Here is a 72089-nt window from a genome sequence, read left to right as displayed (position 1 = left end):
GGATATTACTGTGGTGTTATCTACCTCATATACTGAGCACAGTCACCTCATACACATGTAGTAGTGTAGTAGAATGTTACTGTGGTGTTATCTACCTCATATACTGAGCACAGTCACCTTATACACATGTAGTAGTGTAGAAGGATATTACTGTGGTGTTATCTACCTCCTATACTGAGCACAGTCACCTTATACACATGTAGTAGTGTAGTAGGATATTACTGTGGTGTTATCTACCTCATATACTGAGCACAGTCACCTTATTCTCATGTAGTAGTGTAGTAGGATATTACTGTGGTGTTATCTACCTCATATACTGAGCACAGTCACCTTATACACATGTAGTAGTGTAGAAGGATATTACTGTGGTGTTATCTACCTCCTATACTGAGCACAGTCACCTTATACACATGTAGTAGTGTAGTAGGATATTACTGTGGTGTTATCTACCTCATATACTGAGCACAGTCACCTTATTCTCATGTAGTAGTGTAGTAGGATATTACTGTGGTGTTATCTACCTCATATACTGAGCACAGTCACCTTATACACATGTAGTAGTGTAGTAGGATATTACTGTGGTGTTATCTACCTCCTATACTGAGCACAGTCACCTTATACACATGTTGTAGTGTAGTAGGATATAACTGTGGTGTTATCTACCTCATATACTGAGCACAGTCACCTTATACACATGTAGTAGTGTAGTAGGATATTACTGTGGTGTTATCTACCTCATATACTGAGCACAGTCACCTTATACACACGTAGTAGTGTAGTCGGATATTACTGTGGTGTTATCTACCTCATATACTGAGCACATTCACCTTATACACATGTAGTAGTGTAGTAGGATATTACTATGGTGTTCTCTACCTCCTATACTGAGCACAGTCACCTTATACACATGTAGTAGTGTAGTAGGATATTACTGTGATGTTATCTACCTCCTATACTGAGCACAGTCACCTTATACACATGTAGTAGTGTAGTAGGATATTACTGTGGTGTTATCTACCTCATATACTGAGCACAGTCACCTTATACACATGTAGTAGTGTAGTAGGATATTACTGTGATGTTATCTACCTCCTATACTAAGCACAGTCACCTTATACACATGTAGTAGTGTAGTAGGATATTACTGTGGTGTTATCTACCTCATATACTGAGCACAGTCACCTTATACACATGTAGTAGTGTAGAAGGATATTACTGTGGTGTTATCTACCTCCTATACTGAGCACAGTCACCTTATACACATGTAGTAGTGTAGTAGGATATTACTGTGGTGTTATCTACCTCATATACTGAGCACAGTCACCTTATTCTCATGTAGTAGTGTAGTAGGATATTACTGTGGTGTTATCTACCTCATATACTGAGCACAGTCACCTTATACACATGTAGTAGTGCAGTAGGATATTACTGTGGTGTTATCTACCTCCTATACTGAGCACAGTCACCTTATACACATGTTGTAGTGTAGTAGGATATAACTGTGGTGTTATCTACCTCATATACTGAGCACAGTCACCTTATACACATGTAGTAGTGTAGTAGGATATTACTGTGGTGTTATCTACCTCATATACTGAGCACAGTCACCTTATACACACGTAGTAGTGTAGTCGGATATTACTGTGGTGTTATCTACCTCATATACTGAGCACATTCACCTTATACACATGTAGTAGTGTAGTAGGATATTACTATGGTGTTCTCTACCTCCTATACTGAGCACAGTCACCTTATACACATGTAGTAGTGTAGTAGGATATTACTGTGATGTTATCTACCTCCTATACTGAGCACAGTCACCTTATACACATGTAGTAGTGTAGTAGGATATTACTGTGGTGTTATCTACCTCATATACTGAGCACAGTCACCTTATACACATGTAGTAGTGTAGTAGGATATTACTGTGATGTTATCTACCTCCTATACTAAGCACAGTCACCTTATGCACATGTAGTAGTGTAGTAGGATATTACTGTGGTGTTATCTACCTCATATACGGAGCACAGTCACCTTATACACATGTAGTAGTGTAGAAGGATATTAGTGTGGTGTTATCTACTGCATATACTGAGCACAGTTGTCTTATACACATGTAGTAGTGTAGTAGGATATTACTGTGGTGTTATCTACCTCATATACTGAGCACATTCACCTTATACACATGTAGTAGTGTAGTAGGATATTACTATGGTGTTCTCTACCTCCTAAACTGAGCACAGTCACCTTATACACATGTAGTAGTGTAGTAGGATATTACTGTGGTGTTATCTACCTCCTATACTGAGCACAGTCACCTTATACACATGTAGTAGTGTAGTAGGATATTACTGTGATGTTATCTACCTCCTATACTGAGCACAGTCACCTTATACACATGTAGTAGTGTAGTAGGATATTACTGTGGTGTTATCTACCTCCTATACTGAGCACAGTCACCTTATACACATGTAGTAGTGTAGTAGGATATTACTGTGGTGTTATCTACCTCATATACTGAGCACAGTCACCTTATTCTCATGTAGTAGTGTAGTAGGATATTACTGTGGTGTTATCTACCTCATATACTGAGCACAGTCACCTTATACACATGTAGTAGTGTAGAAGGATATTACTGTGGTGTTATCTACCTCCTATACTGAGCACAGTCACCTTATACACATGTAGTAGTGTAGTAGGATATTACTGTGGTGTTATCTACCTCATATACTGAGCACAGTCACCTTATTCTCATGTAGTAGTGTAGTAGGATATTACTGTGGTGTTATCTACCTCATATACTGAGCACAGTCACCTTATACACATGTAGTAGTGTAGTAGGATATTACTGTGGTGTTATCTACCTCCTATACTGAGCACAGTCACCTTATACACATGTTGTAGTGTAGTAGGATATAACTGTGGTGTTATCTACCTCATATACTGAGCACAGTCACCTTATACACATGTAGTAGTGTAGTAGGATATTACTGTGGTGTTATCTACCTCATATACTGAGCACAGTCACCTTATACACACGTAGTAGTGTAGTCGGATATTACTGTGGTGTTATCTACCTCATATACTGAGCACATTCACCTTATACACATGTAGTAGTGTAGTAGGATATTACTATGGTGTTCTCTACCTCCTATACTGAGCACAGTCACCTTATACACATGTAGTAGTGTAGTAGGATATTACTGTGATGTTATCTACCTCCTATACTGAGCACAGTCACCTTATACACATGTAGTAGTGTAGTAGGATATTACTGTGGTGTTATCTACCTCATATACTGAGCACAGTCACCTTATACACATGTAGTAGTGTAGTAGGATATTACTGTGATGTTATCTACCTCCTATACTAAGCACAGTCACCTTATGCACATGTAGTAGTGTAGTAGGATATTACTGTGGTGTTATCTACCTCATATACGGAGCACAGTCACCTTATACACATGTAGTAGTGTAGAAGGATATTAGTGTGGTGTTATCTACCGCATATACTGAGCACAGTTGTCTTATACACATGTAGTAGTGTAGTAGGATATTACTGTGGTGTTATCTACCTCATATACTGAGCACATTCACCTTATACACATGTAGTAGTGTAGTAGGATATTACTATGGTGTTCTCTACCTCCTAAACTGAGCACAGTCACCTTATACACATGTAGTAGTGTAGTAGGATATTACTGTGGTGTTATCTACCTCCTATACTGAGCACAGTCACCTTATACACATGTAGTAGTGTAGTAGGATATTACTGTGATGTTATCTACCTCCTATACTGAGCACAGTCACCTTATACACATGTAGTAGTGTAGTAGGATATTACTGTGGTGTTATCTACCTCCTATACTGAGCACAGTCACCTTATACACATGTAGTAGTGTAGTAGGATATTACTGTGGTGTTATCTACCTCATATACTGAGCACAGTCACCTTATACACACGTAGTAGTGTAGTCGGATATTACTGTGGTGTTATCTACCTCATATACTGAGCACATTCACCTTATACACATGTAGTAGTGTAGTAGGATATTACTGTGGTGTTATCTACCTCACATACTGAGCACAGTCACCTTATATACATGTAGTAGTGTAGTAGGATATTACTGTGGTGTTATCTACCTCCTATACTAAGCACAGTCACCTTATGCACATGTAGTAGTGTAGTAGGATATTACTGTGGTGTTATCTACCTCATATACGGAGCACAGTCACCTTATACACATGTAGTAGTGTAGTAGGATATTAGTGTGGTGTTATCTACCGCATATACTGAGCACAGTTGTCTTATACACATGTAGTAGTGTAGTAGGATATTACTGTGGTGTTATCTACCTCATATACTGAGCACATTCACCTTATACACATGTAGTAGTGTAGTAGGATATTACTATGGTGTTCTCTACCTCCTATACTGAGCACAGTCACCTTATACACATGTAGTAGTGTAGTAGGATATTAGTGTGGTGTTATCTACCTCCTATACTGAGCACAGTTGTCTTATACACATGTAGTAGTGTAGTAGGATATTACTGTGATGTTATCTACTTCATATACTGAGCACAGTCACCTTATACACATGTAGTAGTGTAGTAGGCTATTACTGTGGTGTTATCTACCTCACATACTGAGCACAGTCACCTTATACACATGTAGTGGTGTAGTAGGATATTACTGTGATGTTATCTACCTCCTATACTGAGCACAGTCACCTTATACACATGTAGTAGTGTAGTAGGATATTACTGTGGTGTTATCTACCTCCTATACTGAGCACAATCACCTTATACACATGTAGTAGTGTAGTAGGATATTACTGTGGTGTTATCTACCTCACATACTGAGCACAGTCACCTTATATACATGTAGTAGTGTAGTAGGATATTACTGTGGTGTTATCTACCTCATATACTGAGCACAGTCACCTTATACACATGTAGTGGTGTAGTAGGATATTACTGTGATGTTATCTACCTCCTATACTGAGCACAGTCACCTTATACACATGTAGTAGTGTAGTAGGATATTACTGTGGTGTTATCTACCTCCTATACTGAGCACAGTCACCTTATACACATGTAGTAGTGTAGTAGGATATTACTGTGGTGTTATCTACCTCATATACGGAGCACAGTCACCTTATACACATGTAGTAGTGTAGTAGGATATTAGTGTGGTGTTATCTACCGCATATACTGAGCACAGTTGTCTTATACACATGTAGTAGTGTAGTAGGATATTACTGTGGTGTTATCTACCTCATATACTGAGCACATTCACCTTATACACATGTAGTAGTGTAGTAGGATATTACTATGGTGTTCTCTACCTCCTATACTGAGCACAGTCACCTTATACACATGTAGTAGTGTAGTAGGATATTAGTGTGGTGTTATCTACCTCCTATACTGAGCACAGTTGTCTTATACACATGTAGTAGTGTAGTAGGATATTACTGTGATGTTATCTACTTCATATACTGAGCACAGTCACCTTATACACATGTAGTAGTGTAGTAGGCTATTACTGTGGTGTTATCTACCTCACATACTGAGCACAGTCACCTTATACACATGTAGTGGTGTAGTAGGATATTACTGTGATGTTATCTACCTCCTATACTGAGCACAGTCACCTTATACACATGTAGTAGTGTAGTAGGATATTACTGTGGTGTTATCTACCTCCTATACTGAGCACAATCACCTTATACACATGTAGTAGTGTAGTAGGATATTACTGTGGTGTTATCTACCTCACATACTGAGCACAGTCACCTTATATACATGTAGTAGTGTAGTAGGATATTACTGTGGTGTTATCTACCTCATATACTGAGCACAGTCACCTTATACACATGTAGTGGTGTAGTAGGATATTACTGTGATGTTATCTACCTCCTATACTGAGCACAGTCACCTTATACACATGTAGTAGTGTAGTAGGATATTACTGTGGTGTTATCTACCTCCTATACTGAGCACAGTCACCTTATACACATGTAGTAGTGTAGTAGGATATTACTGTGGTGTTATCTACCTCACATACTGAGCACAGTCACCTTATATACATGTAGTAGTGTAGTAGGATATTACTGTGGTGTTATCTACCTCATATACTGAGCACAGTCACCTTATACACATGTAGTAGTGTAGTAGGATATTAGTGTGGTGTTATCTACCGCATATACTGAGCACAGTCACCTTATACACATGTAGTAGTGTAGTAGGATATTACTGTGGTGTTATCTACCTCCTATACTAAGCACAGTCACCTTATGCACATGTAGTAGTGTAGTAGGATATTACTGTGGTGTTATCTACCTCATATACGGAGCACAGTCACCTTATATACATGTAGTAGTGTAGTAGGATATTAGTGTGGTGTTATCTACCGCATATACTGAGCACATTCACCTTATACACATGTAGTAGTGTAGTAGGATATTACTATGGTGTTCTCTACCTCCTATACTGAGCACAGTCACCTTATACACATGTAGTAGTGTAGTAGGCTATTACTGTGGTGTTATCTACCTCGTATACTGAGCACAGTCACCTTATACACATGTAGTGGTGTAGTGGGATATTTCTGTGGTGTTATCTACCTCATATACCGAGCACAGTTGTCTTATACACATGTAGTAGTGTAGTAGGATATTACTGTGGTGTTATCTACCTCACATACTGAGCACAGTCACCTTATACACATGTAGTAGTGTAGTAGGATATTACTTTGGTGTTATCTACCTCACATACTGAGCACAGTCAACTTATACACATGTAGTAGTGTAGTAGGATATTAGTGTGGTGTTATCTACCTCCTATACTAAGCACAGTCACCTTATGCACATGTAGTAGTGTAGTAGGATATTACTGTGGTGTTATCTACCTCATATACGGAGCACAGTTACCTTATACACATGTAGTAGTGTGATAGGATATTAGTGTGGTGTTATCTACCGCATATACTGAGCAGAGTTGTCTTATACACATGTAGTAGTGTAGTAGGATATTACTGTGGTGTTATCTACCTCATATACTGAGCACAGTCACCTTATATACATATAGTAGTGTAGTAGGATATTACTGTGGTGTTATCTACCTCATATACTGGGCACAGTCACCTTATACACATGTAGTAGTGTAGTAGGATATTACTGTGGTGTTATCTACCTCATATACTGAGCACATTCACCTTATATACATGTAGTAGTGTAGTAGGATATTACTGTGGTGTTATCTACCTCATATACTGAGCACATTCACCTTATACACATGTAGTAGTGTAGTAGGATATTACTGTGGTGTTATCTACCTCATATACTGAGCACATTCACCTTATATACATGTAGTAGTGTAGTAGGATATTACTGTGGTGTTATCTACCTCCTATACTGAGCACAGTCACCTTATACACATGTAGTAGTGTAGTAGGATATTACTGTGGTGTTATCTATGTTATATACTGAGCACAGTCACCTTATACACATGTAGTAGTGTAGTAGGATATTACTGTGGTGTTATCTACCTCATATACTGAGCACATTCACCTTATACACATGTAGTAGTGTAGTAGGATGTTACTGTGGTGTTATCTACCTCATATACCGAGTACAGTCATCTTATACACAAGTAGTAGTGTAGTAGGATATTACTGTGGTGTTATCTACCTCATATACTGAGCACAGTCACCTTATACACATGTAGTAGTGTAGTAGGATATTACCGGGGTGTTATCTACCTCATATACTGAGCACAGTCACCTTATACACATGTAGTAGTGTAGTAGGATATTACTGTGGTGTTATCTACCTCCTATACTGAGCACAGTCACCTTATACACATGTAGTAGTGTAGTAGGATATTACTGTGGTGTTATCTACCTCCTATACTGAGCACAGTCACCTTATACACATGTAGTAGTGTAGTAGGATATTACTGTGGTGTTATCTACCTCATATACTGAGCACAGTCACCTTATACACATGTAGTAGTGTAGTAGGATATTACCGGGGTGTTATCTACCTCATATACTGAGCACAGTCACCTTATACACATGTAGTAGTGTAGTAGGATATTACTGTGGTGTTATCTACCTCCTATACTGAGCACAGTCACCTTATACACATGTAGTAGTGTAGTAGGATATTACTGTGGTGTTATCTACCTCCTATACTGAGCACAGTCACCTTATACACATGTAGTAGTGTAGTAGGATATTACTGTGGTGTTATCTACCTCCTATACTGAGCACAGTCACCTTATACACATGTAGTAGTGTAGTAGGATATTACTGTGGTGTTATCTACCTCATATACTGAGCACAGTCACCTTATACACATGTAGTAGTGTAGTAGGATATTACTGTGGTGTTATCTACCTCATATACTGAGCACAGTCACCTTATACACATGTAGTAGTGTAGTAGGATATTACTGTGGTGTTATCTACCTCATATACTGAGCACAGTCACCTTATACACATGTAGTAGTGTAGTAGGATATCACTGTGGTGTTATCTATCTCATATACTGAGCACAGTCACCTTATACACATGTAGTAGTGTAGTAGGATATTACTGTGGTGTTATCTACCTCCTATACTGAGCACAGTCACATTATACACATGTAGTAGTGTAGTAGGATATTACTGTGGTGTTATCTACCTCATATACTGAGCACAGTCACCTCATACACATGTAGTAGTGTAGTAGGATATTACTGTGGTGTTATCTACCTCATATACAGAGCACAGTCACCTTATACACATGTAGTAGTGTAGTAGGATATTACTGTGGTGTTATCTACCTCATATACTGAGCACAGTCACCTTATACACATGTAGTAGTGTAGTAGGATATTACTGTGGTGTTATCTACCTCATATACTGAGCACAGTCACCTTATACACATTAAGGATCCATTCACACAGAGTAAATGCACGCTCATTTTAGCAAAATACCCGTGTAAAAATAAGACTCCCATTGACTTCAATTACATTTTTTTTTACACGTGTGAAAATACACATCAAAATACACGTGCAAAATGTCATTGAAGTCAATGGGAGTCTTATTTTTACACGTGTATTTTGCCAAAATGATCGCACGTTTACTCCATGTGAATGGTCCCTTAGACTCCGTTCCCACAGAGTAATGTGCTGCTCATTCTGACGCGCGCATCACATTGAATGCAATAAGTAAAAAAGCCTCCCGTTGAGTTCAATGTGTAGCATGCGTAAGCCGGTACCCATTGAAGTCAATGGGATCTATTTTGAAGCGCCTCACTATAACACGTGTTTACGTGTCAGAATGAGCGGCGCGTTACTCTGTGGGAACGGAGCCTAAGGCAGTTAAGGACACCCACGGACAGTAAAAAAACGCACCTGATGTCCATTTAAATCAGTGCAAAATGTAACGGACACAGCTAGTGTCAGATGCTAATGTCCGCGCAAGACACTCAGAAAATAACCCTGTGGACCCCGTGCCCATTTCAAATGATAACCCTGATGTGCGAGATACACTGACGACATTCCTAAAAAGTTCCACCCAACCATCCGTACCGACATCCACTCAGCCCAAGAACACCAGAAGCGAGCTTTGATTGCCGACACAACAGCAACTAAGAAATCACCATCGTGTATATAACAAATCAGCGCCATATTCATCGGATGGTCAAGGATGGAACAACGTTACACTGGACCCTACTTAGTTGTGGAATCCTGGACCAAGGGACGAGTAAAACTTTAGAATAACAAGACTGAGAAGATTCTGAGGAACATCTACCAGACCAGCAACAGGAGGAAGAGACTTCACCACCATGAGGATTGTCCCAGTGACTCTGCCACACACAAACACAAGCAAACTAAGACTTTCAACCCACTACCAAGTCCAGGAAGGAAATATCTTAGCACCAATCTTGACCTTACGCTTGGTAGGGTTATATACTATGGCTGCACAAGGGACCTTGGACAAGCACGGTGTCCACAAACCCAAAGGTGACCCTACACAACAACAAAAACCATTTGTCCTACACTAGAAGATTCTGGAAGACAACCAAGAAAGAAGCAGAGCCCAAGAAAAGCGAGTACAGATGAGCAGGAGTGTTTTTAATGTTCCCACCCCACCCTATAGCCTATGGGGCTGGACGGGAACCCAACAAATAATAACTGCAAACTTGGTTTGGAAACTCGAGAATATTCGTGAAACAAATCCCACAAGGTTCACCCATCAATGTAACAGATTATTGCAATCTTAATCTTGTGTCAAATTTGAAACAAACCAATTTTTTTAAATATTCAAAAAAATTTTTTAGCATTCATCCTTCATTATTTTTTCCTAATTCTTCTTATTATTTTCTTGTATTATGTAGATTTGTTTCCTATATACAAGAGACATAACGGAGAAACTCAAATGATCAGAAAGTTATTAACATAAAATAATTACAAAGCTCGACTGCTGCCTATCTCTAGCGGGGATCACATTGTGGTGATCCAAGCGATAGGACGATACGTTGGAAAAGTCTTCATCAGATTTGGAAAGTACATGTGTTCACCTCTGAGATAAAGGCAGATTGTTTAATAGAAACAAGGGCGTAGCGACAAGGAACACAGATTATTATTCACAGATTGCTTACACACCCATCGATTTTAAAGAGACACATCATATAAGCCCAGTCCTGTAGGTAGATAGGGTAGGGTTACCCGAAACAGTGTATTCCCCTTGTGAGCCCGTGCCTCTGTTGCTGAGCTAATGCTGTTTCCACTAACTACACACGTCCCGAAATAGAGTAGGATCACGTGCGGTCTGTGATTAACAGAAACATCACATATCTGCTCCAAGCGACAAGGGGAACAATGGGAACTGCAACATGCAGCACAATACTATACGTGGCGGTCTACTGTCAGATATCTACAGAGGGATTTACTACTGTGGACCTACCCCAAGCAGAATCCTGGGGTTTAACCCTTGAAGCAAATTTCAAACTTTAACCTACCCTGCAATGTTTGTGTATCCACAAACTACTATTATAATAATTGGAGTCCCAGGAAAGGTGAGTAAACATAAACAGTGTTACTAACCTCCCCTGGGCTCCAGTATGGGTCCCATTCATTTTAGGCCTATTCCTGCCTCCTGAATGACATACAGGATGACTGAGGACTGTGACTGGACCTCATTGGTCATGTAAGTCATGCTGGCGTCATTATGGTTACTTCTATATGTCATGACACCAATCCCATATAATCCCATTGTATAATAATACCAGGTCCAGTTTAGACATGCTCGGTCTAAAAAAACAAAACAAAACACTGGGCACACTCAAAGTTTGCTTAAAGGGGTTGTCCCATCTCAAGGATCCTATCTATACTGGTAGCTTATGTAAATTCAAGAGTTTTCCTAAATATATTGCTTTAGAAATGCTGCTTTGTTTGCCTGCTATGTGAACTTATTCCTCCCATTGTTTACACAGCGTTTCCATAACCACAGACCTGTAGACAAGTGACGTCACTCTTGTTCTGGACAATCAGTCTACCAGAAGAGCAAACAATTCTTCTAAATACTGGGTTCCTTTTCCAAAATATCCGCTGGTCTTTTTCACCTATTTGGTTTGGAATCTGAACTGAAGTGGGTTGAGGTCTGCATGTAGGGAGTTTACTTTGAGGTCTATATCCGATAGGGGTCTGCATTCCTTTAGTGTGTCTCGAGTCTGTATTTGGGGTCCCAGTCTATGGACTGTATAGGATCTGTATTTAAGGGGTGTGGTCTGGGGTCATATTTATTTAGGACTGGGTTCTATATTACACACAAGCAAACTGATGGGTTCCAAGCTGGATCCAAACCAAATACTCCAAATTGTTCCGTTTTTAAAGAATCTGAATACAAATGACAAACCAAAAAGTCGCCCCGTTCTTGAAGGCCCCTAGGCTTGTCGTAGGAATAGGCATCCAAAAAGAAGAGGGGAACAAATCTGCGGGCGATACACATACTGCACAAATCTGATCCGTGGACATAAAAAAGATACTTAGCTGGTGCTGTCACTTTAAATGCTGTGGAAGACAGTCCGGGGGTGCGCCGAGAGTCAGACCGGGGGTGCGCCGAGAGTCAGTCCGGGGGTGCGCCGAGAGTCAGTCCGGGGGTGCGCAGAGAGTCAGTCCGGGGGTGCGCCGAGAGTCAGACCATCCAAGAATCTAAAGAGGTGAAGAGCGGCACAAAACACGACTTCAGTGCTTTTTTATTGAGGACGAGCAAAATCCGGCTTACCAGGAACAAGACGAGAAGCGGGCGAGGGATTGTTCCGTGCAGTGCGCACTTCTTCAGGCTACACCCTGCTCATCTTATCCTTGATATACCTGTTTTTACTTGACCTTATAAAAGCAGCGCTGACGTCTGGCTGTGTGCCCTGGTTCACCTTGTTTCCCTGTCAGAGGAATATAGTTATTGAGGCGGCTCTATTACAGGTTCAAGACCCCTAGGGGCGCTAATGCAATAGTTAAAATATTTTTTTTGTGTGTGTATATATTATATAGGTAACAATTAAAATCACCCCGCCCTCTTCCCTATATGATTTTCTTCTTGAACTTGGTAGTGCGTTGAAAGTCTTAGTTTGCTTGTGTTTGTGTGTGGCAGAGTCACTGGGACAATCCTCATGGAGCTGGGGTGGTGGTGAAGTCTCTTCATCCTGTTGCTGGTGTGGTCGGTGTTCTTCAGAATCTTGTCGGTCTTATTGTTCTAAAGTTTTACTCGTCCCTTGGTCCAGGATTCCACAACTAAGTAGGGTCCAGTGTAACGTTGTAGAAAGCTTGGCCTTCCGTCCATACATGACCTCAAATGAAGTGAGCACAGATGTGTGAAACTAACCAGAAACCGAACTCCAGAGAGGAACGGATCCAGTTGTTTCCTTCGTCATTGACTTTGAGTGTTCAATTGTCACGTACCCGCTGGCCAAATTTTTGTGGGTAATAGGCAGATGAAATGCAGTGATCTGTTTGATAATGCTCCTTCAGGTGGTCGATGATCAAGAACACAAACTCTCAGCTCTGGTCACTAATAAGAGTCTCCATACAGCCAAGGCGGCAAATAACGGGGTTAAAAATAAATTGCTACGGACTCTTCGCTCTTCTCTGGGACAGCTGCTGCTTCAGTCCACTTGGAGAAATGATCAGTGGCAGCAGCTGTATATATATATTTGTGGCCATTTCATGTTCCTGATGAAGACCAATTATATTAATCCTGACTAAGCTCCATACTATGCAAGTAGCCAGGCAGCTCCCATGAGGCGACCTGAAGTGACTGCTTCAGGCGGCGCTATGTCGGGCCCCCGGGGGGGGCGGCATTTTTGCTGACCTAAGCCTGTCCTGGACTGGCTTAGCATCACCATCTCGGCAGCCTTGCACGGGAAGCGAGTGGTGGATTGGGGAGGCCCTGTGGACGCAGCGCTGCTCCACCAGCCTCCCCTGACACTCAGGCCGAGAGCAGTTCCAATCCCCGCCTGCTCTCTGCCTTCTAACACCGCCCTGTCCGCTCCACCCCGCCCCACCCCCTCCACTCCGTCCCGCCCCTCCGTCCCGCCCCTCCGTCCTGCCCCTTTGCCCCGCCCCCTCTGCTCCACCCCCTCCTCCCGGGGGAGGAGGGGGGCGGCTTTCTGTCATCCGCCTCAGGCGGCATAAAAGCTAGGTTCACCCCTGTAGCCAGGGTGGGGGACCCGGGATGGGAAGGACACCACGCGCACTCAAAAAGGTGGGGCTCACAGTCACATAAGGTTGGTAAAAGGTTCTCTCTTTATCGATTAAAATAAAAACGCGTTTTGTGCGTCTCATCCTTCCCATCCCAGGTCCCCCACCCTGGTTACTTGCATTTTCTGATATCATCTCTGTGATATAGGACAAGTCCGCTGCCACTTGTAATTTGGGGATTCCTACAAAGCGATATTAGTCATTGTGACAACTTCATGACAACAGAAGGTGAGAGGCCAATCTTAGTTCTTATTCTTCCCGCCGATGGCATTTTTCGTTTTTCGTTTTTGACTCCCCTCCTTCTAAACCCCATAACTTTTTTATTTCTCCGCTCCCAGAGCCATATGAGGTCTCAATGTTTGCAGGACAAATTTTTCTTCATGATGCCGCCATTAATTATTCTATATAATGTACTGGGAAGCTGGATAAAAATTCAGAATGGGGTGGATTTGAAGAAAAAGTGCATTTCTGCGACTTTCTTACAGGCTTCGGTTTTACGGCGTTCACTGTGCAGCCAAAATGACATGTCCACTGTGTTCTGTGTTTCGTTACGATGCCGGGGAAACCAAATTTATATGGTTTTATTTACATTTTACCCCTTAAAAAAATCCAAAACTGTGTTAAAAAATTTTTTTTGCTAAAAGTCGCCATATTCCGACATCCGTAACTTTTTTATACGCCCGTTTTTGCGGGGCCGGGTGTACTTTTTAGTTCTACCATGTTTGGGAAATGCTTTTGCTTTGATCACTTTTTATTCAAATTTTTATCAGAATCAAAACATTGAAAAAATGGCGGTTTGGCACTTTTGACTATTTTTCCCGCTACAGCGTTTACCGTACAGGAAAAATATTTTTATAGATTTGTAGAGCGGGCGATTTCTGATGCGGGGATACCTAACATGTATGTGTTTCACAGTATTTAACTACGTTTATATGTGTTCTAGGGAAAGGGGGGTGATTTGAATTTTTAATACTTTTAAATTTTTTTTTAACTTTTTAAACTTTTTTTTATTTTTTATTTTTTGCATTTATTATACCCCCTAGGGGTCTTGAACCCCAGGGGGTCTGATCACTAATGCAATGCATTACAATGCTAATGCATTGCAAAGCAATGCAAAATATCGGCACTTCTATTGCAGGTTGTGTAGCATAGCCTGCAATAGAAGCAATGTAATGACAAGCCGTGGAGCCACAAGGCTCCCAGCTGTCATAGTAACATGACGCTGGCCTCGGAGCTCACTCCGGGTGCCGGTGATCACAAAGAAAATGGTGGCGCCCATGTGCCGCCGGGAAAATGGTGCCTCCGGCGCCTCTGACCGCGGTGCCGGCGGAGTTAATGAATCCGATCGGTTCCCGGACCGATCAGAGACACTAGCGCCGGTTGTCTACTGTGTAAAGCAAAAAGGTTACGGACTCTAACAGCGATATGGACACTGGTGGTTCTGTGGTCACAGGGGAAGTTAGAACCCCTAGGATTCCCCTTAAAGACTTTAGGAGAGAGCAAATAACGGTAGATTGGTCCCTCTATGGAGGTGAACCACTGACAGGACGGCCCAAAGGAGCCAATAGTGACAGAAGGTAAGATAACTTTATACACATTGCTAATAGACTTACACTATATGGAATATCACTTTCTCTCTCATCCATTGAAATTTGGACAATTTGGGTCTTATTGGGTAGTGGGGAGTGAAGGAGGGTCTGGAAGTAAATGTTACCAGTAGTGCTACAGTGCATTGCTGGTATTATACTGCGGAACAACAATGTACGACAGCGATGGTATACTTTACTGTTTGTGCCCAAATGGACAATGTTTGGAGAAAAGGGTTAACCTATGGTTATCAGGAAGGAAAAATTCATGGATGTAAATAGCTCCAGGAGAGGTACAATGTAATGACAATGCGTGCAGGGAAATATCCAACATATGATGTTTGGGGTTGAGCCGATCTTGACTTTTCAGGATCGATTTTAAAATCCGGTTTCCAATCATTTTTCATTTGAACCCGATCTCGATCCCAATTCCGATCCCAATGCAAGTCAATCAGATTTTTTATATTAATCGGAGATCGGATTTAGTCCCCCCTGGTGTCCACTTACCTGCAGAGATGGCTGCTCTGATGCCCGGTGTTCTTCTTCGCCTCGCTGCCGCTCCACGCTGCTCTTCTCCCTTCGCTTCCCCCTGCCTCCCAGATTAGGAGAGTGTGGGCGGGTTAGGAGAGTGTGGGTGGGTACTGGGAGGGGAGACATCACGTCTCCCCGCCCTGTACCTGCCCACACTCTCCTAAGCAACAAGCCCCACCTACCTAGCGCTTTAAACATTAACCTGGGAGGCGGGGCAGCGAGGCGAGAAGAGCAGCGTGGAGCAGCGAAGAAGAAGGAGAACACCGGGCACCGGAGCAGCCATCTCTGGAGGTAAGTAGCTACTAGAGATGTTAGTTTAGTCTCCCATTAGAATGAATGGACACAGCCGGCGCACAGGGGGTTAAGGCTGTGTGCCGGCTGCTTCCATTCATTCCTATGGAACCGCAGTGGAGCCTTCACACTAAGTATACACTCCACTCAGATTGAGCGGAGCATATACTCAGTGTGAAGGCTAAGCAAAGCATTGTGGGAAATAGTACTGATCTCGATCCCACCTAAAAAGATTGTGTTCGGAATTCCGATCGCGAAATTTTCTCGATCGCCAATTGGAATCCGATCTTTTCCGAACACAATCGCTCAACCCTAATAATGTTATGCCTAGTATGATATTGTGTGAATGTATTGTCTTGCCTGTTGTGGTGGGTGATAGTCTGAGGTGAGTAGGTTACTATGTACTCAGACCACCACATATGAGAAGTCAACATGTGTAGAGACAACCGAAGGGTTGGCTTGTGGTCAGCAGTCAGGAACATACGAGCCTTGTACGTTATAACGTACTGATCACATATGTCCATTTGTAGTTACACATTCTACCTTCTAGTCTGTCCCTAATGCTTATAGAGATAGGGCCACAACATGAATGTATAGGGGCCAATAGTGACACCACTTCCCATCCACATGGTGGAGCCCGCCTATAACCCTGTCCTCATATAACCAAACCTCGCCCTATTGAAAAATGGTTTTGCTTGAAGCTGGTCCCTAATGCAAAAAGTTTGGGGACCACTGCACTAAAGGAACGAAAAGGTATATTGTAGAAGACAATAGATTGGGTTAATATTACGTTATACGGATTCATTCACAACACTATAAATTGCAGAGAACTGATTTCCTCTCCATAACCTTCGTTGTGTTACACGAGTCCCCCAGGTCTGGTCAAACCTCTGTGTGAATGTTCTATTATTGCTTCTTATTTCCTCATTGGGCCAGCCACGTAACCTCGGGGGAACCATGTACCAAATCCAAGGAAATCTTCACAACAACATGGGTTACTAAAGACGTGTTTTAGGTACTTACCTTCAGTAGTGGAGCTGTAGTAGGATGTGTCTGTCCTGACCTTATAAGAGACAAGTCTGAAGCCACTCCAGTGTTTTATACAGAAACCCACAAAGAGTTATGGGAAATGTCTCTCCTATAAAAGGATTCCATGAGACCGCAAGCTAAGTTGTTGATGTTGTTTTTCCCTTGGTGAAGTTATCATAGTGGAAAATCTGTGGGGCTACAGCAGCTGGAAATGCAAGGAATTTTTCGTACGCAGTTTGGATATTTTTGGATTAATTATTTTTTTTCGTCAAATTAGACTTCCTCAAATAAACTTCTTTGACTTTCTTTTCAGCAATCAGGGTCCGGTAGTTTTTTGGAGAATCCCATGCTTCACATATGGTGTCATTTTGGAGTATTGCTCCGAGTACTCCAACATAAAGGAACAAGGGAGTTACAGGTATGTACAAGACACATGTATGACGTATACAAACAAAACCAACGGTGTCTACAAAGCGAACTGCTGCAAACAAGCTGGTGACAATGGAAAGTCAAGGTGCCAGACGGCGCGCACGGGTGGAGGAGGAAGCAGAAGTGCAAGGAGACAGAGCTGCTCCAATAACTCCAAGTGACAATGGAAAGTCAAGGTGCCAGATGGAGTGACCGGGTGGAGGAGGAAGCAGAAGTGCAAGGAGACAGAGCTGCTCCAATAACGCCAAGCGTTCCTGAACCTTCTGAAACCGTTAACTTTGCAGCAGATCAAAGCCGAAAAAAGGCAAATGGAGGAAGCCAGGAGAAATTGCAACATCAGGATGAATGCTGGAGAGAACTGTTCCAAACCCTGAGACTGTCTCTTGCTATGTCTCGTTGGAAAGACCCTCGCATGACAAAGCTTTCTCCAAAAGATGATATTTAGGCATATTTAACTTGTCAGTTGCTGAAGGAACAGTGGGCGGTAAGACTGGCACCATATCTTACTGGACAAGCCCAAATGTCCCAAAAGCCCATTCGTCTTCAAATGAATGGGTTTGAAAAGATGCCGGCAGGTTTCCATCTGCTGCCCTGTTTTGCGCAGGAAATGGAAACCTGACGAATGGAGTAGATGTGAACGAGCCCTGACTCACTGTATTGTTTCACTACCACAGCAGACTCCCCATGTGTGTTACTACAAGGCTCAGTGTTCTCCACCACTATACAGTCTCTCTGCAGCCAGGAAATAGCTGTTTTTTAACGCTATTCACCACAAATTAATTCCGATCGAATCAAATCTTTTTGGGAAATTCGGCAAAGTGGCCAAATCAATTTTTTGAAAACTTCACTCATCTCTAATTGTATCATCTAAGTATTTGTAGTGGTTGATATTAATCCCTTCCCGCTGGGCATTTTTCGATTTTCACGTGCTGGGCATGCAGAACAAACCTTATTTTTGACAAATTGTATTCCATGAGGTCAGCATATGTTCTTGTATATTGTGAAAAAGCCAATCCATAAAATCCTGTGACCAGTAAGGTATAAAAATCGATGTCTATTGGATCTCTGTGGGCAGACACACTATCGCTTGTATATTATGTGTATGTGTTTCCATTTTCCCCACATCAATGGGAGGCTTTTTAACCCATTGATTTCAATGTGTTATGCACGCTAAACGAAACCCATTGAAGTCAATGGGATTCTGTTCTGCAGAGCTGACCCTGACACGAGTTTACGTGTCAGAATCAACGCCGCGTTACATCCTGGGAACGGACCCTAAGAGAAATCACTGCAACTTTTCCCTTAATGGGACACAATGAGGTCCCAAAGGTCTCAGCTACTCATCACTTTTATTCAATGTCTGACATATGGAAATTCACAAAACAATCCCATCCTAAAACCACATGCAGTAAGCGCCCTCTAGTGGTGGATACAAACAGTGGATCCATAAGGTTTTACATCTGGTACACACCAAATGTAGAAAATGGAATGAGTTCCTGTTGCTGGAATTTAATTCACTTGGCAAATTTCTGGAACCAAAAAAACTCCCAAACTTCTAAAAAAAAAAAAAAACCCAAAAAATATCACAAAATGTACTTAGTGCAAAACTCCTTGCCAGGCAGTAATGGTCTACGGGGACTCAGGGGGTCTGAGAAATTTTGATGGAAACTATATTAGACTTTTGTAGGTTAACAGGATCTTACATTGACTACAAGATAAACGCCTGTACTGTGCTATAAATGTACATTGTAGGTATCATAGTGATGTATACGCTCTAGTGGGGCTTAAAGTGTATTTGTAAGTATGTAACAATGCTTCAGAAACAGTACAGGAGAATATAAGAAACTATGTCATATACCTTATCATAGAAAAATGCTTCTTTTTTAGAGATGAGCGAACAGTGTTCTATCGAACTCATGTTCGATCGGATATTAGGCTGTTCGGCATGTTCGAATCGAATCGAACACCGCGTGGTAAAGTGCGCCATTACTCGATTCCCCTCCCACCTTCCCTGGCGCCTTTTTTGCTCCAATAACAGCGCAGGGGAGGTGGGACAGGAACTACGACACCGGTGACGTTGAAAAAAGTAGGCAAAACCCATTGGCTGCCGAAAACATGTGACCTCTAATTTAAAAGAACAGCGCCGCCCAGCTTCGCGTCATTCTGAGCTTGCAATTCACCGAGGACGGAGGTTTCCGTCCAGCTAGCTAGGGCTTAGATTCTGGGTAGGCAGGGACAGGCTAGGATAGGAAGGAGAAGACAACCAACAGCTCTTGTAAGAGCTAAATTCCAGGGAGAAGCTTGTCAGTGTAACGTGGCACTGACGGGCTCAATCGCCGCAACCCAGCTTTCCCAGGATCCTGAATGGAATACACTGTCAGTGTATTCCCGTATACCCGATATATACCCCCGATACCCGTTCCAACGGTGTGCCCCCCCACCTTCACCCCAGAAATACCCTGCAAGTCCCCTAGCAATAGAATTGGGGCTATATACACCCACTATTTTTGCTACTGCCATATAGTGCCATTGTCTCACTGGGAATTCAAAGAATATATTGGGCTTACATATAACTTCAATTCCAGGGAGAAGCTTGTCAGTGTAACGTGGCACTGACGGGCTCAATCGCCGCAACCCAGCTTTCCCAGGATCCTGAATGGAACACACTGACAGTGTATTCCCGTATACCCCATATATACACCCCAAATCCCCGTTCCAACGGTGTGCCCCCCCACCTTCACCTCAGAAATACCCTGCAAGTCCCCTAGCAATAGAATTGGGGCTATATACACCCACAATTTTTGCTACTGGTATACAGTGCCATTGTCTCACTGGGAATTCAAAGAATATATGGGGGTTATGTGCACCCACAATTTTTAATACTGGTATACAGTGCCATTGTCTGACTGGGAATTCAAAGAATATATGGGGGTTACGTGCACCCACAATTTTTAATACTGCTATACAGTTCCTTTGTCTCACTGGGAATTCAAAGAATATATGGGGGTTATGTGCACCCACAATTTTTAATACTGGTATACAGTTCCTTTGTCTCACTGGGAATTCAAAGAATATATGGGGGTTATGTGCACCCACAATTTTTAATACTGGTATACAGTGCCATTGTCTGACTGGGAATTCAAAGAATATATGGGGGTTACGTGCACCCACAATTTTTAATACTGGTATACAGTGCCATTGTCTGACTGGGAATTCAAAGAATATATGGGGGTTATGTGCACCCACAATTTTTACTACTGGTATACAGTGCCATTGTCTGACTGGGAATTCAAAGAATATATGGGGGTTACGTGCACCCACAATTTTTAATACTGGTATACAGTGCCATTGTCTGACTGGGAATTCAAAGAATATATGGGGGTTATGTGCACCCACAATTTTTAATACTGGTATATAGTGCCATTGTCTGACTGGGAATTCAAAGAATATATGGGGGTTACGTGCACCCACAATTTTTAATACTGGTATACAGTGCCATTGTCTGACTGGGAATTCAAAGAATATATGGGGGTTACGTGCACCCACAATTTTTAATACTGGTATACAGTGCCATTGTCTGACTGGGAATTCAAAGAATATATGGGGGTTATGTGCACCCACAATTTTTAATACTGGTATACAGTGCCATTGTCTGACTGGGAATTCAAAGAATATATGGGGGTTATGTGCACCCACAATTTTTACTACTGGTATACAGTGCCATTGTCTGACTGGGAATTCAAAGAATATATGGGGGTTATGTGCACCCACAATTTTTAATACTGGTATACAGTGCCATTGTCTGACTGGGAATTCAAAGAATATATGGGGGTTATGTGCACCCACAATTTTTACTACTGGTATACAGTGCCATTGTCTGACTGGGAATTCAAAGAATATATGGGGGTTATGTGCACCCACAATTTTTAATACTGGTATACAGTTCCTTTGTCTCACTGGGAATTCAAAGAATATATGGGGGTTATGTGCACCCACAATTTTTAATACTGGTATACAGTGCCATTGTCTGACTGGGAATTCAAAGAATATATGGGGGTTATGTGCACCCACAATTTTTACTACTGGTATACAGTGCCATTGTCTGACTGGGAATTCAAAGAATATATGGGGGTTATGTGCACCCACAATTTTTAATACTGCTATACAGTTCCTTTGTCTCACTGGGAATTCAAAGAATATATGGGGGTTATGTGCACCCACAATTTTTAATACTGGTATATAGTGCCATTGTCTGACTGGGAATTCAAAGAATATATGGGGGTTATGTGCACCCACAATTTTTAATACTGCTATACAGTGCCATTGTCTGACTGGGAATTCAAAGAATATATGGGGGTTATGTGCACCCACAATTTTTAATACTGGTATACAGTGCCATTGTCTCACTGGGAATTCCACAAATAATTTGGGGATTCATTCACCCTACATCTCAGGCTCTTGCCATATTCACCCAGGTTGTCAGTGCTGCACCAGCTCGTTCCCAGACAGCTCGGCCCGAAAAACGCGTTACCTATATAGAGGATTTGGACAATGAAGACAACATGTTCTAAATCTAATGTCTGCACCTTCTCCAGAATTAAAATAAAGGCAGCGTTTAACTTTCAAATAGCACTGCACAAAGGAAGAGCTTATCAGCTTGTCTCATGACATGCTACTGAAAAGTTTCATTTGTGTATCTTAATGTAAATATAGTTGTATAAGCTTTTTGGGTTTTAGGCACTGCCAAGTTATTTATTACCACCCACTCCCTTATAATGATGATGACGCCAAAGTCACTGTGGGTGTTCAGAGCTCACAGCTTTGGGTGACATTTGTCTTGCTCTCTGTCGGTACCAGCTGTCTTTTTGGATACCGTAAAGTTATGTTGACTTTATTAACAGCTATAGAAGCTTTAGCCAGGTTGTGACGGTGTGTAACCCTAACAACACTAAGTGGGATACACATTAATAGTCAGTCTATGTACGCTAAACGTATCACTGAAGTAATTTTTTTTCCCTCTCCCCTAATATAAGAAAGGAACAGACATTAGACCTAGACCGGGGTTCGAGGCTTGAAAAAATCCAGTATTATTTGTTCTTCATGATGTGAAATATGTGTTGAAAAGCAACCCAAGATGAAGTCAGCCATGTGTGCCAGTGTGTTACTTGGCATGCCTTTGCTGGCCCCAACTGTAAGGGTCACTCTCCATTTCCTCCATTTTCCACTCCCCTTCACACCATTTGTGGTGAAGCAATGGGATGCACTGAAGTGCACCCTCTAGCCTCGTGTGGGATAGGGACATCAGATGCCACTCCAACCCCCTCGTCTTCCTCCGCCAGCCAACGGTGCGAAGATGAGAGGAGTGTGCTCTGAATGTTTTCTGCCTAGCAGAGGCTAGTTCTCACTTACGAAAATGGCCCCACTTTGACCTGTATATCAGGCACAATGGTGTAGGTTTCAAAGAAACATGGCACCAACAAGTTGGAAAACGTGGGCCATGCGTGGACCGTGTTTGAGTCTGGCAAGCTCCAGATCTGCTACCAGGTTCCAGCCATTATCACAGGCGCAAAAATGCCAGGCCCCAGGTGTAGCAGGGAAAAAAAAATGCCATCTCAGCCAGGATGGCATCCCTGACCTCGGAGGCACTGTGCTGTCTGTCCCCCAAGCTGATCAGTTTCAGCACGGCCTACTGACATCTCCCCATGCCAGTGTTACAGTGTTTTCCGCTAGTAGCTGGGGTGGAGGTTGCAGCTTCGTAGGGTTTCAGTCTACTCCTGCCATGGCCTGGGAGAGGAGATAGGCCACCCCAGTTTGCACCCGGGGAACAGACTCCACCACATTCACCCTGCCTGTCATTAAAGATAAGCACTGCAGCATCCCTGACCACAGGCGCTTGTCCATGTGTCGGTGGTCAAGTGGACCTTGCAGCAAAGCGCAGAGCTCTGGGCCCGACTGATGTTATGGGACACATGCAGGCGCAAGGCAGAGACAGCACACCAAGAGAAGTAGTAACGGCTAGGCCCAGCATAGGGAGGTGCCCCAGCTGCCATCTGCTGACGGAAGGCCTGGGTCTCCAGAAGCATAAACAAACACCAACATCTCCAGGGCCAGCAGTTTATCGATGAGGCTGTTACAGGCTTGGGCATGGGGGTGGGTTGTATTGTACTTCTGCCTGCAATGAAAAGCTTGGGAAATGTGGAGTGGCTGGGAAGAGGCGCATGATGGTGCAGGCCAAAAGGGCGCATGAGGGTGAACTCCCCAATGTGTCAGAGATAGGTGTGTAGGTGTCCTTGCATCATATACTTGCACCATATTTGGCTTTGGAAGTTAATTTTGTGCCAAAAAGTGGTTAAGACAGCGATCCCTCAGCTACTCCCGTTACACTGTCTATTGAAGTTACCATCTGTGGAAGTGGACCACCATTTCTAAGATCCCAAAGGAAGCAGGCAAGAGATGTGCAGTTCAGAAAAAAAGATGAGAAAATAAGTTTAGGCTGTAGAGCACAGAGGGATCGGAGAGGACAGAGCTGGTGTCGGCCAGGTATTCCCACAACATGCGCCTATACTTGTCCCTCCTGGTGACACTAGGCCCCTGAGTGGCAGTAATTTGTCCAGGGGGGCCATTAACGTGTTCCAGACCTAGGAATAAGTCTTCCAACAGGGTAGAGTTTTGCATGCCTTTGCTTCTACCCACTGTTTTTGCTGCTTAGCTTCCCTCCACATCTACTCTGCTTTCACCCCTAAACATCACCCCAGTTTATGCCTTTGCTTCTACCCAGGTTTTTTGTTGATTTAGCTTCCCTCTACATCTACACTGCTTTAGCCCCTAGACATCACCCCTGTCCATGTGGGGTCGGTGGCCTCGTCATCCACCAACTCCTCTTCCAATTGCGCACTGCCCCCTTACTGCAAACCGCACATGACCACAGCTTGCCTTGATGGCAACTGTGTCTCATGATCCCCACTTAGGTCCAGACAAGTCGGTGGCGGGTCCAAAACCCCAAAATTGGAAGGAAATGGCAGATGCTGCAGTATTTCTAACACCTGTTCCTGGTGCTCGGGCCTGGTCTGTGTTGTACCCTGCACCCTGCTTAACGCATCTGCCATATCCGAAGTTGTGCTGAGCGCATGCTAATGTTTCGTGTCCAGTGCAATGGATGGGATGGGATTTCACATAAGTCTGCCACCCATGGCCACTCATGGTTGAGCAACTGAGGGAGTTGACTTTGACGAACCCGAGGGTTTTGGAGTTGGAACTACATCAAAGGTCTGTGCTGCTCACACACTCTGCTCAACACATGATATGTTTAGTGCCAGCAGTGTGGAGACGTCGCACAACAGCCGTTGTTCCAGCAGGTACAGGCGTTGTAGGAGTGCATAGAGGCTAGCAGCGGCAACTATACACTTTAAAAACTATCCGCACAAGCGCCACACTTTCACCAGTAGCTCAGGAACATTGGGGTACCTTTTTCAAAAGATTAGCAGCAATGAGTTAAAAACGTGGCCCAGGCATGGAATATGTTGCAGGCTGCCAAGCTACAGAGCCAATCCCAGGTTACGGCCATTATCACACATGACAACATGCCTGGGCCCAGGTGCAGTGGCAAAAACCACATTGCCGTCTCATCGAGGATGGCATGACTCACTTTGTAGGCAGTGTGCTGTCTGGCCCCCAAGCTGATGAGCTTCAGCACGGCCCGCTGACGTCTCCCCACACCAGTGTTGCAGCGTTTCCAGCTCGTAGCTGGGGTCAATTTAACAGCGGAGGAGGGTGGTGTTTCAGCCCTCCTCCCAGGAATGTTGTGTGGGGAGACAAGTCAGGCCACCACATTTTGCGACCCGGTCCACGCCTCAACTACATTCAACCACTGTGCCCAAATTGAAAGGTAGCGTCCCTGTCTGCATGCACTTGTCCATTCGTAACTGGTCACATGGAACTTTAGGGCTAAGCGCTGAATTTAGGGACCGCCTCATGTTTGGGGGAAAGTGCTGGTGTGGACGGCACAGTGCGGTGGCGCAGTAGACACTCTGCCCAAAAAGGATTCCACTCTGCCCAGCCGGGATTCCAACATCTCCTGGGCCAGATTTCTTGAGATGAGGCCGTTGAAGCCTTGGGCATGTGGGTGGGTTGCGCTGTACTTTAGCATGAAATGAAAGGCTTGGGAGATGGGGAGTTGCTGGGAAGAGGCGCATGATGGCGCGGGCAAAAGGAGAAATGGCAGGAAAAGGTGAGGATAAGGGTGAACTCCCCAAAGTGTCAGAGGCAGATGTGGAGGTGTCCTGGCTCCTGGTCTGGACTGCAGCGCCAGCCCTGTCAACAGTGGAAGAGGCAGTGGCCGCCAGGCCAAACGATGATTATCCTGCGCTTGCTCTCACCCACTGAGCCCAGGGCTTGCCTTCCAAATGATGGCACCCGCAAGAGGTGGTGAGATTCCTCTCCGCAGATCTCCAAACCATCTTGGACTTGCAAATTGCACTAAATTTGTCATGTAACTGACATGTATATGATGAGTCTATCCATTGTCTGTTCATTTTGGTGAAAGTCAGCCTGTCAGCTGACAGACAGCTGTGCTTGTCAGTGATGATGTCACCGGCTGCTTGTACCCCCAGTTTTTGCTGCTTAGCTTGCCTCCACATCCACACTGCTTTTGCCCCTACACATCACCCCTATCCATGCCTGTGCCTCTAGCCATAAGTCTGCCACCCATGGAAACTCATGGTGCAGAAAGTGAGGGAGCTGACTCTGAGGAACCCTTGGGTTTTGTAGCTGGTACTCCATCAAAGGTCTCTGCTGCTCACACACCCTGCTGAACATACGGTATCTAGGGTTAGAGCGTGTGGTGACCTCGCACAACAGTAGGTGCTTCAGGCAGATGTAGGCCTTGCTGGAGTGTATTGCGGCTAGCTCCAGGTACTGTAGACTTGGGAAAGTGGGTGTCCAAGTGCCGCACTTTCACCCTTAGCTCAGCTAATTTGGGGTATGTTTTTAAAAATCATTGCACCACTACATTGAACATGTGGGCCAGGCATGGAACGTGTTGGAGGCTGGCAAGCTCCAGAGCCCTCCAACAAGCTAAAAAACCTGGCCCCAGGGGCAGCGGGGATAAACAAATTGCCATCTCATCCAGGATGGCATCCCTGACCTCAGAGGCAGTGTGCTGTCCGTCTCCCAAGCTGATGAGCTTCAGCCCAGCCTGCTGACGTCTCCCCACACCAGTGTTGCAGCGTTTTCAGCTCGTAGCTGGGGTAAATCTAACAGCGGAGGAGGAGGAGGGTGGTGTTTCAGCCCTCCTCCCAGGAATGTTTTGTGGGGAAACAAGTCAGGAAAATTCTTGAAACGGGAGAGTTTTGCATCTTTGCCCTTGCTGCCTATGGACATCCCTTTGCCTCTAGCCACCATTTTCCCTGCTTTGCTTGCCTCCACATCCACACTGCTTTTGCCCCTAGACATCACCCCAGTCCATGCCTTAGCTTGTACCCCCAGTTTTTCCTGCTTAGCTTGCCTCCACATCCACACTGCTTTTGCCCCTAGACATCACCCCAGTCCATGCCTTAGCTTGTACCCCCAGTTTTTCCTGCTTAGCTTGCCTCCACATCCACACTGCTTTTGCCCCTAGACATCACCCCAGTCCATGCCTTAGCTTGTACCCCCAGTTTTTCCTGCTTAGCTTGCCTCCACATCCACACTGCTTTTGCCCCTAGACATCACCCCAGTCCATGCCTTAGCTTGTATCCCCAGTTTTTCCTGCTTAGCTTGCCTCCACATCCACACTGCTTTTGCCCCTAGACATCACCCCAGTCCATGCCTTAGCTTGTACCCCCAGTTTTTCCTGCTTAGCTTGCCTCCACATCCACACTGCTTTTGCCCCTAGACATCATCCCTATCCATGCCTCTTCCCCTAGCCATAACTCTGCCACCCCTGGAAACTCATGGTGCAGAAACTTTGGTTGCTGACTTTGAGGAACCCTTGGGTTTTGTAGATGGAACTCCATCAAAGGTCTGTGCAGCTCACACACCCTGCTCAAGATATGGTATTGTAGGGTTTCAGCGTGTGTGAATGACGGACAACAGCCTGTGTTTGGACAGATGTAGGCCTTGCTAGAGTGTTTTTAGGCTAGCAGCGACTCCTGTGCACTTGCAAAAGTGGGCGCACAAGCGCCGCATTTTCAACAGTAGCTTCGGTACATTTGGGTATGTTTTTAAAAAACTTTGCACCACTAGGTTAGACGTGGGCCAAACATGGAACGTGTTGGAGGCTGGCAAGCTCCAGAGCCGCTACCAGGTTCCAGCCATTATCACAGGCGTAAAAATGCCAGGCCCCAGGTGTAGCAGGGAAAAAAAAATGCCATCTCAGCCAGGATGGCATCCCTGACCTCGGAGGCACTGTGCTGTCTGTCCCCCAAGCTGATGAGCTTCAGCACCGCCTGCTGACGTCTCCCCACACCAGTGTTTTAGCGTTTGCCGCTAGTAGCTGTGGTGGAGGTTGCAGCGTCGTAGGGTTTCAGTCTACTCCTGCCATGAATTTTGGCCTGGGAGAGGAGATAGGCCACCCCAGTTTGCACCCGAGGAACAGACTCCACCACATTCACCCTGCCTGTCATTAAAGATAAGCACTGCAGCATCCCTGACCACAGGCGCTTGTCCAAGTGTCGGTGGTCAAGTGGACCTTGCAGCAAAGCGCGGAACTAAGGGCCCACCTGATGTTGAGTGACACGTGCTGGTGCAAGGCGGGGACGCCACACCGGGAGAAGTTGAGACGGCTAGGGACGGCATAGTGAGGTGCCACAGTTGCCATCAGGTCCGGGAAGGCGGGAGTTTCAACAAGCCGGAACGCCAACCTCTCCTGGGCCAGCAGTTTAGCGATGTTGGCGTTCTAGGCTTGCGTGGGTGGGTGGTTAGCGGTGTATTTCTGCCGGCGCTCCAATGTCTGAGAGATGGTGGGTTGTTGTAAAGAAGCGCCTGATGGTGCCTTTGATGGTGCAGGAGAAGGAGATAAGACAGAAACAGGGGAGGATGAGGGAGAAGTCAACAAAGTGGCGGAGGCAGATGAAGTGATGTCCTGGCTCGTCCTCTGGAGTGCATCGCCAGCACTGTGAGCAGAGGCAGTGGCATGAACGGCGGGCGACGTTTGTCCTGCCGTTGCTGCCTGCCACTGATTCCATTGCTTGGATTCCAAATGACGGTGCATTGAAGTGGTGGACAGGTTGCTCTTCTCAGGGCCCCTACTCGATTTCGAGAGGCAAATTGTGTAGACGACACTATATCTGTCCTCGGCGCATTCCTTGAAAAAACTCTACACCTTCAAGAAACGTGCCCTCGATGGGGGAGTTTTTCTGGGCTGGGTACAAAAGGGAACATCTTCGGACATTCCGGGTCTGGCCTGGCTTCGGCAAAGCAGCTGACCTCTGCCTCTGGACATGTCTCTGCCTCTAGCTACCCTTTTTGGTGCTGCACCTGCCTCAACATCCACACTACTTTCCCAGCTTGACATCTGCCTTGTCCAGGTGGGGTCGGTGTCCTCGTCGTCCACCACCTCCTCTTCCAACTCCTGTCTCGCCTCCTCCTCCTGCACAATGCGCATGTCAACTGGCTGCCCTGACAGCAACTGCGTCTCATCGTCGTCGATGAGGGTGGGTTGCTGGTCATCCGCCACCAAATCGACCGGAGATGGAATGGAGGAGACTCTAGTGTTTGAGCATCTGGACACAGATACTCGTCTGTTAGGTCCGTGGAATCGCGAAATGGAGGGGCAGGTTGCGGTACAGTCAAAGGAAGGGAGAACAGCTCTGGGGAGCAGGGACAGTTGGGGTTATTGTTCTGAGAAGATTGGGAATTTTGGGTGGAAGGAGGACAAGACTGTTGGGTAAGAGGAGGTAGAGGCTGACTGGCTGGTGGACAATGTGCTTTAAGCGTTATCCGACAGCCATTGCAAGACCTGTTCCTGGTTCTCGGGCCTACTAATCTTTGTACCATTCAGCCTAGTTAATGTGGAACTTTTGTGCAAAGCGCAGAACTTAGGGCCCGCCTGATGTTAAGGGACACACGCTGGTACAAGGCTCAACTCACCCTAAGTGCCAAAAACACTGCTGGTGCAAGGCTCTACTCATGCCAAGGGCCTCAATCTCTGCTGGTAGCTCAGCTTAAGGTCATGTAACTTTGTTTGGAAGGGCTCATGTTAAGGGCTAGAAAAGTGAATTTTGGAAGGTCTTACCACATCACACACACACACACACACACACACACACACACACACTCAAAATGACAGTTAAGGGTGAGGGCTTTTGGAATTCCCATTGCCTATTCCATTTGTGGTTGTCATGGGGAACGTGATTTAAAGGGGTGGTTGTTACTGTTTGTTGAGCTTAAATTGGGGTTTGTGTCCATCCATTTGGGGAGTAAAGAAGGTTTCCAGGTATTTTCCCACTTTGATAGAGGTTTTTTTGAATGTGGAAAGTGTGTAGTTGTTAGGCTGTGATGTTGGGGTAATAGAGGGTCTTTGGTGTGTTAGATGCCCCCAGACATGCTTCCCCTGCTGTCCCAGTGTCATTCCAGAGGTGTTGGCATCATTTCCTGGGGTGTCATAGTGGACTTGGTGACCCTCCAGACACGGATTTGGGTTTCCCCCTTAACGAGTATCTGTTCCCCATAGACTATAATGGGGTTCGAAACCCGTTCGAACACACGAACATTGAGCGGCTGTTCGAATCGAATTTCGAACCTCGAACATTTTAGTGTTCGCTCATCTCTATTCTTTTTCCATTTATCAGGTTTCTTTCCTCCTCCCTTCACTTTGTGTATTATCAGTCTTTCTCTCCCTCCACCGTTCTTCTTCCTCTTCCCTCTCCAAAGACTTATTGTAACTCTCTGGACATGGATTGTATTTGTGATAACAGACTGAGTATAGGAGAAGGGAAATGCTGTAAGTAGAGAAAGGGGCATTTTTCTTTAATCAATTATTAAGCAGCTCTGGCTACTGTGTGGCGCTGGGAAACTGCAACTGCTACTTGACTAGGAGCTGATGACTTATGGTGCTCAGACACTGCTAGACAGCTGATCTGTGTGGGGTCTGGGTGTCAGACCCACATAGATCAGATACTAATGACCTATCAGTGTGAAATATCCAATTGGGGCAGGATAATTCCAAAGCCACATGTGCTCCAAAATGCTGCCACTAAAACTTAATGGGGGGGAAAGTGGTGGTGGTGGAGGAGTTGGGTGTAGAACAGTTGGTGGCCATCGGCACTTGTCAGCTAAACATTTGGAAATTGTAATATCACAATTAGTAAGGCGCCCATAACCATTACTACCCGGGGATTGTAACAATTCCTCCCCCCCTCCATATAACATAATAGTAGTAAAAACAAAAAAGAGTAAATAGCTCTACACATCCTGGACACTATCACTGATAGAGAGAGCAGATAATCCATCTATTACAGATTCCTGTAGACATAAGATTAACTTGTGTAAAGAAGGATTTACTGTACAAGTTTCCTATAAACATGCCCGTGGGCTCGGTGGAATGAGTATAGGTTACGGATATGGGTTACAATGCTACAAAATATCTCTAGCACCGCCCATTAGGGGGTAGATGGGCTATGGGTAGGTATACTACATAGTAAACTATTGGCCATTGGTATCAATGACTTGTCTTGACTTCACTTTTGAAAAGCAGATTTTGCTGGAATAGTTTTCATGTGCCATGTCTCATTTGCAGAGTCTGGGAGCTGCAGGTAAAGTGAATATTCCCCATTTTGTAATCTACGCCCCTATTTAGCTTACTTATATAGTGCCATAATATTCTGCAGTGCTTGATTTTGTCACTCACGGTCCCATACAGGGCTCACAATCTACATTCCCTAGGAGTATGTCTTAAGACCGCAAGAGATTTATCAGGTAGCACAGTGAGCAATTTTGACCCTTAAGTGTTGCATTAATTTATATTTCAGAAATTAATTCACATCCATTTTAGTGCACAATATGTTGTGGCCAGCTTTTGTAAGCAGAGACACACTAAAAAGACTGTTAAGGGAGTTATCCAGGGCAGAATTTTTGGAGTGTTTGTCTCTAACACAAGCTGGGCACAGCATATTGCACAGAAATATTGCAGTTTCCACTTTTCACCATTAGCTGTACATTCATTTCTGGAAAATAAATGAATGCAACCCTTGGGGAATAAATGCTACCGGATGCAACAAAGTCTTATATGTGGGCATAAACTGCGGAGTCAATTTTAGTGTGTTTTCCCTCATAATCGTTGAATCTGAAAGACGCTCGCACAGCTTATACATTCTCTTCCTGCTGCAGCCAAATTTTTCCTAAAGGTTTGTCTATTTTTTTTTTGTTACATTGAAGAAGCTATAATTGCTTTATATTCTGATGATGTAGCCATACGAGTGCTTGTATTTTGTGGCATGACATACATTTTGGCATTATTTTGGGGTGACTAACTTATTGACTAAATGTTATTTTTTCTGGGGGGACTAAAATACAAAATTCTGGGATTTCTTTATAACATTTCAATATTTCAATGTTTTAGTTTTATTGACCATGAGGTACCAGATTGTTATGGAAACCCCTTAGATGCCTCGATCGCAAATTAGGGGCCAAGTGGATCTAAAAAGAAATGTTTAAAAAATAAAAAAAACTTTTTAAAAAACATTTAAGTTTAAAAGATATTAACGTTCAAATCATCTCCCTTTCCTTAGATCACATAAAAATAACCAAAAATAACCATAAACACATTGGGTATCCCCGTATCTAAAAAAAAGCCCGAATTATAGAAATCAAAAAATACTTATCCTATACAGTGAATGTCATAGCGGGAAAAAAGTAAACATGGATAACTGTTTTGTTGCCGCTTTGTCTCACGAAAAAAAAATTAGAAAACAAAATGATCAAAAACATCAGACATTCCGAAAAATAGTATAAGTAAAAGCTACAAGTTGTCCTGAAAAAAAAAACATGCACTACACAGGATTATAAAAAAAACATACGTGTCACAGTATGGCTACTCATCTATACTGCACAGTAAACACCATAAAAACAAAAACAGTTCCAAAAAACACGCAATTGTCTTTTATTTTGACTTACGCACCATTCTGAAATTTTATCCAGCTTCCCAATATTCCCAATACATCGTATGGAACATTAAATGTGTCACTATGAAGGACAAATTTGTCCTGCAAAAAACACATTTTGACACAAAAATGTCACTAGGCTACTAAATACTAGAGATGAGCGAACAGTGTTCTATCGAACACATGTTCGATCGGATATCAGGGTGTTCGCCATGTTCGAATCGAATCGAACACCACGTGGTAAAGTGCGCCAAAATTCGATTCCCCTCCCACCTTCCCTGGCGCCTTTTTTGCACTAATAACAGCGCAGGGGAGGTGGGACAGGAACTACGACACCGGGGGCATTGAAAAAAATTGGAAAAAGTCATTGGCTGCCGAAATCAGGTGACCTCCATTTTAGACGAATAGTGGATTTCAAATCCGGGTCATATGAGAATGTGAACTTTGTGACTATGAGACAGGGATAGCTGTACAGGCAGGGATAGCTAGGGATAACCTTTATTTAGGGGGGAATGTTATTAAAAATAACTTTTTGGGGCTCTATCGGGTGTGTAATTGTGATTTTTGTGAGATAAACTTTTTCCCATAGGGATGCATTGGCCAGCGCTGATTGGCCGAATTCCGTACTCTGGCCAATCAGTGCTGGCCAATGCATTCTATTAGCTTGATGAAGCAGAGTGTGCACAAGGGTTCAAGCGCACCCTCGGCTCTGATGTAGCAGAGCCGAGGCTGCACAAGGGTTCAAGCGCACCCTCGGCTCTGATGTAGGAGAGCCGAGGGTGCACTTGAACCCTTGTGCACCCTCAGCTCTGCTACATCAGAGCCGAGGGTGCGCTTGAACCCTTGTGCACACTCTGCTTCATCAAGCTAATAGAATGCATTGGCCAGCGCTGATTGGCCAATGTATTCTATTAGCCTGATGAAGTAGAGCTGAATGTGTGTGCTAAGCACACACATTCAGCTCTACTTCATCGGGCTAATAGAATGCATTGGCCAGCGCTGATTGGCCAGAGTACGGAACTCGACCAATCAGCGCTGGCTCTGCTGGAGGAGGCGGAGTCTAAGATCGCTCCACACCAGTCTCCATTCAGGTCCGACCTTAGACTCCGCCTCCTCCGGCAGAGCCAGCGCTGATTGGCCGAAGGCTGGCCAATGCATTCCTATGCGAATGCAGACTTAGCAGTGCTGAGTCAGTTTTGCTCAACTACACATCTGATGCACACTCGGCACTGCTACATCAGATGTAGCAATCTGATGTAGCAGAGCCGAGGGTGCACTAGAACCCCTGTGCAAACTCAGTTCACGCTAATAGAATGCATTGGCCAGCGCTGATTGGCCAATGCATTCTATTAGCCCGATGAAGTAGAGCTGAATGTGTGTGCTAAGCACACACATTCAGCACTGCTTCATCACGCCAATACAATGCATTAGCCAGTGCTGATTGGCCAGAGTACGGAATTCGGCCAATCAGCGCTGGCTCTGCTGGAGGAGGCGGAGTCTAATGTCGGACCTGAATGGAGACTGGTGTGGAGCGATCTTAGACTCCGCCTCCTCCAGCAGAGCCAGCGCTGATTGGTCGAGTTCCGTACTCTGGCCAATCAGCGCTGGCCAATGCATTCTATTAGCCCGATGAAGTAGAGCTGAATGTGTGTGCTTAGCACACACATTCAGCTCTACTTCATCAGGCTAATAGAATACATTGGCCAATCAGCGCTGGCCAATGCATTCTATTAGCTTGATGAAGCAGAGTGTGCACAAGGGTTCAAGCGCACCCTCGGCTCTGATGTAGCAGAGCTGAGGGTGCACAAGGGTTCAAGTGCACCCTCGGCTCTCCTACATCAGAGCCGAGGGTGCGCTTGAACCCTTGTGCAGCCTCAGCTCTGCTACATCAGAGCCGAGGGTGCGCTTGAACCCTTGTGCACACTCTGCTTCATCAAGCTAATAGAATGCATTGGCCAGCGCTGATTGGCCAGAGTACGGAATTCGGCCAATCAGCGCTGGCTCTGCTGGAGGAGGCGGAGTCTAAGATCGCTCCACACCAGTCTCCATTCAGGTCCGACCTTAGACTCCGCCTCCTCCAGCAGAGCCAGCGCTGATTGGCCGAATTCCGTACTCTGGCCAATCAGCACTGGCTAATGCATTGTATTGGCGTGATGAAGCAGTGCTGAATGAGTGTGCTTAGCACACACATTCAGCTCTACTTCATCGGGCTAATAGAATGCATTGGCCAATCAGCGCTGGCCAATGCATTCTATTAGCGTGAACTGAGTTTGCACAGGGGTTCTAGTGCACCCTCGGCTCTGCTACATCAGATTGCTACATCTGATGTAGCAGTGCCGAGTGTGCATCAGATGTGTAGTTGAGCAAAACTGACTCAGCACTGCTAAGTCTGCATTCGCATAGGAATGCATTGGCCAGCCTTCGGCCAATCAGCGCTGGCTCTGCCGGAGGAGGCGGAGTCTAAGGTCGGACCTGAATGGAGACTGGTGTGGAGCTATCTTAGACTCCGCCTCCTCCAGCAGAGCCAGCGCTGATTGGTCGAGTTCCGTACTCTGGCCAATCAGCACTGGCCAATGCATTTCTATGGGGAAAAGTTAGCTTGCGAAAATCGCAAACTGACAGGGATTTCCATGAAATAAAGTGACTTTTATGCCCCCAGACATGCTTCCCCTGCTGTCCCAGTGTCATTCCAGGGTGTTGGTATCATTTCCTGGGGTGTCATAGTGGACTTGGTGACCCTCCAGACACGAATTTGGGTTTCCCCCTTAACGAGTTTATGTTCCCCATAGACTATAATGGGGTTCGAAACCCATTCGAACACTCGAACAGTGAGCGGCTGTTCGAATCGAATTTCGAACCTCGAACATTTTAGTGTTCGCTCATCTCTACTAAATACTCATTTAGCTTATAAGGGATGGGTGAAACTAGGTTGTGGGACTGTAGGCTAACCCTTAGGCTGAGTTCACACGTATTCTTTCTGGTCAGGATTTTGAGGCTGAATTCGACCTCAAAATTGTGACCAAAAAGACTGAATGGGAGGCGGCCAGTTCTATTTTCCAGGAGCTGTTTGTTCCAGCTCCCAGAAAAAGAAGCGACATGCTCATTCTTCAGGCGGATCCACCTAAAGACACAACCTCCTCCCGACTAGGTCCATTCATTGGGCCTAATCCGGAGCGGAGTGCGAGATTGGATGCCGGTGCACTGCCTTAGAAAACGAATTGGAAGAATAGAGTGTGCTGCCACTGTGTTGCCAAATGTACCTAAGAAGCAACAGGACAGCCAGCTAGATGAAGGAGTCATACAGACTCTACAGTAAGAAAATGGTTCGAAATTTTTAATGAAGACTATGTAAAAAGTTGAAAAGACATCCATAACCTTTAAATAAATAGAAAATATATATAGGGAATCATTTAGTATGTGCCCATCTCCCAATGGTACCAAAGGAAATATGTACAATTACATGGCTCCTATTGAAGTCAATGGATGCAGACTGAACATTATGGCCTCCAGCTTCAGCTTAGTAAACTCTTAATAGGGAATGGGTAAAAAGTTGTCAAAATCAGACTGGTCCTTGCCATATGTTGTGCCATGTCCTTATAAAGGGCTGAAAAAGTCTCATCACGAATAGTCCTCAGTATTTTGAAACAAGTTTTTTTTTCTCAAGTCCATTTGTAATTCATATAAAAATGTAATTTTTTTCTTAGCACTTCTGAGATCTCTTGGCCCGAAAGTCTGCCCAAACAGATCGTAACTCTTTTCCAGCGTAATGGTGCACTGTGACGATATTCTTAAATTGGCAAAGGTCATATTCCCATCTGTAGCCATTAAATTTACCTCCAGGAGTGTAGGTAGGTGGAATATGGAGCTCATACAGGCAAATTCCCATAAAAACATCTTCCATGGGGATCACCCTAATTTCTTGGGCCACATCATAGATTTTTTTTGCCAAGTCTGCTGAGAAGACATATCCAGGTCCTGAGCAGTAAGGTGGGTAGGTGTTATTTGGATAGATTTCCTTAGGTACATACCACTTAGAACCCATGTTTCTTATAGGGCTACCATAGATAATTAGGTTTCCTGTGAAGTAATTGTTACGCATCAGATCTGGATGAAGTAGCTCATGGACCAAGTAGTCTACATTAAAAAATATGTCTACGTCTGCCTTCATGACATAGCTGGCAGAAGAACAGAATTTGGTCACCCATTCCATACCCATCAAAGTTTTTAATGTCAAGTTGTAATAGGTGTCCATGAAGTCTTGTTGGACGATGTCCCCAAAAGCCTCATTTTCTTCCTCCAACAACAACTGGATTTGGTCTGCAGCAACCCGAGGTAGACCCACCAGAAATATCCTGACCACATCCACATCATAAATACTTTCGTTACCCCATGTGTCACGGATTGTATGTCTAGACGCCACATCGTGACTCTCTACAAGCACCATTATAACAAGGAAAGGCTTCCGGTTCTTGCACTTGTGTGGTTGGTTAATGAGGAACTTGTATGGATATGGGTACGGAGGAGCCAGGGGGTGCCGGACAGATGGGTAAGTCATATTATTTCCAGTTTTTTTCCTGTATAGTAATTTTATAGATTCTTGAACCCGCTTGTTGATAAGTTCTATTTTTCTTTCGTAGTGGAAGTAACCAAACAAAAACATGAAAATGATCAGGAGTAATACAAAGAATTTTCTTGAGTAGATCGGTCTATTCATGTTGTCCTTTGACATTTAGGACCTTGCCAAGGTTTCTGTAATGAATAGATGAAAAAGTTTAGAAAAGAAATATCATGGAAAACGTTACATTGAGACGCCGTTCACAGCAAGTTCCACCATCTGAATTTTTATAATCTGAAAGGGGATATCCAGGTATTTGTAAATCGGTCTATCCTTAAAGGGTTTTTCTGGGCAAACAAATATTAATGACCTAATCTAAGGATAGGTCGTGACTATCAGATTGGTGGGGACCTGTTGGCACCCCTATTGAGTAGCTTTCCAATTTTTTTGCTTTGGGCATCAATTTTGGGACTCAATGACATGATAGTTGTTGGTGGTTGGGGGTTCTAAAACGACCTACAAGGTTCCCTTTAACACATTAGGCCTTCCGTATTTGTACAGTCTTCTGTACCTCAAAGTGGATTCTACTGCATTTGGCCAGCTACTGGTGCGGGCTCAGCCTCAATAGACTATACTTAGCGGCCATTATTTCTCTAGGAGAGTTGTCTTATAGTGTCGTGTATGGGAAAATGCAAACCACTCTTTGGATATGTCAGTGTGGGGAAAGGAGCAGACTACTGTCATGTGGAGCAGCAGGACAATACATGGTTTCATGGTCCATTGGGCCAGTGTTCTCAGCAGCAACAGTAGGCCCAGTTCCAACACCAGGCAGGGCCTATGCACCTCTCTGGATCCTCTTCACTGGACCACTTCCCACTCCCAACTTCACCAGGACAAGCCATTTCTTCCATTCCCCATTTCATTGGTGTATGGCGATGCCTTGTGGTTTTAAAGCTCTTGAGCCTGGATCAGAGAAGCTACACAGTGGTGGATGGCGCCCTGCCAACTACAATTGGTGACTGATGCCAGCTTGCTCTATCTCTCTATCTATCTATCTCCTATCTATCTATCTATCTATCTATCTATCCATCTATCTCATATCTCTCTCGTATCTATCTATCTATCTATCTATCTATCTATCTATCTATCTATCTCCTATCTATCTATCTATCTATCTATCTATCTATCTATCCATCTATCCATCCATCTATCTATCTCATATCTCTCTCGTATCTATCTATCTATCTATCTATCTATCTATCTATCTATCTCCTATCTATCTATCTATCTATCTATCTATCACCTATCTATCTATCTATCTATCTATCTATCTATCTATCTATCCATCCATCCATCCATCCATCTCATATCTCTCTCGTATCTATCTCCTATCTATCTATCTATCTATCTATCTATCTATCTATCTATCTATCTATCTATCTATCTATCTATCCATCCATCCATCTCATGGTGTACAAACCATAAAAAAGTCATGTCACTTTCCTGGCCCCGTCAGATTCATCATTATTTATTACAGTAAATAGTCTCCTCTAATGCTTCTTGCATTTTAATGTCCCCCGTACAGAATATTGCCCCCCCATCACTGCCTGCACAAAATATAACACTGTTAAGAGTAGGGCTGGAGCCTCCATAACGCTGTACAGAGGTTGCTTGCTGGCCCTTTCCTTTCTGCTTCCAGGTCTTGCGAGGCAGGCTGGAACCTCCACAGTGATGTGCGGGGGTTGCCGGTCGCCTCCTGAGTCGGACGGGGGATTTTCGGTTTTAGGCCTAGCGGCGGCCCGGAGCCTGTTTAAAGTGGGGGTCTTGCTCCGGACCACCGCTGGCTATTCAGTGTTCCTCTGTGTTCCTGTTTGAAAGCATATTCTCTCCTGTATCTGACTCCTCATTTCTGACCCCTGCTTGACCTCTGACTCTGCCTTTTTGCCTCCTGATTTGTGTACTGTGTCTGTTCCTATTTATGACCCTGGCTCATGTGACGAATCGCGCCGTTTCGCCCCGGCCTCCGGCCTCCAAGGTGCAAGAATTCCACTTCCACCTCAGCCGTCCGGCCTCATGCTTCTGGCCTACCTGGCCTTTTCCACTGGCAAAACCGCGATCTCCTTCTTATCTTTACCATCCAATCTCACAACCAGAGAGAGGACCGGGCCTTATAGGATAATATGAGAAGAGCCTTTTAAACTTTTAACATTTTATTAACCCAAGGGGGTCGATACCAGTCAGCCAGATATACATAAAGATATACGCTGGCGGATACAAGCTTATACGGTTTCAGAAAGGTATGATACAGTACAGTAGGGTAAAAAGATTAAAAGATTAGAAACAGTCCTTAGGCACATGGCACTTCTTCAGCCAGTGCATGATATCCTTAAGGCAAGAGATTACAGATTACAGTGGCTTCCTAGTCCCCACCCTTCTCCCCAGCAAGGGGGGAAGGGCCCACACCCACACCGAGCCGACTCACTCGGGCCAGAGAAGAAGCACAAGCTCCACCCCAGGTCAATCATATATTGACCCTGGGCTCCACCCTGGAATAACATCATCAGGGCTTCAGACCCACCCTCCATTTTAGCAATCAAATAACTATAAATGGTTATAATTCCTCATCACATGATCATACTGTCAAACCAGGAGCATGACTGGGTACTCAGCGAGGTCCCTGACACATAGACACCAAGCATTATACCCCAATTCCCTATGAGTAACGAGATCAGCGTCTGGGCTCTTCCTAGGACCGTAGGCGTATAGTTTTTGGGTTAAAAACGTGTGTCTTGTAAGGGGGTGTTCACACTACCGTTGGTGTCCGACTGCAGTGTCCGTTGCTACTGTCATTTTAAGATTTTAGCAACGGACACTAGCTGTGCCCATTACAATTTCCATTCATTTCAATGGGATTTCATCTGTTGTCCGTTTGTGTCCTTAAGGGTCCGTTAACAACCATGTCCGTTTTTTCAAGCGGACAGAGAAATCACACATGCAGGATTTTTTTGTCCGTTTGAAAAAAAGGACAGAAAGTGTCCGTTTTTTTTAACATTGAGGTCTATGGGCAACGGACATATAACGGACAGTAACTGATGGCCATCAGAGTATAAAAAACGGACACCAACTGATGCTCAGGGCTCGTTCACATCTGCACATCTGTCCGTTCTGCAGATTTCTAATATTGATGGCCAGTCCTGAGGATAAGCCATCAATATTACATCTGAGGGGTACAACAGCCAGAACAGCTTTTTTTCGGACAGTGCGGCTGCAGGTACTGGTAACATTTCCAGGAGCCCTGTTGTTCACTTGCCATACAGGGTATAGTGGTTGGTTTAGGTATTGCTTATCGTATGGTGGGTGAGCAGCATGGCATTGTTATTACCTGTAGTCATGCTGTCTTGGGTCCTGGCAGTGGGGCCCTCGAAACTATTCCACTGGTGGGCCCTAAACATCCCAGTCCGACACTGGATTATAGGATTATTATAGGGGATATTCCATATATTATTGCTGTGTTATGTATCTATTGGATTATAATTAGGGTTGAGCCGATCTTGACTTTTCAGGATCGATTTTGAAATCCGATTTCCAATCATTTTTCATTCGAACCCGATCTCGATCCCAATTCCGATCCCAATGCAAGTCAATGGGATTTTTTTTACTAATCGGAGATCGGATTTTACAAACAATCCTATTCACTATACAGCATGGAATCTAAGAATTGAATGCGTTAATTGTTAGAATTCACACTGTGTAGTGATTTTTTTTAATCTTTAAGTAGCCAGAAGATTTTTTTTTAATCCTCTGGCTACTTAGTCCGCGCTGGTGTCCACTTACCTGCAGAGATGGCTGCTCCGGTGCCCAGTGTTCTTGTTCTTCTTCACCTCGCTGCCCCCGCCTCTCAAGTTAAGAGAGTGTGGGAAGGTACAGGGCGGGGAGACGTGACGTTTCCCCTCCCAGTACCCGCCCACACTCTCCTAAGCTACAAGCCCCGCCTTCTTCCTAGCTCTTTAACACTAACCTGGGAGGTGGGGGCAGTGAGGCGAAGAAGAACGAGAACATCAGGCACCGTACCAGCCATCTCTGCAGGTAAGTATCTACTAGAGATGTTAGCTAGTCTCCCATTAGAATGAATGGACGCAGCTGGCGCGCAGGGGGTTAAAACTGTGTGCCGGCTGCTTCCATTCATTCCTATGGAACCGCAGCGGAGCCTTCACACTGAGTATACACTCCGCTCAGAATGAGCAGAGCATATACTCAGTGTGAAGGCTAACATTGTTAGCTTTTCCCACAATGCTTGGCCAGTAGCAAAGCATTGTGGGAAATAATCACCGATCTCAATCCCACCTAAAAAGATTGTGTTCGGAATCCCGATCGCGATCGTGTAATTTTCTCGATCGCCGATCAGAATCCAATTTTTTCTGAACATAATCCTTCACCCCGAAATATAATGCTTATGGTCTGTCTTGCAAAGAAACTTACTATAAAAAGACACAAGCCTGGGATGGCGAGACTACAGGTTGCAGAGTGGATGGGCACACTGCCAAATGTGACGTTATGGCATCCCTCTGGGTGTGTAAGACTGATAGGTATGTAAATAGTGTAACATATCCATGGGGAATAAGGTGGTTTCCGAAAAAGTCCTCAGGATCTGACTAATGTACCCTGGGTATGGGTAATATCATTTACAGGTGGGAGATGTGAGGGATGCCAGCTTGTGCCTATCTCGGGCGCTGCCCAGAGCTCATCCCCTCCTATACCGAAAACTGCTATCTATGGGATGAAACGTCTTCTTTGTCACTTATCCAATAGTTATGTGCTAAAACTTATGTGACATCTTTATACCCAAGCAAAAGTACATAGGGTGTCGGTATTATACAGCAGACACTCAGCACTAATACCCGCACTGATTGGGGGCATTAACCCCACTAAAAAAATCTAAAAATTAAAATCCCCCCCTTTCCCTAGAATATATATAAAAGTACTTAAATACTGTGAAACATATACACCTTAGGTATGTCCATATCTGAAAACGCCCGGACAGTAAACACTGTCGCAGGAAGAAAAATCAGAACTGCAAAACCGCCGTTTTTAGATTTTTTGCGAAGGGTTTAAAATCTAAATAAAACCATATAAATGTGATATCACTATATGTGTACCAAAACATAGAATACAGATGACACATCCTATTGTCTGTAGAATGAATGCTGTCAAAACGTAACCGGTAAGAAAGTTGCAGAAATGCATTTTTTATAGTATTGGACATATCAGTGAAATAAGGCCGCACTTACCTGACATCAGATGAAACATTGCACTGTGCAGGGCGCAGGCTCATGTAGTATATGATAGAAACAGCGTCGATGCGGACTGCTAATAGAGCACCCGTTCACTCATACCCCTGCAGTCCATGAGAGGGGCGGGTGGCAGCATTTCACGTGCACACAGATAAAGCTTGTGCAAAGTGATAGTCATATGAAAATGAGCTGTACGGCACCAAGAAACAAGCTATTGCTCACACCCATACAGTGAGATATTTTATCTTGTAGTACGGGCGTTGTGCACCTCACATTATCGTGTGGCTGGCACTATCTGTGTGCATGTAACATGCTGGCACCCAGCTATCTTATGGACTGTAGCACTGTGACTGGGTGCTCTATTATTAACTGGCTCCTGTGCTATATATATCATATACCGTATAGGCCTGCTTGTATCATGCACAGTGCCGTGTCTCATCTGCAAATTTTCACCTCTCTTGCCCGTATTAACCGGCCTCGGCAGTATACCAGGAGAGGGACTCCTAGTAATACAGTAATGTATGATATTAGTCCCGGCCTCCCAGCCACATACTGTCCTGTACTATAAACACTATGGAATAGTATATCAGGGACTCCTAGCATCATAGATAACTATACCATACCTCCCAAATTTTGAAGAGAGGGACAAAATGTGCGCAGTGTGCCACAGCAAATTTAGCACCTCCCACTTTTATATTGACTCCGCCCATTCTCATTCATTTTTCATGTGCCCACACACAGTATAATCCTCCTACAGTCACCCGTAAATTATATGTCCCCTCCATCTCTCCCCCAGTTTCATATAACCCCTTCATCTGCCCCCAGTTTCATGTCCCCCCATCTCTGTCCCATTTCATGTCACCCTTCCATCTGCCCCCAATTTCATTTGTCCCCATTTCTGTCTCCAGTTTCATGTCCCCCCTCCATATTTGTCCCCAGTTTCATATCCCTCAATCTCTGCCCCAGTTTCATGTCCCCCCTCCATATCTGTCCCCAGTTTCATGTCCCCCTTCCATATCTGTCCCTAGTTTCATGTCCCCCCATCTCTGCCCACAGTTTCATGCCCCCCCATCTCTTCCCCCAGTTTCATGCCGTTCTCCCCACCCTTCATCTGCCCCAGTGTCATGAGCCCCCTATATCATGTTCCCCTCAATGTTTAACACAAAAACCCATTTATACTCACCTTCCAACTCTCCCTCGCCGCTCTCTCCGCAGTCTCAATCACATACAGTCCTAAGAAAAAGTTTGTGCCCCCCTATTAATCTTAATCATTTTTAGTTGTAAATATTTTGGTGTTTGCAACAGCCATTTCAGTTTGATATATCTAATAACTGATGGACACAGTAATATTTCAGGATTGAAATGAGGTTTATTGTACTAACAGAAAATGTGCAATATGCATTAAACCAAAATGTGACCGGTGCAAAAATCTGGGCACCTCAACAGGAAAGTGACATTACTATTTAGTAGATCCTCCTTTTGCCTCTAGTCGCTTCCTGTAGCTTTTAATCAGTTCCTGGATGAAGGGATTTCGGACCATTCCTCTTTACAAAACAATTCAAGTTCAGTTCAGTTAGATGGTCGCCGAGCATGGACAGCCCGCTTCATATCATCCCACAGATGTCCAATGATATTCAGGTCTGGGGACTGAGATGGCCATTCCAGAACATTGTAATTGTTCCTCTGCATGAATGCCTGAGTCGATTTGGAGCGGTGTTTTGGATCATTGTCTTGCTGAAATATCCATCCCCGGCGTCACTTCAACTTCGTCACTGATTCTTGAACATTATTCTCAAGAATCTGCTGATACTGAGTGGAATCCATTCGACCCTCAACTTTAACCCTAATTTCTTGAGCCACATCATAGATTTTTTTTGCCATATCCACTGAAAAGACATATCCAGGACCCGTGCAGTAGGGTGGGTAGGTGTTATTTGGATAGATCTCCTTAGGCATGTACCACTTATAAGCCTTGCTCCTCATAGGTCCAGTCTTGGCCTTTATATCTCATGTATAGTAATTGTTACGCACCGGTAATTCTGGATGAAGTAGCCGATGGACCAAGTAGTCTACATTTAAAAATACGTCGCTATCTACCTTCATGACATAGCTGGCAGAAGAACAGAATTTGGCCACCCATTCCATACCCATCAAGGTTTTCAATGTCAAGTTTTTATAGGTGTCCATGAAGTCTTGTAGAATGATATCTCCAAAAGCTTCACTTTCTTCTTCCAACAACCACTGGGTTCGGTCAGGGGCAACTTGATTTAGACCCACCAGAAATATCCTGACCACATCGATATCATAAATACTTTCGTTACCCCATGTCTCCCAGATCGTATGTCTAGTCTCCACATCATGGCTAGCTACACACACCATTATAACAAGGAAAGGCTTCCGGTTCTTGCATTTGTCTGGTTGGTTAATGAGGAACTTGTATGGATATGGGTACGGAGGAGCCAGGGGGTGCCGGAAAGCCGGGTAAGTCTTATTATTTCCCCTCTTCTTTCTCATCTGTAATTTTACAGAATCTTCTTGTTGATAACGTCTATTTTTCTTCTTAGTAGTGGTAGCAGCCAAACAAAAACATGGAACTCATCAGAGATAAAGCAAGAAAGTGAATTTGGCCTTTCATGTTGTCTCATAAAAATCGGATCCTTCCCAAGATTTTTGTAATACTTATATGAGGAAAAAGTTTAGAAAATAACAATCATGGAAAATCTTTACACTGTGATACATCATTGACTAGAATAGAATACTTTATTAATCCTAGATTCTACAAAACCTAGAAACATAACTTCAAAGCAGCTGTCTGCAGAAGGGTATGGTTTGGAAGACATGTTCTGGTTTGGCTTTATTCCCAAACAATGTTTCTAGGTTTCTTAGGAATTGATCTATAGGGAGCTACCTTGCAAAAGGTGGCGCTAGAGTGAGTTTTCCATTTTCCAATAAAGGACTTACTTGCATATTCCTTTCCTAGAATTCCTAGTAGAGCATACATGGTCTGTTAGATTGAAAATCTCGGTATACCTAAGTTGGGGGTCCACTTGGACAGGTTCACCTCCCCTGTGCTGAACCCCTAGCTACGCCTCTGGTCTGATCAGATATCACCATGACATGTCAACATTTGGCATGCACGGTGATATCGCATCGGCATCATATAATATTTATATTCTGCATCAGAGATGCTAAAAAACTTCTAGAACTAGTGTGTATCCTAATAATTATATCTAGGCACTCTCAGCTAATAACATTGGGGTCATTCATCCATAGTAGGCCTATGTTGGCAAGCCCATACTGATGGGGATCACCGCCTATATAGCTCTGTAGTAGTGCAGATACTAGTGCAAAAGGCCACAAGTAAAAAGAAATCAGAACTCCTCTGGCTAAAACACCACCACGATGAGTGGCATTGCCAGTGGGAGCTCCTCTTGTGTTGCGACCTCTTCTTCTGGACCCTGCTGAGATGAAGAGCTCCCAGTGGTGTACCCTCTAATACTGTGTCTAGTTCAACTTGCAGTACACTCAGGATTAGAGTTCCTGATCTGAGGATGAAATATCTGCTTCTGCTTCCTGAGATGTAAACCGATTGTAATGCAGGAAAGAAAACACGTATCCCTTCCTGAAGTCCTGTGTGTCGCGAATGATTCAAGAAGGGTGTGTGTAATTTCCTGCAAGAAGGATATCTTTCATTTTTAGATCACACCACTTGGTTTCAGGAAATTCAGACATCGAGGGATAAGGAGCTACCTCCCACAAGGTGGTGCTAGAGACCGAAAGGAATTCTCCTTATTTTCACCAGGGAGAACATACAGTATATTCTTATTCTACTTGCAGAATTCTTAGCAGGGCATCTATGGTCTATAATTCCCTGCACAGGTGGCCTGAAAAAGCAATAGCCTCTTTAGGGAGAGAAGTATTCCTTCTGACCTATCTCTGGACCATACACTCTAGTTGCCTTAGACATTGGCCCTTCTCTCTTTGCAGTATCTCAAGACTGCAGACTGGCTGGTCACAATAGGTTTCTTTTATCCTTGTATTACTCCTATTGTACCTGGCTTGGAGCTCAAAATCGTTTCGGGATAAACAAGTTTGGTACAGACCACTCCTTAAATTGGCTTAAAACATAGTGTAGAATACTCTTAAGGCTCCTATAGGAGAACACTGTCAGGGCTCCTAGGAACCGATCTATAAAACATAGTGTAGAATACTGTCAGGGCTCCAAGGATACTATCTATAAAACATAGTGTAGAATACTGTCAGGACTCCTAGGATACTATCTATAAAACATAGTGTAGAACACTGTCAGGGCTCCTAAGAACCTATCCATAAAACATAGTGTAGAACACTGTCAGGGCTCCTAGGGACCTATCTATAAAACATAGTGTAGAACACTGTCAGGACTCCTAGGAACCTATCTACAAAACATAATGTAGAACACTGTCAGGGCTCCTAGGAACCTATCTATAAAACATAGTGTAGAACACTGTCAGGGCTCCTAGGAACCTATCTATAAAACATAGTGTAGAATACTGTCAGGGCTCCTAGGAACCTATCTATAAAACATAGTGTAGAACACTGTCAGGACTCCTAGGATACTATCCATAAAACATAGTGTATAATACTGTCAGGGCTCCTAGGAACCTATCTATAAAACATAGTGTAGAACAATGTCAGGACTCCTAGGATACTATCTATAAAACATAGTGTAGATCATTGTCAGGGCTCCTAGGAACCTATCTATAAAACATAGTGTAGAACACTGTCAGGGCTCCTAGGAACCTATCTATAAAACATAGTGTAGAACACTGTCAGGGCTCCTAGGAACATATCTATAAAACATCGTGTAGAACACTGTCAGGGCTCCTAGGAACCTATCTATAAAACATAGTATAAAACACTGTCAGGACTCCTAGGAACCTATCTATAAAACATAGTGTAGAACACTGTCAGGGCTCCTAGGAACCTATCTATAAAACATAGTGTATAATACTGTCAGGACTCCTAGGAACCTATCTATAAAACATAATGTAGAACACTGTCAGGACTCCTAGGAACCTATCTATAAAACATAGTGTAGAACACTGTCAGGGCTCCTAGGAACCTATCTATAAAACATAATGTAGAACACTGTCAGGACTCCTAGGAACCTATCTATAAAACATAGTGTAGAACACTGGCAGGGCTCCTAGGAACCTATCTATAAAACATAATGTAGAACACTGTCAGGACTCCTAGGATACTATCCATAAAACATAGTGTATAATACTGTCAGGGCTCCTAGGAACCTATCTATAAAACATAGTGTAGAACAATGTCAGGACTCCTAGGATACTATCTATAAAACATAGTGTAGATCATTGTCAGGGCTCCTAGGAACCTATCTATAAAACATAGTGTAGAACACTGTCAGGGCTCCTAGGAACCTATCTATAAAACATAGTGTAGAACACTGTCAGGGCTCCTAGGAACATATCTATAAAACATCGTGTAGAACACTGTAAGGGCTCCTAGGAACCTATCTATAAAACATAGTATAAAACACTGTCAGGACTCCTAGGAACCTATCTATAAAACATAGTGTAGAACACTGTCAGGGCTCCTAGGAACCTATCTATAAAACATAGTGTATAATACTGTCAGGACTCCTAGGAACCTATCTATAAAACATAATGTAGAACACTGTCAGGACTCCTAGGAACCTATCTATAAAACATAGTGTAGAACACTGGCAGGGCTCCTAGGAACCTATCTATAAAACATAGTGTAGAACACTGTCAGGACTCCTAGGAACCTATCTATAAAACATAATGTAGAACACTGTCAGGACTCCTAGGAACCTATCTATAAAACATAATGTAGAACACTGTCAGGACTCCTAGGAACCTATCTATAAAACATAGTGTAGAACACTGTCAGGGCTCCTAGGAACCTATCTATAAAACATAATGTAGAACACTGTCAGGACTCCTAGGAACCTATCTATAAAACATAGTGTAGAACACTGGCAGGGCTCCTAGGAACCTATCTATAAAACATAGTGTAGAACACTGTCAGGACTCCTAGGAACCTATCTATAAAACATAATGTAGAACACTGTCAGGACTCCTAGGAACCTATCTATAAAACATAGTGTAGAACACTGTCAGGGCTCCTAGGAACCTATCTATAAAACATAATGTAGAACACTGTCAGGACTCCTAGGATACTATCTATAAAACATACTGTATAATACTGTCAGGGCTCCTAGGAACCTAGCTATAAAACATAGTATATAACACTGTCAGGGCTCCTAGGAACCTAGCTATAAAACATAGTGTAGAATACTGTCAGTATGTTAATAACATACTGGAGGATGTCACCACATATAGAGTACTAAAAGAAGACCCTACCTACACTTTTTCAGTAACGCTTTATGATTTAATTAGATCAGGTGTTAACCAAGGATTCTTAACGGAAAAGAAGGCAGAATATCTCCATGTGCAGTACCCTACTACTCCCATCTTTCATGGACTGCCTAAAGTTCATAAGAATATTTTCCCACCACCCCTTAGACCCATTATAGCGGGGATAGGGTCTCTGAATGAGCCTATTTCCTCTTGGATTGATGACATATTACAGCCACTAGCCACTAGGGTATCGGGATTCATTAGAGACACCAAAGACCTCCTAGACATATTCCAAAACTTTAAATGGCAACCACAATACCAATGGCTTACTTGTGACGTAGTCTCACTGTACTCCAGCATACCTCATACTACAGCTTTGGATGCACTATCATATCACCTTTATAACCATTCACAATACACCGAAGATTTCATTGAATATGTTCTGGAAATAGTACAATATTAGAGATGAGCGAACAGTGTTCTATCGAACACATGTTCGATCGGATATCAGGGTGTTCGCCATGTTCGAATCGAATCGAACACCACGTGGTAAAGTGCGCCAAAATTCGATTCCCCTCCCACCTTCCCTGGCGCCTTTTTTGCACCAATAACAGCGCAGGGGAGGTGGGACAGGAACTACGACACTGGGGGCATTGAAAAAAATTGGAAAAAGTCATTGGCTGCCGAAATCAGGTGACCTCCATTTTAGACGAATAGTGGATTTCAAATCCGGGTCATATGAGAATGTGAACTTTGTGACTATGAGACAGGGATAGCTGTACAGGCAGGGATAGCTAGGGATAACCTTTATTTAGGGGGGAATGTTATTAAAAATAACTTTTTGGGGCTCTATCGGGTGTGTAATTGTGATTTTTGTGAGATAAACTTTTTCCCATAGGGATGCATTGGCCAGCGCTGATTGGCCGAATTCCGTACTCTGGCCAATCAGTGCTGGCCAATGCATTCTATTAGCTTGATGAAGCAGAGTGTGCACAAGGGTTCAAGCGCACCCTCGGCTCTGATGTAGCAGAGCCGAGGCTGCACAAGGGTTCAAGCGCACCCTCGGCTCTGATGTAGGAGAGCCGAGGGTGCACTTGAACCCTTGTGCACCCTCAGCTCTGCTACATCAGAGCCGAGGGTGCGCTTGAACCCTTGTGCACACTCTGCTTCATCAAGCTAATAGAATGCATTGGCCAGCGCTGATTGGCCAATGTATTCTATTAGCCTGATGAAGTAGAGCTGAATGTGTGTGCTAAGCACACACATTCAGCTCTACTTCATCGGGCTAATAGAATGCATTGGCCAGCGCTGATTGGCCGAATTCCGTACTCTGGCCAATCAGCACTGGCTAATGCATTGTATTGGCTTGATGAAGCAGTGCTGAATGTGTGTGCTTAGCACACACATTCAGCTCTACTTCATCAGGCTAATAGAATACATTGGCCAATCAGCGCTGGCCAATGCATTCTATTAGCTTGATGAAGCAGAGTGTGCACAAGGGTTCAAGCGCACCCTCGGCTCTGATGTAGCAGAGCCGAGGCTGCACAAGGGTTCAAGTGCACCCTCGGCTCTCCTACATCAGAGCCGAGGGTGCGCTTGAACCCTTGTGCAGCCTCGGCTCTGCTACATCAGAGCCGAGGGTGCGCTTGAACCCTTGTGCACACTCTGCTTCATCAAGCTAATAGAATGCATTGGCCAGCACTGATTGGCCAGAGTACGGAATTCGGCCAATCAGCGCTGGCCAATGCATTCTATTAGCCCGATGAAGTAGAGCTGAATGTGTGTGCTAAGCACACACATTCAGCACTGCTTCATCACGCCAATACAATGCATTAGCCAGTGCTGATTGGCCAGAGTACGGAATTCGGCCAATCAGCGCTGGCTCTGCTGGAGGAGGCGGAGTCTAAGATCGCTCCACACCAGTCTCCATTCAGGTCCGACCTTAGACTCCGCCTCCTCCAGCAGAGCCAGCGCTGATTGGCCGAATTCCGTACTCTGGCCAATCAGCACTGGCTAATGCATTGTATTGGCTTGATGAAGCAGTGCTGAATGTGTGTGCTTAGCACACACATTCAGCTCTACTTCATCGGGCTAATAGAATGCATTGGCCAATCAGCGCTGGCCAATGCATTCTATTAGCGTGAACTGAGTTTGCACAGGGGTTCTAGTGCACCCTCGGCTCTGCTACATCAGATTGCTACATCTGATGTAGCAGTGCCGAGTGTGCATCAGATGTGTAGTTGAGCAAAACTGACTCAGCACTGCTAAGTCTGCATTCGCATAGGAATGCATTGGCCAGCCTTCGGCCAATCAGCGCTGGCTCTGCCGGAGGAGGCGGAGTCTAAGGTCGGACCTGAATGGAGACTGGTGTGGAGCTATCTTAGACTCCGCCTCCTCCAGCAGAGCCAGCGCTGATTGGTCGAGTTCCGTACTCTGGCCAATCAGCACTGGCCAATGCATTTCTATGGGGAAAAGTTAGCTTGCGAAAATCGCAAACTGACAGGGATTTCCATGAAATAAAGTGACTTTTATGCCCCCAGACATGCTTCCCCTGCTGTCCCAGTGTCATTCCAGGGTGTTGGTATCATTTCCTGGGGTGTCATAGTTAGAGATGAGCGAACACTAAAATGTTCGAGGTTCGAAATTCGATTCGAACAGCCGCTCACTGTTCGAGTGTTCGAATGGGTTTCGAACCCCATTATAGTCTATGGGGAACATAAACTCGTTAAGGGGGAAACCCAAATTCGTGTCTGGAGGGTCACCAAGTCCACTATGACACCCCAGGAAATGATACCAACACCCTGGAATGACACTGGGACAGCAGGGGAAGCATGTCTGGGGGCATAAAAGTCACTTTATTTCATGGAAATCCCTGTCAGTTTGCGATTTTCGCAAGCTAACTTTTCCCCATAGAAATGCATTGGCCAGTGCTGATTGGCCAGAGTACGGAACTCGACCAATCAGCGCTGGCTCTGCTGGAGGAGGCGGAGTCTAAGATAGCTCCACACCAGTCTCCATTCAGGTCCGACCTTAGACTCCGCCTCCTCCGGCAGAGCCAGCGCTGATTGGCCGAAGGCTGGCCAATGCATTCCTATGCGAATGCAGACTTAGCAGTGCTGAGTCAGTTTTGCTCAACTACACATCTGATGCACACTCGGCACTGCTACATCAGATGTAGCAATCTGATGTAGCAGAGCCGAGGGTGCACTAGAACCCCTGTGCAAACTCAGTTCACGCTAATAGAATGCATTGGCCAGCGCTGATTGGCCAATGCATTCTATTAGCCCGATGAAGTAGAGCTGAATGTGTGTGCTAAGCACACACATTCAGCACTGCTTCATCAAGCCAATACAATGCATTAGCCAGTGCTGATTGGCCAGAGTACGGAATTCGGCCAATCAGCGCTGGCCAATGCATTCTATTAGCCCGATGAAGTAGAGCTGAATGTGTGTGCTTAGCACACACATTCAGCTCTACTTCATCAGGCTAATAGAATACATTGGCCAATCAGCGCTGGCCAATGCATTCTATTAGCTTGATGAAGCAGAGTGTGCACAAGGGTTCAAGCGCACCCTCGGCTCTGATGTAGCAGAGCTGAGGGTGCACAAGGGTTCAAGTGCACCCTCGGCTCTCCTACATCAGAGCCGAGGGTGCGCTTGAACCCTTGTGCAGCCTCGGCTCTGCTACATCAGAGCCGAGGGTGCGCTTGAACCCTTGTGCACACTCTGCTTCATCAAGCTAATAGAATGCATTGGCCAGCGCTGATTGGCCAGAGTACGGAATTCGGCCAATCAGCGCTGGCCAATGCATCCCTATGGGAAAAAGTTTATCTCACAAAAATCACAATTACACACCCGATAGAGCCCCAAAAAGTTATTTTTAATAACATTCCCCCCTAAATAAAGGTTATCCCTAGCTATCCCTGCCTGTACAGCTATCCCTGTCTCATAGTCACAAAGTTCACATTCTCATATGACCCGGATTTGAAATCCACTATTCGTCTAAAATGGAGGTCACCTGATTTCGGCAGCCAATGACTTTTTCCAATTTTTTTCAATGCCCCCAGTGTCGTAGTTCCTGTCCCACCTCCCCTGCGCTGTTATTGGTGCAAAAAAGGCGCCAGGGAAGGTGGGAGGGGAATCGAATTTTGGCGCACTTTACCACGTGGTGTTCGATTCGATTCGAACATGGCGAACACCCTGATATCCGATCGAACATGTGTTCGATAGAACACTGTTCGCTCATCTCTAGTCATAGTGGACTTGGTGACCCTCCAGACACGAATTTGGGTTTCCCCCTTAACGAGTTTATGTTCCCCATAGACTATAATGGGGTTCGAAACCCATTCGAACACTCGAACAGTGAGCGGCTGTTCGAATCGAATTTCGAACCTCGAACATTTTAGTGTTCGCTCATCTCTATACAATATCTTTTAACTCACAACTATTTCATGTTTAATAATAAATTGTATCTCCAAACATGCGGGGTCCCTATGGGGGCGAAATTTTCTCCCTCAAAAGCTAATATAACCATGGGCTGGTGGGAAGAGCATACCATCTTTACTCCCAATAACCCTTTTTTGGACAATATCGCATTTTATGCAAGATATATCGACGATGTGCTGCTGGTGTGGTCAGGGGAAGAGAAGACAGCTACCGCCTTCACTGACCACATCAGCAGTAATAGTCATAATCTTAAGTTCACATCTCAACTCAGCTCTGTTACAGTCAACTTTCTGGACATCACACTCACGGGAGACGACGTCAAAGGGGTGGTGTAATCCAAATTATATCGTAAACCCCAAAGCGGTAATACTACATTACACGCCAAAAGCCACCATCCCCAACACACGATTAAATCCGTTCCAGTGGGTGAACTCACCAGAGCTAAAAGGATTTGTTCCCAAGAACAAGAATATACTGAAGAATGTAAAATAATCTCAGATAGATTCTATGACAGGGGATATTCAAAATGGCATTTAGAACGCGCTAAACATAGAGTTGCCTCCAAAATGAGAGCAGATCTTCTGAGCCACAAACCAAAAACAACACAAGATAATACTGCAGTCTATTTTTCTACCCCATACAGCCTGGACTACAAAAACATCGTGAAAATTATAAATAACAACTTAGCCATTTTAAAACAGGACGATATCCTCAGCCATATTCTCAAGGATGGCTGTAGATACGTAGCCAGAAGAGGCAAGTCACTTGGCAATATGCCGTCACCCAGTCTTTTTTTGAGTGATAAAAAAAGCCCTAAATTACCCTCTCACATGAAAGGCTTTTTTTAGATGCGGGGGAAATAGATGCAATACATGCAAATTTGCACTTAAAACTAATTTTTTTACAGATTCCACGAGGGACAGCATATACCATATTAACACATTTTTTAATTGTGACTCAGATCACGTTATTTACTTAATCATCTGTGACATTTGCAAACTGCAATATGTAGGTTGCACATCCCGACCGTTAAAATCCCGAATAGCAGAGCACATTAGAGGCAGTGCTAATAGTAAAATTCTTAATAAATCAGCAGCCTCTAGACATTTTTCTGAAACACACCAGGGAAATATCGGAAGTCTTCGTTTCCATGCCATAGAAGCGGTTGCTAAACCGCACCGAGGCGGAAATTGGCAACGTATGCTATATACCAGAGAGGCCTATTGGATACATACCCTTAATACCAGGTATCCACTAGGAATGAACAAAAGGACAGATTTGTCTTACTTTTACTAATGGGGTTTAGGGAATGTGTATGTATGTGCATATACACACATGTATATATACTGTATATATACACTTCTATGAGATGAGATTCACTTATTTTTGTTCATATAACAATACACATGAATTGCCTCTTTAATGAAGAATATATACATCTTTCATTCAGATAATAACATGCAGTAGATTTATTTTTAATTAAGTCACGCCATAAGACGAGCCGTTAAAGCAGTGGTTACTACACTAAACTCATAAGACGTAGGCTCCTTTGTGATTGGCCTTCTTCTTCTTCTTTTTATTATAGATGAAGTTTACTGTTTTGCTTTAATCATATAATAAAACGTGACCTTTCTACAGCGAAACAATAGTTAAACTCTACATAACTCATAACAAGGAGGCAGCCTTGCGATTGGCTATATTTAATTCTATACACATCATGGATAATGGTAGGCCGCTTCATGATTGGCTATATCATAACACGTGACCTACTCAACAACACTAACAGCCTTCTATAGAAACCCATAGGAAGTAGGCAATTCCGTGATTGGTCAAAATCAACCCTATACATACCATGGGCAATAGTAGGCTGTGCTGTGATTGGCTATACAGTAACATGTGACTTCTCTAAAAACATTTAGCATCCCTTTACAGCAAAACTCATAGGAAGTAGGCGACTCCGTGATTGGTCAGAATCAACCCTATACATACCATGGGCAATAGTAGGCTGTCCTGTGATTGGCTATACTCATTTCTTACATATCACAGACAACGATAGGCCACTTTATGATTGGCTCTTTTAATGGCATGTGACCCTCTAGCTTCCCATAATAAAACCCATAGAAGGTAGGCAACTCTCTGATTGGTCATAGCGCACCCTATATACATCATGGATAAAAGTAGGCTGCTCTGTGATTGGACACATAATAACACGTGGCTGAGTCCAGTATTAGGCCTAGTTCACACGGAGTTTTTTGGTCAGGGTTTTGAGGACTTAAACGCCTCAAAACTCGGACCAAAAAGACGGCTCCCATTGAAATCAATGGGAGCTGCGCAGGAGCTTTTTCCGGGAGCCGTTTCTTCCGCCTCCCGGAAAAAAGAAGCGAGGTGTTCATTCTTCGGCCGAGTCGCCTCGCAAGTCAGCCTGAAGACACGCCCTCTTCCGGACTCGGCCCATTCATTGAGCCTGATCCGGAGGCGGGTGCGCCGTGCATCGGCTTTCAGTTCCGCAACACGTTTTATGGATCGGAACCTGAGGCAGCCTCCGCCTCAGGTTCCGATCCAAAAAACTCCGTGTGAACTAGGCCTTAGATATAACAAGTTCTCCTTCAGGTCCGACAGCTTTTAAACATCACTCAAACAGTAGGCAGCCTTCTCATTGGCTGCCGGGACTCTCATAGACTATAATGGGATATGTAGGCTCAAACGTGATTGGTCACATGGACATTTGTAGGCTGATTTCTCATTGGCTGTCGTGATTCTCATACATTTCAATGGGACGAGTAGGCTCACACATGATTGGTTCAAATCACAAACACTGCCAGACATATGTTTAAAAATATGTTTTCTCCCTTTATTCTTCCAACATTACATTTTGATCATTATCATCATTATATCAGTTTCATTTTTATTTTTTATTTTTGTAAAACACAAATAGGCAGGTTAACATGACATAATCTTTGTTTTACGCTAACATCGTTCTCCTGTTCGTACGTATGATACATGCCCACGTCAGTCATAGATTTTTTCACATAATATCTGTATCCTAGAGAGAGAAAGAAAGGGAGTAAAGTAAGAAAATATAAGTGATCACTAGAGATGAGCGAACAGTGTTCTATCGAACACATGTTCGATCGGATATCAGGGTGTTCGCCATGTTCGAATCGAATCGAACACCGCGTGGTAAAGTGCGCCAAAATTCGATTCCCCTCCCACCTTCCCTGGCGCCTTTTTTGCACCAATAACAGCGCAGGGGAGGTGGGACAGGAACTACGACACTGGGGGCATTGAAAAAAATTGGAAAAAGTCATTGGCTGCCGAAATCAGGTGACCTCCATTTTAGACGAATAGTGGATTTCAAATCCGGGTCATATGAGAATGTGAACTTTGTGACTATGAGACAGGGATAGCTGTACAGGCAGGGATAGCTAGGGATAACCTTTATTTAGGGGGGAATGTTATTAAAAATAACTTTTTGGGGCTCTATCGGGTGTGTAATTGTGATTTTTGTGAGATAAACTTTTTCCCATAGGGATGCATTGGCCAGCGCTGATTGGCCGAATTCCGTACTCTGGCCAATCAGCGCTGGCCAATGCATTCTATTAGCTTGATGAAGCAGAGTGTGCACAAGGGTTCAAGCGCACCCTCGGCTCTGATGTAGCCGGACTCCGCCTCCTCCAGCAGAGCCAGCGCTGATTGGCCGAATTCCGTACTCTGGCCAATCAGCACTGGCTAATGCATTGTATTGGCGTGATGAAGCAGTGCTGAATGAGTGTGCTTAGCACACACATTCAGCTCTACTTCATCGGGCTAATAGAATGCATTGGCCAATCAGCGCTGGCCAATGCATTCTATTAGCGTGAACTGAGTTTGCACAGGGGTTCTAGTGCACCCTCGGCTCTGCTACATCAGATTGCTACATCTGATGTAGCAGTGCCGAGTGTGCATCAGATGTGTAGTTGAGCAAAACTGACTCAGCACTGCTAAGTCTCTGCATTCGCATAGGAATGCATTGGCCAGCCTTCGGCCAATCAGCGCTGGCTCTGCCGGAGGAGGCGGAGTCTAAGGTCGGACCTGAATGGAGACTGGTGTGGAGCGATCTTAGACTCCGCCTCCTCCAGCAGAGCCAGCGCTGATTGGTCGAGTTCCGTAGTCTGGCCAATCAGCACTGGCCAATGCATTTCTATGGGGAAAAGTTAGCTTGCGAAAATCGCAAACTGACAGGGATTTCCATGAAATAAAGTGACTTTTATGCCCCCAGACATGCTTCCCCTGCTGTCCCAGTGTCATTCCAGGGTGTTGGTATCATTTCCTGGGGTGTCATAGTGGACTTGGTGACCCTCCAGACACGAATTTGGGTTTCCCCCTTAACGAGTTTATGTTCCCCATAGACTATAATGGGGTTCGAAACCCATTCGAACACTCGAACAGTGAGCGGCTGTTCGAATCGAATTTCGAACCTCGAACATTTTAGTGTTCGCTCATCTCTAGTGATCACACTATGCAATTTTTTTTTTCCTTTCTTTTTTGTTTTTTATATCTTACTATTTACCTCACTTTGAATGGTGACCACTTCCGCTGTAATGCAGTAGGGAGGTACTTCCCTGTTTTTTAACCCTTTGTATATATGTATGTAAATCTTTTTAGTATATAAAGTCCTCACAGAACAGTTGTCAGTATGCCATGACTAAGGTGCCACGGCACTGAAACGCGTCGGCATCTAACAGTACCACCTCTGCATATGGACCACACTATTGTGAGATGTCCGAATTTTTAATGAGAAAAATAAAAGCGAAGTTTTAATCCTATTCCCGTGTGCAAGAGTTCTGGGTGCTGGATTCTCCTTTTCCTCTACCGCAGTGTAGAATACTGTCAGGGCTCCTAGGAACCTATCTATAAAACATAGTGTATAACACTGTCAGGGCTCCTAGGAACCTATCTATAAAACATAGTGTAGAATACTGTCAGGGCTCCTAGGAACCTATCTATAAAACATAGTGTAGAATACTGTCAGGGCTCCTAGGAACCTATCTATAAAACATAATGTAGAACACTGTCAGGGCTCCTAGGAACCTATCTATAAAACATAGTGTAGAACACTGTCAGGGCTCCTAGGAACCTATCTATAAAACATAGTGTAGAACACTGTCAGGGCTCCTAGGAACCTATCTATAACACATAGTGTATGACACTGTCAGGGCTCCTAGGAACCTATCTATAAAACATAGTGTAGAACACTGTCAGGGCTCCTAGGAACCTATCTATAATACATAGTGTAGAACAATGTCAGGACTCCTAGGAACCTATCTATAAAACATAGTGTAGAACACTGTCAGGGCTCCTAGGAACCTATCTATAAAACATAGTGTAGAACACTGTCAGGGCTCCTAGGAACCTATCTATAATACATAGTGTAGAACACTGTCAGGGCTCCTAGGAACCTATCTATAATACATAGTGTAGAACAATGTCAGGACTCCTAGGAACCTATCTATAAAACATAGTGTAGAACACTGTCAGGGCTCCTAGGAACCTATCTATAAAACATAGTGTAGAACACTGTCAGGGCTCCTAGGAACCTATCTATAAAACATAGTGTAGGACACTGTCAGGGCTCCTAGGAACCTATCTATAACACATAGTGTAGAACACTGTCAGGGCTCCTAGGAACCTATCTATAATACATAGTGTAGAACAATGTCAGGACTCCTAGGAACCTATCTATAAAACATAGTGTAGAACACTGTCAGGGCTCCTAGGAACCTATCTATAAAACATAGTGTAGAACACTGTCAGGGCTCCTAGGAACCTATCTATAATACATAGTGTAGAACACTGTCAGGGCTCCTAGGAACCTATCTATAATACATAGTGTAGAACAATGTCAGGACTCCTAGGAACCTATCTATAAAACATAGTGTAGAACACTGTCAGGGCTCCTAGGAACCTATCTATAAAACATAGTGTAGAACACTGTCAGGGCTCCTAGGAACCTATCTATAAAACATAGTGTAGAACACTGTCAGGGCTCCTAGGGACCTATCTATAAAACATAGAGTAGATCATGTGCATGGAGGAGTGCCCAAGTGCAATCGTGATTGGATTGACGGAGAGTTGGTGGGCGTGGAAATAGGTTTAAGGAGCTGGATAGCGGCGGGGCAACTCACCGCTGACAGTATAGCGGCGGCCCTATGCACGTCTTAACACAATACCACACGCCAGAGGATTAGATACGCAAGTTTTCCCACAGTTCCACACACCGCAGGATTAGATACGCGCCACTGCGCACAATACCACATGCTGTTGGATTGGATACACAGGTCAGCACACAGTAGCAAATGCCGAAGGATTAGATATGCATGTCTTAACACAAGGATTAGATACGCAAGTCTGCCCACAGTTCCAAACACCTGAGGATTAGATACGCGCCACTGCACACAATACCACATGCCTGAGGATTGGATACATGCCAATGCACACAGTTACACACGCCACAGGATTAGATACACGCATCTTCACACAGTTCCACATGCCGCAGGATTAGATACGCACGTCTTTACACAATACCACACAATGGAGGATTAGATACACAACTCTGCACAGAGTACCACATATTAGAATTTTACTCCAGGTTTCCATAGCAACCCAGCCATTTTTCTTCACTACTTTATGTGAGACTTAAAGGGGCAGGGCACTGTAGGTCACATACACACAGCTTTACTCCAGGTCTCCATAACAACTGATCGCAGGTTTTTCACTGATATTCGATATGAGATACACATGATCACATGACGCTTATGGACACACACAAACGATATACAAAATACACCAGTGCAAAATTGGACAATTCTTATGGGGCTACTACACAAACAAAAAATTAAATATACCCGTGCGAAGCCGGCTCCTCCTGCTAGTATATAAATAAAAGCTTTCCAATTATAAATAATAGTCCCCATGAATAGTCATCTCCCCTTCTCGTCTAAATAATGGTGAACTATTTACAATGGAAAGGCATTTAAAAGGGGGAACTATAAGTCGGAACTACTATTGGAACTACTAGTCGGAGGTACTATTTATAAGAAGGGACAATTCCTGTTAGGACGTATTCATATCTGCATTCGAGTTTTTTTTTTGCATATACTAGATTAACTTGTTCCAGTAAAGTATAATCTATTGTCTGAACCTAACTCAGATTTATTGCTGATGGTTTCCCCATAAGTTATGCTTGTCCTGTACCTGCTATATGCAGGTTCTGCGGCTGCTGTAGTTGCTGTATACACATGTCCTGTAGCTGCTATATTTACTGTATACACATTTCCTGTAGTTGCTGTATACACATGTCCTGCAGCTGCTATAGTTGTTGTGTACACATGTCCTGTCCTGTTGTGGGAGAGTGGCGGGCCCTGTAAAGAACACAGTTTTCCCAGATGGGGATAATGGGTGCTGGGCTGCAAACCGATCGGCACGTCAGTTTATACAAGAGGATGCAGCAAGGCCTGGGTATATGTCTGGATGAGTAATTTCAGAGGTCCAGGGGGTGGGCTGCTAGAGCATCGACAGGAGGTGACACCTTGGGGTTTCCGCTCTCTTGTCCCAGGGATGGGCATGTGCAGAGAGCAGAGGTGTAGCTAGGGGTTTGACACGAGGGGGCAAACATATCCATGGGCCCCCTTTCTGAGTATACCGATATTACTAATAAACAGTGACCGTATAATGATATACTGGCTGTACACAAGGCTCAGCATACAGTTTAAGTAAATAAAGTACAGTACAGGGAAATGCCATGAATACAAGTGACGTCTCTGACTAGGGTTGAGCGTTCGGGATCGGAAAAGATCGTATTCCGATCGGCTGTGGGAATGGATGCAGCAGGCACACAGCCTGTGCTGTGCTTATCCCCCTGCGCGCCGGCTGCGTCTATTCATTCTAGTGGGAGACTAGCTACCATCTCTAGTAGCTTAAGGCTTGGTTCACATATGCTGCTGTGTTCCATCCGTAAGAGTCCGCATGAGGACCCCTATGAACGGAACACAAGCGCAACTGCAAGTGCTGTGCAGTTCAAGCGCACAGGCCTCATAGACTATAATGGGGTCCGTGTGCTTGAACCGCACAGCGCTTGCAGTTGCTCTTGTGTTCCGTCCGTAGATGTCCTCATGCGGACTGTTACGGACGGAACACATCAGCATATGTGAACCTGGCATAACACTTTCCTGCACAGAAGCGCTGCCACTGGTCCAGTCCCCCTGTTCTCGCTCCTGTTCTCGCCTCGCTGCCCCCGCCTCCCAGGTTAGTGTTACAGACCTAGGAAGAAGTCGGCGCTTGTGGCTTAGGAGAGTGTGGGTAGGTACTGGGAGGGGAGCACTCACGTCTCCCCGCCCTGTACCCGCCCACATTCTCCTAAGCCACAAGCTGCATCTTCTTCCTAGGTCTGTAACACTAACCTGGGAGGCGGGGGCAGCGAGGCGAGAACAGGAGCGAGAACAGTGGGGATGGGACCAGCGGCAGCGCTTCTGTGCAGGTAGGTGGACACCAGGGGGGACTAAGTAGCCAGAGGATTTTTTTTTAATCATTACACAGCGTGAAGTCTAACAATTAAGTGTTCAATTGTTAGATTCCATGCTGTATAGTGAATATGATCGTTTTTAAAATTCGATCTTCGATTATTAAAAAAATCCCATTAACTTGCATTGGGATCGGAATTGGGTTCGGGATCGGGTTCGAATGGAAAATGATCAGAAATCGGAAAAGCAGAGATACCAACAGCCCCCAGAAATCACTCAAAACACGGATATATGTATATGGGTGCATTAATTAACCCAATAGTAGCACCAACAGACATTTTTTCAAAAACCTTTTTTTGCCCAGAAAACCCTCATTGCCCCCATTGTCCGTCCTAATAAAACTCCTGTATGCCTGCTTAACTCGATAACACCTCACCTAATAAAACCCTGAATTAATCATTCTCCTGTGTATTCCCTTAAAGGGGTTCTCCAGGAAATTATTATTATTATTATTATTATTATTTATATAACACCATTAATTCCATGGTGCTTTACATTTGGGGGTTACATACAGTACACAGACTATACAGGTAGATATAATACAAACAATGACGGATTGGCACAGTGGGGTAGAGGGCCCTGCCCGCGAGGGCTTACAATCTATGAAGGAAGGGGATAGAGACAGAAGGAGAGGGGGAGACTGTACAGATGGGGGTGCGGTGATAGTGTTATTGGAGGTTGTAGGCCTTCCTGAATAGATGAGTCTTCAGGGCCTTCTTGAATCCTGTGATTGTGGGGGTCAGTCTTATGTGTCTTGGTAAGGAGTTCCAGAGTATGGGGGATGCACGAGAGAAATCTTGGAGACAGTTGTGTGTGGAGCGGATGAGAGCAGAGCGGAGTAGGAGGTCATTGGAGGATCTGAGGTTACGTGTGGGCAGGTAGCGGGAGATGAGGTCAGAGATATATGGAGGGGACAGGTTGTGGATGGCTTTGTATGTTAGCGTTAGTAGATTGAACTCAATACGCTGGGCTATAGGTAGCCAGTGGAGGGACTGGCAGAGGGGAGCAGCCGATGAAGATCGGGGGGTGAGGTGGATTAAGCGAGCAGCGCAGTTTAAGGTGGACTGGAGGGGGGCGAGGATATTTGCTGGGAGTCAATGGAGAAGGGTGTTGCAGTAGTCTAGGCGGGAGATTATGAGGGCCTGGACGAGCATCTTGGTAGTTTCCTGGGTGAGGAAGGGGCGAATTCGGTGGATGTTCTTGAGCTGGAGGCGGCAGGAGGTGTTGAGGACTAGAATATGTGGTTTGAAGGATAGGTCAGAGTCCAAGGTTACCCCAAGGCATCGGGCCTGTGGGACAGGGGTAATTGTGGTTCCATTAACTTTGATAGATGGGTCAGGTGGAGGGGCCATACGGGGTGGGGTGAAAATGATGAACTCTGTTTTCTCCATGTTGAGTTTGAGAAAGCGGGAGGAGAGGAAGGAGGCTACGGCCGCTAAACAATCTGGAACTTTGGCCAGCAGGGAGGTAATGTCTGGTTCAGAGATGTAGATTTGAGTGTCATCGGCATAGCAGTGGTACTGAAAGCCGTGAGATTCTATGAGTTGGCCCAGGCCAAGGGTGTAGATGGAGAACAGGAGGGGTCCTAGGACGGAGCCTTGGGGGACACCTACAGATAGAGGGCGAGGTGAGGAGGTGGTGTGCGAGTGGGAGACGCTGAATGTGCGGTCGGTGAGGTATGAGGAGATCCAGGAATGGGCCAGGTCTGAGATACCAAGGGATGAGAGAATTTCTAACAGGAGGGAGTGGTCAACTGTGTCAAAGGGAGAGGAGAGGTCGAGGAGGAGGAGGACAGAGTAATGGCGCTTGGCTTTGGCGGTTAGAAGGTCATTGGTGACTTTTGTTAGGGCAGTTTCAGTGGAGTGCCGGGGTCTGAAGCCTGACTGTAGTCTGTCAAAGAGCAGGTTGGATGAGAAATGGGAGGAGAGTTCTGAGTGGACATGCTGCTCAAGAAGTTTTGAGGTGTACGGGAGCAGTGAGATGGGGCGATAGTTGGCAGGAGAGGACGTGTCGAGGGACGGTTTCTTAAGTATAGGAGTGACAGTGGCATGTTTGAAGGCTGAGGGGAAGGATCCATTGGTTAGGGATAAATTGAAGAGATGGGTTAGGGCCGGAGTAATGACTTCAGCGAGTTTGGGGATGAGGTGTGACTGGATCGGGTCGAGCACGCAGGAGGTGAGGTGGGATTTGGGGATTAGGGAGGAGAGTTTTTCGTCAGTTATGGAGGAGAAACAGGTCAGGGATGAGGAACAGTAAGTAGTTGGGTTGAGGGGTTGTCGGGGGTGTAGGGTGAGACTGTCTCTGATGGTGTCAATTTTAGTTTTAAAGTAAGCAGAACCAGGGCAGGAGGCCAGGGAAGGTGAAACATTAAAAAACCCCAAAAAACAAAACATACTCTCCAGTGCCCGGAGCATCAGTATCCCCCCCATTGCTGTTAGGTCCAGTGTCGCCCGAGAGCTTGTTCTGGCTCAAGTCCTTGCTGCATGTGGCCTCAGCGGTCACAGGAAAGGACCCGGGACATCACTCACATATGTTACTGGTGATGTCCCGGGTCCTTTTTCTGTGATTGCTGAGGCCAGAACAAGGCTGTGAGCGGCATTCGACTTGACAGCAGTGGGGGGCATCGGAGCGCTGGAGACAGATCTACTGCCCAATTACTGTAATTTCTGGACAACCCCTTTAATTCAATAATGCTCACCTTAAATTAGTATAGCCCAATACCCTCTTACACCTTAACATAAGTACTGCCTCCCAATAACGCCCTTATATTAATAATTCTCCTGCTTTCCCTAATGATCCCCTTATGGTTATTGACCCTTAATATCTTTAAGGGCCCCTTCACACAGAGTAAACGCGCCGCGCATTGTGGCGCGTTTACGGCGCGTGTACGCCGCGTTTTTTTACGGTGCGCGATTACCCCGCGTTAACGCCGCGTAAACGCGGCGTTAACGCGGCGTAATCGCGCACCGTAAAAAACGCAGCGTACACGCGCCGTAAACGCGCCACAATGCGTGGCGCGTTTACTCCGTGTGAAGGGGCCCTAAGGCCTCCCCCTCTCCAACAACAACCCCCCCCCCCTCCAACTATACTCACCTGTCTAGACTTGGCAAATGAAATTTAATGATGACAAATGTAAAGTAATGCACATTGGTCGATGTAATAAAATGTCTGATTATGTACTTAATAGCAAATTACTGGGTAAGACTGCCAATAAAAAAGACTTAGGGATTTTGGTGGACAACAAGCTTACCTTTAGTGACCAGTGTCAGGCAGCTGCTGCCAAGGCAAATAAAATTATGGGATGCATCAAAAGAGGTCTAGATTCTCATGACAAGGACATAGTTATGCCTCTATACAAATCACTGGTACGGCCACACTTAGAATATTGTGCGCAATTTTGGGCCCCGATATACAAGAAAGACATAAGTGAACTTGAAAAAGTGCAAAGACGGGCAACCAAAATGATTAGGGGAATGGGTGGACTGGAGTACAACGATAGATTAACAAACTTGGGGTTATTCAGTTTAGAGAAAAGACGTCTACGGGGAGATCTAATAACAATGTACAAATACATGAAGGGACAATACAAAGAACTTTCTAAGGATATTGTTACTCCTAGGCCAGTGACAGTGACAAGAGGACATCCTTTACGTCTGGAGGAGAGAAGGTTTCACCAGAAACATAGAAGGGGATTCTTCACAGTAAGAACAACGAGGCTCTGGAACTCTCTGCCCCAGGAAGTGGTGATGGCGGATTCACTGAACAAGTTCAAAGTAGGCCTGGATGCCTTTCTTGAAGAGAACAATATAATGGGTTATGGACTCTAGATCTTAAGGACACGTTGATCCAGGGTTTTATACTGACTGTCAGATTGGAGTCGGGAAGGAATTTTTTCCCCTGAATTAGGGCAATTGGCATGAGCCTCATGGGGATTTTTGCCTTCCCCTGGATCAACACTGTAGGGGATTGTAGGGTTATAGGTTGGACTTGATGGACTCATGTCTTTATCCAACCTCATCTACTATGTAATGGACCTATTTGGTATCTGTATCAAATAATGAAAATAACCACAAAAATCAGTATTTCCAATAAATAGATACATTTTATTATAATCATCAAAGAAAAAAATGGGACACAATAACAACAATTAAAATCGCATCTATTAAAAATGCATTCATTTGGACCTAATCCGGAGCGGAAATCCGCGACAGAATGTGTACACCCAGAACTATTCGTTTGGCAAAGGGGAGCCAGTAGAGTTGAGCGATTGGGATCGGAAATGTTCGGATTCCGATTGGCAATCAAGTAAATTTCACAATCTCACAATCGGAATTCCGATCCTGATCTTTTCAGGCAGGATCGCATCGGAGGTTATTTCCCACAATGCTTGGCTACTGGCCAATCCTTGTGGGAAAAGCTTAGTACCCATAGGAATGAATGGAAGCGGCCGGCCGCTGATCCCCCTGCGTGCCGGCTGCGTCCATTCATTCCTATGGATTTACTGCAGCCTGCTACTCTTCTGCTTTGTCCCTGTTTTACCGTATACTCAGCTGAATATATATACCATATATATATATATATATATATATATATATATATATATATATATATATATGGTAAAACAGGGACGAAGCAGAAGAGTGGCAGGCTGCGGTAAATAACTGTGTGCTGCGCTGCTGTGAGGACGACGAAGCAAGTTCACAAGTAGATAGATGCTACTGTACATTGACTTGTCTATCTACTAGACAAGTCAATGTACAGTAGTATCTATCTACTCGCGATTTTAGGTGAGTTCATGTCCAGGCAAACATCTGAGCTGAGCGAGCCTGCAGGTTCCGCCAATGAGTACCTCCCTGGTGGCGAAGAAATGCTACTGTCATCATGTTGTCTCACAATATTCTGACATGCGGGCTTGTTATCAATGGTCTGGCCGCTTTCAGGGCTTCCCAAACTGTCTTTAACTCCAGAAAGTTTGAGGAATGGCTGTAGAGAGCCGCAACCCATTCCCCTTGGAATGACCTCTGAGAAAGGATCACTGCCCAACGCAATCTGCTTGCATCCGTAGTGATCAGAATCACCGGAGATGGGTTCCAAGGAATTCCTCTCTGTAAATTTGAGCTCTTCTTCCACCATTGAAGGGAGGCTGACACACTGTGGGACACATAGATTGACTTGTCTAATGACAACTGACTCTTCTCCCAATTTGATAAGATCAAGGACTGAAGAGCTCTTGTACGAGCGTGTGTCCAGGGTACCGACTAGATACAAGAGGTCATTGAGCCTTGTAGAGATATTGCCTCTTTTGAAAGACAGTGACCTTGGACTTTAGCACCTCTATCTTGTCTGGGAGGAGAAACTACCTCTGTAGATGGGAATCGAGGAGGATACCCATAAAAACCTTGCGATACCTGGGACTATATTGGACTTCTCCCAACTAATTTTGTAAAGTCTGACACTATTTGAACTTTTTTGGTGTGGAATTTCAGTGCTGAAAAAAAGCCTTCCATTGACTTCATTGGGTTCCTTTTTCTGCTAGCAGACAAAAGAACCCATTGAAGTCAATGGGAGGCTAGCAGAAAAAGGAACCCATTGAAGTGAATGGAAGGCGCTGAAATTCCACACCAACTTCCTCACCATTTTCCTCCGCGTGAATGGACCCTAATAGTGGGTGGACGACTCCTGTGGTTCTGTCATGGAAGGCATTTGAGAAACCTGTGTTGTCCTCATACAATACACCAATTAATAGAATGTGAGTCACAACAGTGATATTACTATTAGTTTTGGCAGCGCCTCCAGTAGCCCCGGGGTTGTTGGTAGGTCCTGAGAATGAAGAATGTCTTGACTTGCTTATCTTATTCATAACAGGATATAACATGTGCCCGAGACGCTGGGACTGTTCTTATTGGATTTACTTTACCAAGTGGCCTTTCTGCTCTGTTAGCCCTTCACTGACACTGATCCCTAATGACAATAATGACACCTTCCTTCCACAGAGAGACACCAATGAAGAATGAGCCCCTACTAAGTGAAGGGGACAAGACATTGGGAGAAGGAGATCATGATCTCCTGGAGGAATTATACTCTATAGTTCATGGATTTAGGATGTACAGTGGCAGAACTACCGGTGGCCCCCGACGCTTTGTTTTTTTTTGGGGGGGGGGTTATCGGCTGTTACCTGCTACAGTTACTCCAGAGGGTCACGGGCCCTATTTACTTACCAGTCATTTCTTCTTCCCTATCAACGTCCTAGGAGGCCCTGTGTATCCCATATCATGTTACTGTAATATTTGCACCTAACACCGTACGGGCGGCTATGGGACATTATACTGTGTGGAGGGGCCATTATGAGACATTATAGAGTATAAAGGGGCCACTACAATATGGGTAAATGTGGCATTATATTGTTTGGGGACCAAGTCAAAAGTTTCCTATGGGACACAATCTTCACTAGTTACGCCCCTCAGTCTCTGTGAATGGCGGTTCCTGAGGGCGGGTTTTATGGAGTGATGTCACTTCCTGTCTCACGGTGGACCTTTTTGTTGGACACTGTACATCCTAGGGGCCTTAACGAGTTTTTAGCTTATGCTCCATTTTTATAGGGGCCCAGTATGGATTTATCTTCAGTATTATATCCCCGCCTTACTGGATGGTTTTTGTTGGTGTAATATCCAAGGTCCTACCCCATCATGCTCCCTTATTTTATTTTTTTTCAGTCTATAATTGCTCCCTTGATTATTATTATTCCTCCCAGTTGTAATACCTACCTGTTCCGGTTGATTAATGTGGTTCATTCCTCTGGGCGAGAGTTTGTGGTTGTTATGCACCTATTTGTTTCTAGTTGCTATCTATGTGTACTTTATATGGGGTCTCCTACTGTGGGCACTTGTTGGTGGTCCTGGGCGATCCTCCTTGGGTTGGCTTCTTTACTCCTGTGTGAGATGATACCGCGATTATGTATCAGCATGCAGGCTGTGTGTGAGCAAATAGTGTGATATGGGGGCGCAGGCTGTTTGTGAGAAAGAAGGGGGAATGGGTGGTGCAGGCTGTGGGTGAGCAAGAGTGTGGTGGAATGGGAGGTTTCCCTCTCCAGATCACCCTCTCGCTCGTACACAGCTTACACCCCCATTCCCCCTTCTTGCTTATACACATCTTTTCAGACAGGCCTATCACAATGTCTAACATAAACCCTTAACCCTCCTCTGTCTCCGCTCCCACATTACCCCACATGATATGATGTCATCTCAGGATATCTTTATAGGTCCAAGCTCCATCCACATGTTACAGGACACGACTGGTGATGACTCATAAAGTTTTATGTTTGTGTAATGACAGTCACCTCTATTACAGAATTGTCTGACCCCTGTATAAGTAATGCCGCCCCTGCTACCTCTCGTGTCACCCCCTCTACCTCATAGATTGTAAGCTCTTGCGAGCAGGGCCCTCAGTCCCACTGTGTGAAATGATTTTCTTTGTAATGTATCTTTCTGTCTGGATTTGAACCCTACAAATTGTACAGCGCTGCGGAATATGTTGGCGCTATAGAAATAAAATTTATTATTATTATTTATTATACACACCCTGCACCCCACGTCACCCTCTTGTTCACATACAGCCTGCATGTTCACATACTCCTCTTGGGGAGGCCATGTCAAAAGTTTGCCATGGGGCGCCGCCAATCCTAGTTACGCTACTGACTAGACATAACTTTATATGTTGGATATTTCCCTGTACGTATTCTCATAAAATTTTACTTCTCCTGGAGAATCCATGAATTTTTCCTTCCTATTAACCATAGGTTAACCCTTTGCTCCAAAAATTGTCCATTTGGGCACAAATATTAAAGTATACAGCACAGTATGGCTTTCATAGTCATCATATGTTGTTCCGAAGTACTGTATAATAGTAATACAGTAGTGCTGTTGGTAACGTTTTCTTACAGACCCCACAACCCAATAATACCCAAATTGTACAAAATTCAATGGGTGAGAGAGAAAGTGATATTCCATATAGTGTAAGTCTATTAGCAATGTGTATAAAGTTGTTACCTTTTGTCTGTATTGGCTACTTCGGGCCATCTTCTCCGTCGTTCACCTCCATAGAGGGACCAATCTACCATTATTTGTTCTCTCCTAAAGTCTGTTTCTTACATGTCTTTTCCACCACCCAGTCTCCTGGTTTCTGGGCGTGTGAGACTGAAGCTTGTTGGATTTTCAGTTTGAGGGTAATCTGAGCTAATAGCGAGAACCAGTACTAAATACTCAGATTTAAATGGTAAACACGGTGCCCTGTGTTCAACACCTCCCAGGCGGCACCCGTTCCAACCCAACAATAGTGTTCACCAGAGCTCCAGATGGTGGGGATGGACTTGGCTGCACTGCTGGGAAGAGCGGTACGGGTCAGGAAACGTCAAACACACAGCGCAGCACAAGTCACAGTAAACCAGACACGGAGATCTCTTACCAGCAGACATTTTCGGTTGCAGTGAAGGTTCTAGGATCCAGAAGTCTGTGGCGGGTGGTCAGCAGGTGACAGCAGAGAGTAAAGTGTAGTCGTACGGTCCAGGGCCGTCACCAAGAGAAAAAAATTAAAGGGATTCTACCACTAAAACACATTTTTTTCTAGTTAACACGTCGGAATAGCCTTTAGAAAGGCTATTCGTCTCCTACCTGTAGAAGTGCTCTCCGCCGCGCCGTTCGTTCAAAATACCGGTTTGTACCGGTATGCTAATGAGTTCTCTCGCAGGGATGGGGGCGTCCCCATTGCAGCTCGAAAACCGACCGCAGCGCCGCCTCCATGGTCTTGGGTATCCTCCCCTTGCTTCTTCAACGTCCTGTCGGAGCCCTGCGCAGTACGCTCTGTTCGGCGAAGATTGCCGAACGTACTGCGCATGCGCGAAATTGCGGTCCCAGCCATAGTTCGGGCACTGCAATTTCGCATGAAAATTGGCAACTACCGGAAATTCAGGGACTAAATGTTTTGACTGTGCCTGTGTGAATATGCCCAACTCCACACCTTTATTAACAATGACAATAAGAGGATATTTAGGATATTTTTTCCAATTTTCTGTATGAATCTGTGTCGTTGAGAATATTCAGGCAACCATCTCTATAGTCGAAATGATTCCCTATAACAATACCCCCCCCCCCTTGTCCGCAATTTTATAAATGACTTCTTTATTTGTTTTCAATTTTTGTAATACATCATGTTCCTGTCAGGTCAAACTACCTGTGGCAGCACAATTATATGAAACATCCCTTAAAGTCCCAAGGTCCGCCTCCATGGCCTGTTGAAACGGCATAGACCGGAGCTCGGGACTCCAAGGGATTAAAAGAGTATGATAAATTTGTTAATATCCAAAATAGTATGAAAAAAAAAATCTAAATTTAGACTAGGTACAAAATTCAAGCCCTTTGAAAGGACTAACAATTCTAAGGCCTAACCCGGATCACAGCTAACCCCTATTTTGGACCGGAATCTAAGGCGGAGGCCGCCTCAGGTTCCAGTCCAAAATAGGGGTTAGCCGCGATCCGGATTAGGCCTAGTCGGGAGCATGTCATGAAATCAGTGGGAGCCGTCTTTTTGGTCAGGATTTTGAAGCCAAATTCACCTCAAAATCCTGACCAAAAGACTCTGTGTGAACTCAGTCTTAGGGAGTGGCTCCATTTTGAAAACCACACATCCCTTAAAGAATATCTCAAGGGGCGTAGAGAGTATCGTTTTCCAGATGTCAATGACAGCAGATGGTGAAAAGTGAAAATGTAAACTGTGCAAAGGACATAGGGAACACCGAAGTCCCCACTCATGTCCCACTATCTTCTAGGATTGGGGGCCATTCTAGGGGATAATTCTGGTGTATTTTCCCTTAAAACCATTACATTTGGCGGTGTACTCTGATATACGCTTACACAGCTTATACATTCCCTTTCTGCCGGTTGTTTTTGTCCTAAAGATTTGGTGATTTGTTTTTTTTTTTTTGTTATAGCATTGTGTAAGCTATAAGGTATGATGAAGCCATATGAGGGCTTGTTTTTTGTGGGATGACAGACATGGATTTTTTAATGACACTATTTTGGGATGCCTATAACTTATTGACTGTATTCTAATGTTTTCTGGAAAGATTAAAAGAAAAACATAAACTCCGGCATTGATTTATTACATTT

The 72089-nt window shown here is 44.5% G+C and overlaps 1 protein-coding gene and 1 pseudogene across 1 annotated transcript; both read right to left on the bottom strand.

Annotated features, from left to right (window-relative positions):
* Nucleotides 1-36355: 36355 nt before the first annotated feature.
* On the bottom strand, nucleotides 36356-37405 carry LOC142204756 (beta-1,3-galactosyltransferase 1-like). The gene has a single exon (XM_075276076.1). It carries the CDS (start codon nucleotides 37403-37405, stop codon nucleotides 36392-36394), a length of 1014 nt encoding a protein of 337 aa, XP_075132177.1. The 3' UTR covers nucleotides 36356-36391.
* A 6901-nt stretch (nucleotides 37406-44306) lies between these two features.
* LOC142202715 (beta-1,3-galactosyltransferase 2-like) lies at nucleotides 44307-60650 on the bottom strand (annotated as a pseudogene).
* Between the last annotated feature and the right edge of the window lie 11439 nt (nucleotides 60651-72089).

This window comes from Leptodactylus fuscus, chromosome 5 (assembly GCF_031893055.1).
Source record: "Leptodactylus fuscus isolate aLepFus1 chromosome 5, aLepFus1.hap2, whole genome shotgun sequence".
In the NCBI taxonomy this organism is placed as follows: domain Eukaryota; kingdom Metazoa; phylum Chordata; class Amphibia; order Anura; family Leptodactylidae; genus Leptodactylus; species Leptodactylus fuscus.
The sequence above is the reverse complement of the archived record's forward strand: the minus strand, read 5'-3'. Positions and strand labels throughout refer to the sequence as shown.

Coding starts and splice junctions, on each gene's coding strand:
- LOC142204756 (XM_075276076.1), bottom strand. CDS start 37,405: ATGAATAGACCGATCTACTCAAGAAAATTCTTTGTATTACTCCTGATC.